We start from the raw sequence: 62,761 nt of genomic DNA on the forward strand, positions 1-62,761 counted from the left end.
CAGAGGACAACTGGGTGAACGTGTTGTGGTCAGATGAGACCAAAATGGAGTTCTTTGGCATCAACCCAACTTGCCGTGTTTGGAGGAGGAGGAATGCTGCCTATGACCCCAAGAAACCATCCCCACCGTCAAACATGGAGGTGGAAACATTATGCTTTGGGGGTGTTTTTCTGCTAAAGGGACAGGACAACTTCACCGCATCAAAGGGACGATGGACGGGGCCATGTACCGTCAAATCTTGGGTGAAAACCTCCTTCCCTCAGCCAGGGTATTGAAAATGGGTCGTGGATGGGTATTCCAGCATGACAATGACCCAAAACACACGGCCAAGGCAACAAAGGAGTGGCTCAAGAAGAAGCACATTAAGGTCCTGGAGTGGCCTAGCCAGTCTCCAGACCTTAATCCCATAGAAAATCTGTGGAGGGAGCTGAAGGTTCGAGTTGCCAAACGTCAGCCTCGAAACCTTAATGACTTGAAGAAGATCTGCAAAGAGGAGTGGGACAAAATCCCTCCTGAGATGTGTGCAAACCTGGTGGCCAACTACAAGAAACGTCTGACCTCTGTGATTGCCAACAAGGGTTTTGCCACCAAGTACTAAGTCATGTTTTGCAGAGGGGTCAAATACTTATTTCCCTCATTAAAATGCAAATCAATTCATAACATTTTTGACATGCGTTTTTCTGGATTTTTTTGTTGATATTCTGTCTCTCACTGTTCAAATAAACCTACCATTAAAATTATAGACTGATCATTTCTTTGTCAGTGGGCAAACGTACAAAATCAGCAGGGGATCAAATACTTTTTTCCCTCACTGTAATTGTTCATGTGAGACACAAGCACTTTTGTCTACTCTTACATAAACGTCTCTCTACACTTCAAGGTAGCTATTTTTCTTTCTACATGACATAGATACACTTACAGTACACGTTTCTGATCTGCTAGTGTCATTTCTCATGGAGTCTTACCCTTGGAATGTGTAGTCAATTCAAACAATTCAACATACACAAATGGATTGGGAAGAGTTGAAATGATTATTTCAGCTGAAGGTTTTCAATTTAATAACGCTGGCATTGACATGAGCACAGTGCTTTCTCCACTCAAATAACAAACTCTCCATTTACACAAACAATCCGCAATCAAATAATCCAGTCAATAACCCAAACTGTTAATACAGTATTATCTAGGTTATCACTTCTTCCTAGGCTACAGACAATAACCCGAGCCATAGGCTTACAGAGGTTAGCTTCTTCTAAACGTTCAAGTTTTAAAGAACTGCTCCTCCATGTTCGTCACCGAGTGCACAGTGACCACCTAGCAAATAAATACTCAACACAGTGTTGTAGTAATTGCTTAGTCATCACCTGTTCATCACCTGTTCATCAGGTACCTTTCCGTTTTATCAGGCTTCATCACTACCACTTTTTGTGTGATAGACCACATACAGTACATACCAATCCTTTTAAGGTAGTACACCACATGTTCACCAGTCATGGTCATCATCACTGACAGTGCACAATGTTGTCCATGTTACACAGACATTTATTTGGCAATATCAGTGACGCTGACTGATAGTGCTTGACAACATTCTCTTCTTATGAGCGAATAAGGGAGTGTGCGTTACGCAGGTACTGTATCACAACACCGGCCTTTATTTAAGGTAGTAGGCCTGCACATGCTGTCTCATGCACATGTACACACAGAGCAAAGCAATCAGACCTTTTATTGGGTAGAAGGAAAAAGGAAATGTCCCCAGAGACAGTGAAGCTCCTATTTCCTTTTTCCTTCTACCCATAAAAAGGTCTGATTGCTTTGCTCTGTGTGTACATGTGCATGAGACAGCATGTGCAGGCCTACTACCTTAAATAAAGGCCGGTGAACAGTGAAACTGGATTATCCACTGCTGAGAAGTGGCAAAGAGGCTAAAGTGTTCATTAAATATAACAAAACAAGAGCATCTGTGGACCTGGAGCAAGGGTACGCAAATATTATTTGAGAAGCTCCGGTCACGCACATTTCCTAGATGGGTAAGTTCCGGATGGATATTGTCATTTATCGGCGTAGTAACAAACCTCCACCTCACAACCCATGTGACCCCAAACTGTTCCCAACCCTCTTGTTCGCTTGTTTTAAAGCTAATTCACTGCAATTCTACACATTTTACCATGGGGCGGAGAGAAAACATTGCAGTTTTATAGCTAATCTGCTGCAATTCTACACATTTTGCCATGTCTTATGTGTGTTCATATAATACTTGAGTGACCTAACAAAATCAAATGTGGGCCCCCAGGGGTTGAGGCCCCTGGCCATGATAACTACAAGATTTAGATAGCTGGTTAGCCTAACTAACATGGCCTAGTGATCAACTGGAAATGTCTGACCGGTTATAAATAGCTCTCTAGAAATATCTTTCTCAAATCTCTCTCTCAAGTCTCTCCTCTCCCAGAGGACTGAGCCCTAGGACCTTGCCTCAGGACTATCTGGCCTGATGACTCCTGGCTGTCCCCAGTCCACCTGGTCGTGCTGCTGATCCAGTTTCTGCTGTTTTGCCTACGGCTATAGAACCCTGACCTGTTCATCACCTTGTCCTGGACCTGCTGTTCGACCCTCTTTCTCTCTTTCTCCCTCCCTGTCTCACCTGCTGTCTTGACCTCTGAATGCTCAGCTATGAAAGTCAAGTGACATTTACTCCTGAGGTGCAGACCTGTTGCACCCTCTACAACCACTGTGATTATTATTTGACCCTGCTGGTCATCTATGAATCTTTGAACATCTTAAAGAACGATCTGGCCTCAACGGCCATGTACTCATATAATCTCCACCTGGCACAGCCAGAAGAGGACTGGGCTCCCCTCAGAGCCTGGTCCCTCTCTAGGTTTAGGAAGATTAGAGAGGCGGATCAGTAGCCGGAAAGTTCAAGCCCAGTGCCGGTCGATAAAAGTGAGAACTGAACTGGTAACTGGAGGGCTTCTGGTCTATGCTCCCAAGTACTATTCACCTAAGTTCTTATAACGTCCCAAATACCCTCTAGGCCATTTTCATAGCTCTGGAGGGCCGATGCCACTCGTTCCATAGTCAATACGTCCATGAAGTCCCTTAACCAAATGTCCATGCTGAAGCACTACGGTTTACACACTTTCCAGTATTGTCCAGTTGACTGATAAGAAGGCCAATGCAATAAAGTCAAGGCGTCTGAATACTTTCCGAATGCACTGTAAGTGTAGTGTATCATGCAAAGTGTTCTATTTTGCATTTTGTTAACATAGCTATTACATAGCCTAGCGCAGTTCTGTTTTATCAGTTCTGTGCTGTTCTTGTTCTGAAAACAGACACCGCACGAAGCCAACCATGCATTTGTTTAGTAAATATTTGATGCAGATGTTTTTACTATATGTACAGAGACAGTACAGTACGACATGAATGCTGCTGACACAAAAGCATTTTACCTGAATGGTGTTGTCTGGTTTCTCAACATGATCTCATGAGACCAGGCTGGGTTTTCCCAGCGCATACCTGACAGAGCATTCAGTCTATGCAAATTACTTCGCAAAAGTTAATTTGACTAGACGTGCATGCTGAGTAGATGTAACTTCAAAAATAGAAACCACCCTAATAAACAAAACATTTTACCAACGTACACCAGAAATGTGATCTAAATATATTAACTCACCTGCTGCCCATAAAAAACACAAACCATACCCTTCTACGCAAATTGAAGAGTTTGCCTGGCTTTGATTACTTAGAAATTACCATTCTATGAAACCATTGAAAAAACAATTTCTTCTTTTTATATGAAACATTGTGTTGAAAATCCCAAAACGGTTTGAATAGTCAACTTACACACAGCTCTGACACACACCCTTACCCCACCAGACATGCCACCAGGGGTCATTTCACAGTCCCCAAATTCAAGAAAGCATACAGTATTATATTTTTTATTTGACCTTTATTTAACCAGATAGGCTAGATGAGAACAAGTTCTCATTTACAACTGCGACCTGGCCAAGATAAAGCAAAGCAGTGCGACACAAACAACACAGAGTTACACATGGAATAGACAAACATACAGTCAATAATACAATAGAGAACATCTATATACAGTGTGTGCAAATGAGGTAGGATAAGGGGGGAGAGGCAATAAATAGGCCATAGTGGCAAAAGTATTACAGTATGGCTAATTAAACACTGGGGTGATAGATGTGCAGAAGATGAGTGTGCAAGTAGCGGTACTGTGGTGCAAAGGAGCAAAATAAATAACAATATGGTGATGAGGTAGTTGGATGGGCTATTTACAGATTGGCTATGTACAGGTGCAGTGATCTATGAGCTGGTGCTTAAAGCTAGTGAGGGAGATATGTGTCTCCAGCTTCAGTGATTTTTGCAGTTCGTTCCAGTCATTGGCAGCAGAGAAATGGAAGGAAAGGCAGCCGAAGGAGGAATTGGCTTTGGGGGTGACCAGTGAAATATACCTGCTGGAGCGCGTGCTGCAGGTGGGTGCTACTATGGTGACCAGCGAGCTGAGATAAGGCGGGGCTTTACCTAGCAAAGACTTATAGCTGACCTGGAGCCAGTGGGTTTGGCGACGGATATGAAGCGAGGGCCAGCCAACGAGAGCATACAGGTCGCAGTGGTGGGTAGTATATGGGGCTTTGGTTACAAAATGGATGACACTGTGAGATACTGCATCCAATTTGCTGAGTCGAGTGTTGGAGGCTATTTTGTAAATGACATCGCCGAAGTCAAGGATCGGTAGGATGGTCAGTTTTACGAGGGAATGTTATGGCAGCATGAGTGAAGGATGCTTTGTTGCAAAATAGGAAGCCGTTTCTAGATTTAATTTTGGATTGGAGATGCTTAATGTGAGTCTGGAAGGAGAGTTAAAAAAAAAGAAAAAAAAAAGGAAAAACGATATTTACACGGGACAGGACAAGATAAAACACACGTCCGACTGCTACGCCATCTTGGTTATATAGAGCCATTATTGTATGGAACTCCATTCCATCTCATTTTGCTCAAATTAACAGCAAACCTGGTTTCAAAAAACAGATAAACATAACACCTCTCCCCTATTTGACCAAGATAGTGTGTGTGTGTATGCATTGATATGTAGGCTACGTGTGCCTTTAAAAAAAATGTATGTAGTTCTGTCCTTGAGCGGTTCTTTTCTATTAATGTTCTGTATTATGTTATGTTTCATGTTGTGTGTGGACCCCAGGAAGAGTAGCTGCTGCTTTTACAACAGCTAATGGGGATCCTAATAAAATACCAAATTTGAAGATATTGTACCGAACAGAATAATATTGAAAAAAAGTTTTATTCTGCATGTGAAGTGATTGTCACATCAACATCTGATACTGCAATCTGGTGGTCAATGACCTTTGAGAAATTCAAGATCACCTAGCAGGAAATTGAGTAACTCAGTTGTGTCTAGTACTTCAGTCTTGTGTATTGTGCCAATTTGAATAAAAAAATGTGGGCAAACATTATCCCACCTGATTTGACTGTTGCGTATGCCTATGTCAATAGCCATTCACCCAACCAAAGCCCTAGAGATATATGGCTCTGTGTCTATAAACTATTACATCACATTACAAACATCTTGTACATCAAGGAGAGGTGGACTCATATTCATACATAATAATTTATACAGTACCAGTCAAACATTTGAACACACCTACTCATTCAAGCCTTTTTCTTTATTATTTTCTACATTGTAGAATAATAGTGAATACTTCAAAACTATGAAATAACACATATGGAATCATGTAGTACCAACCATCTCAATTGGGTTGAGGTTGGGTGATTATGGAGGCCAGGTCATCTGATGCAGTACTGCATCACTCGCCTTCTTGGTCAAATAGCCCTTACACAGCCAGTCCTGTTCAAAAACAAATGATAGTGGGACTAAGATCAAACCAGATGGAATGGCGTATCGCTGCAGAATGCTGTGGTAGACATACTGGTTAAGCACCCCCCACACCATCACATGCGGAGATCATCCGTTCACCTATTCGGCGTCTCACAAAGACATGGCGGTTGGAACCAAAAATCCCACATTTGGACTCATCAGACCAAAGGACAGATTTCCACCAGTCTAATGTCCATTGCTCGTGTTTCTTGGGCAAAGCAGGTCTCTTCTTCTTATTGGTGTCCATTAGTAGTGGTTTCTTTACAGCAATTGAAGGCTTGATTCACGCAATCTTCTCTGAACAGTTGATGTGGAGATGTGTCGGTTACTTGAACTCTGAAGAATTTATTTGGGCTGCTATTTCTGAGGCTGGTAACTCTAATGAACTTACCCTCTGCAGCAGAGGTAACTCTGGGTCTTCCTTTCTTGTGGCGGTCCTCATGAGAGCCAGTTTCATCAAACTTTAAAAGTTCTTGAAATGTTCCAGATTGACTGACATTCATGTCTTAAATTAATGATGGACTGTAGTTTCTCTTTGCTTATTTGAGCTGTTCTTGCCATAATATGGACTTGGTCTTTTACCAAATAGGGCTATTATCTGTATACTACCCCTACCTTGTCACAACACAACTGGTTGGCTCAAACGCATTAAGAAGGAAAGAAATTCCACAAATTAACTTCTAATGAGCCTCACCTGTTAATTAAAATGCATACCAGGTGACTACCTCATGAAGCTGGTTGTGAGAATGCCTACGGTGTCCAAAGCTGTCATCAAGGCAAAGGGTGGTTACTTTGAAGAATCTCAAATATATTTAGATTTGTTTAACACTTTTTTGGTTACTATATGATTCCATTGTTTTGATGTCTTCACTAATATTCTACAATGTATGTGGCAGGGTCTACAGTCAATCACGGTTTACAAAAAGAAAACTAGCCCCGTCGCGGACATCGACGTCTGTGCTAGCAAACCATTGACAAATTGAAAGACTAACGTTATATATATGGGCTCGCTTTGAGTGACAATACAGAATGTCCGGACTAGACACGGCCCGAACTACCACAAGCCTGTGGGCATCTCGCTGTCAGGCGTCCGGGCATTGTACCTATGCAGTCGTTAGACTCCTGTAGATGACCTGGAGCCAATGGGTGTTGGCGACAGAGTATGAAGCGAGGGCCAAACCAACGAGATGCGTACAGGTCGCAGTGGTGAAGAACTTTAGTGTTATTGTGGCATACAGTGGTTACATTCAGATGAGAGTCCCCTTCCCACACTGTGATAGACTGCATCCAATTTGTTGAGTCGAGTGTTGGAGGCTATTTTGTAAATGACATTGCCAAAGTCAAGGATTGGTAGGATGGTCAGTTTTACGAGGGTGTGTTTGGCAGCATGAGTGAAGGATGCTTTGTTGCAAAATAGGAAGCCGATTCTAGATTTAATTTTGGATTGGAGATGCTTAATGTGAGTCTGGAAGGAGAGTTTACAGTCTAACCAGATAATAGGTATTTGTAGTTGTCCACATATTCTAAGTCAGAACCATCCAGAGTAGTGATGCTGGACGGGCGGGCGGGTGCAGCCAGCGATCGGTTGAAGAGCATGCATTTAGTTTTGCTTGCATTTAAGAGCAGTTGATCTCAGACGATACGAAAGAGCAGTTGGAGGCCACGGAAGGAGTTGTATGGCATTGAAGCTCGTCTGGAGGTTAGTTAACACAGTGTCCAAAGAAGGGCCAGAGGTATACAGAATTGTGGCGTCTGCGTAGAGGTGGATCAGAGACTCACCAGCAGCAAGAGCGACATCATTGATATATACAGAGCAGAGAGTCAGCCTGAGAATTGAACCCTGTGGCACTCCCATAGAGACTGCCAGGTTCGGACAACAGGCCCTCCGATTTGACACACTGAACTCTATCAGAGAAGTAGTTGGTGACGCAGGCAAAGCAATCATTTGAGAAACCAAGGCTGTTGAGTCTGCCAATAAGAATTTTGTGATTGACAGAGTCGAAAGGCTTAGCTAGGTCGAAGAATACGGCTGCACAGTATTGTCTCTTATCGATGGCGGTTATGATATCGTTTAGGACCTTGAGCGTGGCTGAGGTGCACCCATGACCAGCTCTGAAACCAGATTGCGTAGCGGAGAAGGTACGGTGGGATTCGAAATGGTCGGTAATCTGTTTGTTAACTTGGCTTTCGAAGACCTTAGAAAGGCAGGGTAGGATAGATATAGGTCTGTAGCAGTTTGGGTCTCGTGTGTCTCCCCCTTTGAAGAGGGGGATGACCGCGGTAGCTTTCCAATCTATTGGAATCTCAGACGATACGAAAGAGAGGTTGAACAGGCTAGTAATAGGGATTGCAAAAATTTCGGCAGATAATTTTAGAAAGAGAGGGTCCAGATTGTCTAGCCAGGCTGATTTGTAGGGGGTCCAGATTTTGCAGCTCTTTCAGAGCATCAGCTATCTGGATTTGGGTGAAGGAGAAATGGGGAGGCTTGGGCGAGTTGCTGTGGGGGGTGGAGGGCTGTTGATTGGGGTAGGGGTAGCCAGGTGGAAAGTATGGCAAGCCGTAGAAAAATTATTATTGAAATTCTCAATTATAGTGGATTTATCAGTGGTGACAGTGTTTCCTAGCCTCAGTGCAGTGGGCAGCTGGGAGGAGGTGCTCTTATTCTCCATGATCACGGTCTGAATACTTCCCGAATGCACTGTATGTCATCATGGTCCTGAGCAATGTACTTGGGTCAAGGGGAAGGCCGACTTGGTCACTTTAGTTCAACACATAAACTTACCCATTGAAAAAGTTACAGAACATTGTATCGCATTGTATTACAGAACATTGTATCGCATTTCGCTCCACAGGTAGTATTACATTTCATTTCATTTCATTACAGTACAACGGTTTGATTTGTTTGATCTTAGCAATTTCTTCTTAGCTAGCTACATAGCCGTCTTTGTATCAAAGATAATTGTGTAGTTTAGAGTAATTATCGAGGTTAGCTAGCCAGCTATTTTCGTCCTTCTAACGTAGTCAACACTGCTAGCTAGCAAGCTAGCCAACTCCTACCGAATAGCAGCACTGTAGAAACTATTACATTACAACAGAACGACCTGATTAGTGTAGTGTTAGCTAGCTACATAGTTGTCTTTGCTGTCTTTGTATCCAAGATAATCGTGTAGTTTAGAGTAATTATCGAGGTTATCGAGGTTACCTAGCCAGTTATCGAGGTTACCTAGCCAGCTACACTTTCAAACAAATTCCACAACGCAGCCACTGCTAGCTAGCCTACTTCACCAGCCAGCAGTACTGTATCATTTTAGTCAATAAGATTTTTTGCAACGTAAGCTTAACTTTCTGAACATTCGAGACGTGTAGTCCACTTGTCATTCCAATCTCCTTTGCATTAGCGTAGCCTCTCCTGTAGCCTGTCAACTATGTGTCTGTCTATCCCTCTTCTCTCCTCTCCGCACAGACCATACAAACGCTTCACACCGCGTGGCCGCTGCCACTAACCTGGTGGTCCCAGCGCGCACGACCCACGTGGAGTTCCAGGTCTCCGGCAGCCTCTGGAACTGCCGATCTGCGGCCAACAAGGCAGAGTTCATCTCAGCCTATGCTTCCCTCCAGTCCCTCGACTTCTTGGCACTGACGGAAACATGGATTACCACAGATAACACTGCTACTCCTACTGCTCTCTCCTCGTCTGCCCACGTGTTCTCGCACACCCCGAGAGCTTCTGGTCAGCGGGGTGGTGGCACTGGGATCCTCATCTCTCCCAAGTGGACATTCTCTCTTTCTCCCCTGACCCATCTGTCTATCGCCTCCTTTGAATTCCATGCTGTCACAGTTACCAGCCCTTTCAAGCTTAACATCCTTATCATTTATCGCCCTCCAGGTTCCCTTGGAGAGTTCATCAATGAGCTTGACGCCTTGATAAGTTCCTTTCCTGAGGATGGCTCACCTCTCACAGTTCTGGGTGACTTTAACCTCCCCACGTCTACCTTTGACTCATTCCTCTCTGCCTCCTTCTTTCCACTCCTCTCCTCTTTTGACCTCACCCTCTCACCCTCTCACCTTCCCCCCCTACTCACAAGGCAGGCAATACGCTTGACCTCATCTTTACTAGATGCTGTTCTTCCACTAATCTCATTGCAACTCCCCTCCAAGTCTCCGACCACTACCTTGTATCCTTTTCCCTCTCGCTCTCATCCAACACTTCCCACACTGCCCCTACTCGGATGGTATCGCGCCGTCCCAACCTTCGCTCTCTCTCCCCCGCTACTCTCTCCTCTTCCATCCCATCATCTCTTCCCTCTGCTCAAACCTTCTCCAACCTATCTCCTGATTCTGCCTCCTCAACCCTCCTCTCCTCTCCTCCTTTTCTGCATCCTTTGACTCTCTATGTCCCCTATCCTCCAGGCCGGCTCGGTCCTCCCCTCCTGCTCCATGGCTCGACGACTCATTGCGAGCTCACAGAACAGGGCTCCGGGCACCCGAGCGGAAATGGAGGAAAACTCGCCTCCCTGCGGATCTGGCATCCTTTCACTCCCTCCTCTCTACATTCTCCTCTTCTGTCTCTGCTGCTAACGCCACTTTCTACCACTCTAAATTCCAAGCATCTGCCTCTAACCCTAGGAAGCTCTTTGCCACCTTCTCCTCCCTCCTGAATCCTCCTCCCCCTCCCCCCCTCCTCCCTCTCTGCGGATGACTTCGTCAACCATTTTGAAAAGAAGGTCGACGACATCCGATCCTCGTTTGCTAAGTCAAACGACACCGCTGGTTCTGCTCACACTGCCCTACCCTGTGCTTTGACCTCTTTCTCCCCTCTCTCTCCAGATGAAATCTCGCGTCTTGTGACGGCCGGCCGCCCAACAACCTGCCCGCTTGACCCTATCACCTCCTCTCTTCTCCAGACCATTTCCGGAGACCTTCTCCCTTACCTCACCTCGCTCATCAACTCATCCTTGACCGCTGGCTACGTCCCTTCCGTCTTCAAGAGAGCGAGAGTTGCACCCCTTCTGAAAAAACCTACACTCGATCCCTCCGATGTCAACAACTACAGACCAGTATCCCTTCTTTCTTTTCTCTCCAAAACTCTTGAACGTGCCGTCCTTGGCCAGCTCTCCTGCTATCTCTCTCAGACTGACCTTCTTGATCCAAATCAGTCAGGTTTCAAGACTAGTCATTCAACTGAGACTGCTCTTCTGTGTCACGGAGGCGCTCCGCACTGCTAAAGCTAACTCTCTCTCCTCTGCTCTCATCCTTCTAGACCTATCGGCTGCCTTTGATACTGTGAACCATCAGATCCTCCTCTCCACCCTCTCCGAGTTGGGCATCTCCAGCGCGGCCCACGCCTGGATTGCGTCCTACCTGACAGGTCGCTCCTACCAGGTGGCGTGGCGAGAATCTGTCTCCGCACCACGTGCTCTCACCACTGGTGTCCCCCAGGGCTCTGTTCTAGGCCCTCTCCTATTCTCGCTATACACCAAGTCACTTGGCTCTGTCATATCCTCACATGGTCTCTCCTATCATTGCTATGCAGACGACACACAATTAATCTTCTCCTTTCCCCCTTCTGATAACCAGGTGGCGAATCGCATCTCTGCATGTCTGGCAGACATATCAGTGTGGATGACGGATCACCACCTCAAGCTGAACCTCGGCAAGACGGAGCTGCTCTTCCTCCCGGGGAAGGACTGCCCGTTCCATGATCTCGCCATCACGGTTGACAACTCCATTGTGTCCTCCTCCCAGAGTGCTAAGAACCTTGGCGTGATCCTGAACAACACCCTGTCGTTCTCAACTAACATCAAGGCGGTGACCCGTTCCTGTAGGTTCATGCTCTACAACATTCGCAGAGTACGACCCTGCCTCACACAGGAAGCGGCGCAGGTCCTAATCCAGGCACTTGTCATCTCCCGTCTGGATTACTGCAACTCGCTGTTGGCTGGGCTCCCTGCCTGTGCCATTAAACCCCTACAACTCATCCAGAACGCCGCAGCCCGTCTGGTGTTCAACCTTCCCAAGTTCTCTCACGTCACCCCGCTCCTCCGCTCTCTCCACTGGCTTCCAGTTGAAGCTCGCATCCGCTACAAGACCATGGTGCTTGCCTACGGAGCTGTGAGGGGAACGGCACCTCCGTACCTTCAGACTCTGATCAGGCCCTACACTCAAACAAGGGCACTGCGTTCATCCACCTCTGGCCTGCTCGCCTCCCTACCTCTGAGGAAGTACAGTTCTCGCTCAGCCCAGTCAAAACTGTTCGCTGCTCTGGCACCCCAATGGTGGAACAAACTCCCTCACGACGCCAGGTCAGCGGAGTCAATCACCACCTTCCGGAGACACCCGAAACCCCACCTCTTTAAGGAATACCTAGGATAGGATAAAGTAATCCTTCTAACCCCCCCCCCTTAAAAGAGTTAGATGCACTATTGTAAAGTGGTTGTTCCACTGGATATCATAAGGTGAATGCACCAATTTGTAAGTCGCTCTGGATAAGAGCGTCTGCTAAATGACTTAAATGTAAATGTAAATGTTAACCAGATCAAATACCATTGTAATGACTGTTGATTTTGGTGGCCTACAAAGCACATTTTTGGGTAAAAAGCCCAGGATACCTTCACTTCTACGCAGCTGAATCCAACCACTGTCTGCTCCAGAGTTTCTCACTAAATCCAACGACCAGGAAAAGTAATGAGGCCAATGATCTTAATAATGAAGAGACTACGAAGAAAACTGCAAATTCACTGTAATTTGAACCACATAGGCCTTCTGTCATCAATTTCATCACAGCTGTAAATTATTGCACCAGAAAGTAGCCAGAATTTTGTAATGGGACCCACTGTGTCATATCCCTAAATTACTTTTGGGGATGACCAGGAAATGGACTGCCGTGCAATTTGATTCTCTTCAAGCTTATAAGGATATGTTGCTTTCTTGCGGCCACAAAATGAACAACAATCAAATGACCTGTTTGAGTGTGTTAATGTAAGACGGTCACAACAAGGGGTGAAAATATTCAAAAGTGGTTCAAAGGCAGAAAGAGCTTGCGTGTCCCAACAAAGTTTGGGTTTTGATCCAGAACAATTGCTTCCTCTCTCCCTTCTGACCTTGTTCACTCCCCTTTAGTAGGTGGATGTTGAACTACAGTATGTTGAATTTCCAAGAAAGAAATGGATGGAATTATTTTTATTTTATGAATAAAAGAACGACCGTGTACTAAACTATATATTGTTGGTATATCAGATTCTTCTGGCAATCTCACATAGTAACTTCATTTGAAATGCCTTTTACATTTGTATCACAAACCATTTAATATTAATTTATTTAACATAAAAAATATTCATATTAATATCTCAAAAGTACCCTTTTAGATTTGTCTTATTTTTAGACTTTGTTTGCAACAATATACTTTCCAAACACATTTATAGAGCAGCATTTCTAGAGTGGGCTCTCTGGTACTTTTAACGATATGAGCCATTTTCAGGTATAGGTAGGTTACTTTCTAAATGTAATCCAGTACAGTTACTAGTTACCTGTTCAAAATTGTAATCAGTAACGTACCTTTTGGATGACCCAAACTCAGTAACATAATCTGATTACATTCAGTTACTTTTAGATTACTTCCCCCTTAAGAGGCATTAGAAGAAGACAAAAATGTATGTTACTAATTGAATTACATCTATTGCAGGATAAATTAATGTTAAAGTTTACATAGCTGGCCATATATGGATGTTAAATGTTACTTTATTAGTTGGTTATGTAGGCTTCTTCTAAGCCATCGCTTTCTACTACATATAATAATATGATTAAATTATATCTTTACAAAACCAAAGTCTATCAGAATTCCAGTCATTCCAGTAAATGTTATACCCCTTGATCTTCAAGAAAAGGACTTTGAAATATGGAAGTATAGATTAGCCAAATTGTTTTACCTGCTCCAATCACCAAAACGAAGTACTTTATTAGCCAGCCCTACTCTGTTGTTTATGATTTTGTTGTCATGTTGTCAAATGCTGCACTCATGGAATGGCATGCTTTGAGCACTACTGAAAAGTGCTATTTACATGTGAAAAATGAATGCCATATGCTGCATTTACTTTAGGCCTATTGTTTAAATTTTGTTGGTGACACTTTGATATCTTGAGGGCTGTTTAAAAGGGCAAATCCACAAATGAAACAATACCAAAATGGTTGCCCCGCTGCTGTTTTGGTAAAAAGCTGAGGGATGGGCCTGGAGAAATGTAACCACTCTCAGATTAATAGGCATAGCTATGGATGCAAGGACTGACCATCCAAAATTATTGTTTTAACCATGTTATGAGGCTATACCGAGTTCGTTTACATGTACAATGTTTACAAACATTGGACAAAAACAAGCATATATTTTGGGTTCTCATGGAGTGTGACAGTTGAACTAAGCTCAGGCATTTTCATATATGTATACACACACATACAGTTGAAGTCGGAAGTTTGCATACACCTTAGCCAAATACATTTAAACTCAGTTTTTCACAATTTCTGACATTTAATCCTAGTAAAAATTCCCTGTCTTAGGTCAGTTAGGATCACCACTTGATTTTAAGAATGTGAAATGTCAGAATAATAGTAGAGAGAATGATTTATTTCAGATTTTATTTCTTTCATCACATTCCCAGTGGGTCAGAAGTTTACATACACTCAATTAGCATTTGGTAGCATTGCCTTTAAATTGATTAACTTGGGTCAAACGTTTAGGGTAGCCTTCCACAAGCTTCCCACAATAAGTTGGGTGAATTTTGGCCCATTCCTCTTGACAGAGCTGGTGTAACCGAGTCAGGTTTGTAGGCCTCCTTGCTCGCACATGCTTTTTCAGTTCTGCCCACGAGGTCAGGGCTTTGTGATGGCCACTCCAATACCTTGCCTTTGTTGTCCTTAAGCCATTTTGCCACAACTTTGGAAGTACGCTTGGGGTCATTGTCCATTTGGAAGACCCATTCGCGACCAAGCTTTAACTTCCTGACATGTCTTTAGATGTTGCTTCAATATGTCCACATAATTTTCCTTCCTCATGATGCCATCTATCTTGTGAAGTGCACCAGTCTCTCCTGCAGCAAAGCACACCCACAACATGATGCTGCCACCTCCGTGCTTCACGGTTGGGATGGTGTTCTTCGGCTTGCAAGCCTCCCCCCTTTTTCCTCCAAACATAACGGTGGTCATTATGGCCAAAGAGTTCTATTTTTGTTTCATCAGACCAGAGGACATTTCTCCAAAAAGTACGATCTTTGTCCCCATGTGCAGTTGCAAACCGTAGTCTGTTTTTTTTTATGGAAACCGTAGTCTGGGTTTTTTTATGGCGGTTTTGGACCAGTGGCTTCTTCCTCTTCATGGGTATGACGCCAAGCGGCCTTTCGGGTTATTTCAAACATAAGTATCTATATCCCCAGTAAAACGAGTCCTAAGTACCCGTTTCCTCCAGCATCTTCACAAGGTCCTTTGCTGTTGTTCTGGGATTGATTTGCACTTTTCGCACCAATGTACGTTCATCTATATGAAACAGAACGCGTCTCCTTCCTGAGCGGTATGACGGCTGCGTGGTCCCATGTTGTTTATACTTGCGTACTATTGTTTGTATAGATGAACATGGTTCCTTCAGGCGTTTGGAAATTGCTCCCAAGGATGAACCAGACTTGTGGAGGTCGACAATTATTTTTCTGAGGTCTTGGCTGATTTCTTTTGATTTTCCCATGATGTCAGGCAAAGAGGCACTGAGTATGAAGGTAGGCCTTGAAATACATCTACAGGTACACCTCCAATTGACTCAAATGATGTCAATTAGCCTATCAGAAGCTTCTAAAGCCATGAATTCATTTTCTGGAATTTTCTAAGCTGTTTAAAGGCACAGTCAACTTAGTGTATGTAAACTTCTGACCCACTGGAATTGTGATACAGTGTGATACAGTGAAATTATCTGTCTGTAAACAATTGTTGGAAAAATTACTTGTGTCATGCACAAAGTAGATTTCCTAACCGACTTGCCAAAACTATAGTTTGTTAATAAGAAATTTGTGGAGTGGTTGAAAAATTAGTTTTAATGACTCCAACCTAAGTGTATGTAAACTTCCGACTTCAACTGTACATACATATACACATATATATCATTCATAAGTACAAAAATGGATGTAGCAACTACAGATTGCCCCTTTAAGTCTATCAAAAGTGTTTGAGTTTGAGCATGTGTCCATTAGGCCTATGGATTCATTTATTTTATCAGCATGAATTAGATTGAGCAATAAAAGCCCCACTTTTATTCCATAGGCTGGGATCCTAACTACACAGCTGTTGCAAGAGCAATGATTGATAGGCATTTTAAACTTCTTGAATTCAACCATTATTGGATTGAAATACACATTTAGATTTGTGAACTGCCATCCACAACAACCACAGTCTGTAAGGCGCAAATAGCAAAATGAGAGAGCAACAGTGTGACTCACATCAATGTGCTATACAGATATCAATAATACTTGATATCTGTATTGCTGTAGACTACACCAGTGCTGTCATCCATACGTCCAAGAGTTTATTCAAGTTGGATAATATTTGGATGCCGACAGCAGTCGCCCCATTGGAAGACATAGCTTGGACTGTAGCCTACAAAAGCCTATTCCTGCTCTTTTCCCGCGATTGATCAAACACATTTGGTGGGTCATCATAGTGGTCTCTGACTTATAGTCAGACTCGCTCAGGTGGAACAACTTAAACTTGCACCTTTTTCAATTAATGAATGTCATTGATAAAACATAGACGTGTCAGAGATTATTTTTCGCAAACCTACTTTCTGAATTTGAAAGTAATCCTCAAAGTAATCAGGTTTTTCAAAAGTATCTGTAATCTACAATATTTTTGCTGGTAACGTAACGGATTACAGTTACCGGTTTTTGTAATCCCTTACATGTAACATATTACATGTAATCGATTACTCCACAACCCTGGCCATTGTATTCACAGCCCTCCTTTAGGACTGCACATTCAGCAAATGACCAGCAGAGGTAGTTCCCTTTGAATCCATTTTCAGATTTACTGTGTTGGTGGTGCCCATAAAACAAATCATACCTTCAAAATTAGCAGAGAGCCCACTCTGGAAATGTGATGTACTTGTAGAGTATATTGGTCCAAACAATATGTCTTAAAATTAACACAATCAAAATGGGTAGTTTTGAGATATTCATATTTTTTGTGTATGTGATTTTTTAAATTTCAGAATCAAGACATACTCCATATTTTAGAGCACACTGTGACTATAAGGAGTAAAATGACATCAAGATGTCTGTATCACGTATGGTTCACAGATTATAGGGTTTTACAGGAAGCATTTATAGGTCAAAAAACGGTTTAAAATGGCCAACCCCCCCCCCCCCCCCCCATAAAAAGTGTTATTTGTCGCACGCTTCGTAAACAACAGTTGTAGACTAACGGGCCCTACTTATGGACCCTTTCCACCAATGCAGAGAAAAATAATCTAAAAAAATAACAAAGAATAAATACAGAATGAGTAACGATAACTTGGCTATATACACAGGGTACCAGTACCGAGTCGATGTGCAGGGGTACGAGGTAATTGAGGTAGATGCTGTACATATACTGTAGGTAGGGGTAAAGTGACTAGGCAACAGGATAGATAATAAACAGAATCAGCAGTGTATGTGATGAGTCAAGAGTTGTGCAAAAAAGGGTCATTGCAGATAGTCCGGAAAGCTAGTTGGTTAACTGTTTAGCAGTATTATAGCTTGGGGGTAGAAGTTTTCAGGATCCTGTTGGTTCCAGACTTGGTGCATCAGTACCGCTTGCTGTGCAGTAGCAAAGAGAACCGTCTATGACTTGGGTGGCTGGAGCCTTCCTTTGACACTGCCTGGTATAGAGGTCCTGGATAGCAGGGAGCTTGGCCCCAGTGATGTACTGGGCCGTATGCACTACCCTCTGTAGGACCTTGCGGTCAGATGCCAAGCAGTTATCATACCAAGCGCTGATGCAGCCAGTCAAGATGCTCTCAATGGTGCAGCTCCAGAACTTTGAGGATCTGAGGGCCCATGGCAAATAATTTCAGCCTCCTGAGGAGAAAGACGCATTGTCGTGCCTTCTTCATGACTGTGTTGGTGTGTGTGGAGTGGACCATGTTAATTCCTTAGTGATGTGGACACCGAGGAACTTGAAACTCTCTCGACCCGCTCCCCCTACAGCCCTGTCGATGTGGTTGGGGGCGTCCTCAGCCCTCTGTTTCTTGCAGTCCACGATCAACTCATTTGTCTTGCTGACGGTGAGGGAGAGGTTGTTGTCCTTGCACCACACTGCCAGGTCATTGACCTCCTCCCTATAGGCTGTATCATCGCCGTCTGTGATCAGGCCTACCACTGTTGTGTCGTCAGCAAACTTAATGATGGTGTTGGAGTCGTGAGCGGCCACACAGTCGTGGGTGAACAGGGAGTACAGGAGGGGACTAAGCATGCAGCCCTGAGAAGCCCCTGTGTTGAGGGTCAGCGTTCATCATGATTTTCATTTTTTAAAATTGTGATACAAATGTAAAAACCATGTCAAACATCCTTCCTCCAAATTAAGTTTCTATGTGAGAATTGCCAGAACAATCTGAGATATCAAACATATTTTCAGGCTACGGTGGCATGGAATCCCCCAAGGACTATGGAAGTGTAGTTAATAATTGTTTATGTAAAAATGTCGCTTGAATGTTTGTTGTATGGTTATATATAATATTCATAAATTATTTAATCTAATAAAAACACACAAATCCCTAGGTAACAATATGCTTTTGCTCATGGGTGTGGGAAGGTGTGTCACTTTCTATTCAATGTCATTCTATTCAATGTCAAGTCCATGGAGAATAAGAGCACCTCCTCCCAGCTGCCCACTGCACTGAGGATAGGAAACTCTGTCACCACCGATAAATCCACTAAAATTGAGAATTTCAATAAGCATTTTTCTACGGCTGGCCATGCTTTCCACCTGGCTATCCCTACCCCGGTCAACAGCGCTGCACCTCCCACAGCAACTCGCCCAAGCCTTCCCCATTTCTCCTTCTCCCAAATCCAGTCAGCTGATGTTCTGAAAGAGCTGCAAAATCTGGACCCCTACAAATCAGCCGGGCTAGACAATCTGGACCCTTTCTTTCTAAAATGATCTGCCGAAATTGTTGCAACCCCTATTACTAGCCTGTTCAACCTCTCTTTCGTGTCGTCTGAGATTCCCAAAGATTGGAAAGCAGCTGCGGTCATCCCCCTCTTCAAAGGGGCACACACTCTTGACCCAAACTGCTACAGACCTATATCTATCCTACCCTGCTTTTCTAAGATCTTCGAAAGCCAAGTCAACAAACAGATTACCTACCATTTCGAATCCCACCGCACCTTCTCCGCTGTGCAATCTGGTTTCAGAGCTGGTCATGGGTGCACCTCAACCACACTCAAGGTCCTAAACGATATCTTAACCGCCATCGATAAGAAACAATACTGTGCAGCCGTATTCATTGACCTCGCCAAGGCTTTCCACTCTGTCAATCACCACATCCTCATCGGTAGACTCAATAGCCTTGGTTTCTCAAATGATTGCCTCGCCTGGTTCACCAACTACTTCTCTGATATAGTTCAGTGTGTCAAATCGGAGGGCCTGTTGTCCGGGCCTCTGGCAGTCTCTATGGGGGTGCCACAGGGTTCAATTCTTGGGCCGACTCTCTTCTCTGTATACATCAATGATGTTGCTCTTGCTGCTGGTGAGTCTCTGATCAACCTCTACGCAGACGACACCATTCTGTATACCTCTGGCCCTTCTTTGGACACTGTGTTAACAACCCTCCAGACAAGCTTCAATGCCATACAACTCTCATTCCGTGGCCTCCAACTGCTCTTAAATACAAGTAAAACTAAATGCATGCTCTTCAACCGATCGCTGCCTGCACCTGCCCGCCCGTCCAGCATCACCACCCTGGACGGTTCTGACTTAGAATATGTGGACAACTACAAATACCTAGTTGTCTGGTTAGACTGTAAACTCTCCTTCCAGACTCACATCAAACATCTCCAATCCAAAGTTAAATCTAGAATCGGCTTCCTATTTCGCAACAAAGCATCCTTCACGCATGCTGCCAAACATACCCTCGTAAAACTGACCATCCTACCGATCCTCGACTTCGTCGATGTCATTTACAAAATAGCCTCCAATACCCTACTCAATAAATTGGATGCAGTCTATCACAGTGCCATCCGTTTTGTCACCAAAGCCCCATATACTACCCACCACTGCGACCTGTATGCTCTCGCTGGCTGGCCCTCGCGTCATACTCATCGCCAAACCCACTGGCTCCAGGTCATCTACAAGACCCTGCTAGGTAAAGTCCCCCCTTATCTCAGCTCGCTGGTCACCATAGCAGCACCCACCTGTAGCACGTGCTCCAGCAGGTATATCTCTCTGGTCACCCCCAAAACCAATTCTTCCTTTGGCTGCCTCTCCTTCCAGTTCTCTGCTGCCAATGACTGGAACAAACTACAAAAATCACTTATCTCCCTCACTAGCTTTAAGCACCAGCTGTCAGAGCAGCTCACAGATTACTGCACCTGTACATAGCCCATCTATAATTTAGCCCAAACAACTACCCCTTCCCCTACTATATTCATTTATTTATTTTGCTCCTTTGCACCCCATTATTTCAATTTCTACTTTGCACATTATTCCACTGCAAATCTACCATTCCAGTGTTTTACTTGCTATATTGTATTTACTTCGCCACCATGGCCTTTTTTTGCCTTTACCTCCCTTATCACACCTCATTTGCTCACATTGTATATAGACTTATTTTTCTACTGTATTATTGACTGTATGTTTGTTTTACTCCATGTGTAACTCTGTGTTGTTGTATGTGTCGAACTGCTTTGCTTTATCTTGGCCAGGTCGCAATTGTAAATGAGAACTTGTTCTCAACTTGCCTACCTGGTTAAATAAAGGTGAAATAAAAAAACATTTAAAAACTATTTCTGGACAATATCCGTTTTGGCTCAAAAGCACTCCAAGAGGCAAACGTTGTGTATAGCCTGCAACTGTAGCCTATAACTTCGAAGTTGTATTTAAATGTCGGCTGCATATGACAGTGTGTCATATATTGTGTTTTGAGCATTATTGCCGACGTAAACGTAATAAACCATTAATGGAAGTTGTTGAAGTAGTAATCCGCTGTTTTATTAACCTACTGTAACAATTTAACTGTATTTGTGGTTGCCTACTCTTTAGTGGTCCTTTAACTGTTACCTGCACAGTAACACAGATGTTGTATAATGCCACCAGGTGTCACATGTTTCTTACTTGACTTCGTTGAGTAGCCTACCTTTTTGAGGGAGAGAGGGATCATCGACGAGTTGAGTGAAGGTATGTGCTTCTTTCTGCAACAGACTCGCAGAGCAGGCTAATCCTTGGCATTTAAAAACGGTGTCTTTTTTTCTGCAACAGACTCGCATAGTGGGCTAGTTTTAGCATTTAAAAATGGTGTCTTCAATTTCCTCGTCATTTTATTCGTTCATTTCAGAGCTTGAGCTCCAAGACTGTTGAGATGGTCGATAAAGGTGCATTGCTCTGACGCACTCGAGGATGAATGGAGAAAGTAGAACCTGGACTAGGCTACTCGTCGCTGGATTACATTTTAATCCATGTCTTTAGTCTTTGTTGTTGTGCCTTTTTAACTCTACACAACTCTCCTAATTCTTAAACATGACTGAAGAAAATACGGAGTTTCCTAACGAGTTGCTGGGTAAGAAACGTTTTAACAGTAATGTTATTTATTTTGGCTAAAATGACTACTCTTGCATTGAAATTGTTCATTTCAAATTGATTAATGACTATTGGAAAAACGTGTGTCAACTGTCTCTCAAATTTGAGGTGCACCTGATAGAGCCCCACAGTGGAGGTGTCATAAAACCTAGCGGTCAAACAGGGAAATGGTTCCAATCGTTTTTCCACCATTCATTTTTCCCACGGGGGATTTTAGAAGCACTTAAAATAAGGGCTGTGTAGGCTTACCCTGGTGTGACATTTTCATAACCATGTAAATCTCTCTCAGGCAAGGTGACTTTTATGAATATATTCAGCTCTATTTACTCTGATTCGAAAATGCTAATTAGCATCAAAGTAGACATCATGCAAAACTACAAATCCCTGCAAGCTCCCGCACATCATCTCCAGTTGACACCTTACAACAGGTATGGTTAATTTAAAACTTGCACAAGACAGTTCATAGAATTGCCCATTTAAATAAATGTGACCGATTTATTCATTACTACACTGAACAAAAATATAAACGCAGCATGTAAAGTGTTGGTTCCATGTTTCATGAGCTGAAAATAAAAGTTCCCAGAAATGTTCAAATATTCACAAAGCTTATTTCTCTTAAATATTGTGCACACATTTGTTTATGTCCCTGTTAGTGAGCATTTCTCCTTTGACAGGATAATCTATCCACCTCAAAAGTGTGATATCAAGAAGCTGATTAAATGGCATGATCATTACACAGGTGCACCTTTTGCTGGGGGACAAGAAAAGGCCACTCTAAAATGTGCAGTTTTGTCACACAGGGACAAAACTGAGGGAGTGTGCAATTGGCATATTGACTGCAGGAATGTCCACCATAGCTCTTGCCAGAGAATTTATTGTTCAATTCTCTACCATAAGTTGCCTCCAACGTCATTTTAGAGTATTTGGCAGTACGTCCAACTGGCCTCACAACCGTATGTGGCGTCATGTGGGTGAGCAGTTTGCCGATGTCAACGTTTTGAACAGAGTGCCCCATGGTGGCCGGTGGGTTATGGTATGGGCAGGAATGAGCTACGGACAACGAACACAATTGCATTTTATCTAGGGCAATTGGAATGCACAGAGATACCGTGACAAAATCCTGAGGCCCATTGTCACCAGACATTTTGGGATGCTCTGGATCGACGTGTACGACAGCGTGTTCCAGTTCCCAGGAACTTCGCACAGCCATTGAAGAGGAGTGGGACAACATGTGTAATCTTTATTTACCTAGGCAAGTCAGTTAAGAACAAATTCTTATTCACAATGACGGCCTATCTTGACCAAACCTGGACGACGCTGGGCCAATTGTGTGCCGCCCTATGGGACTCCCAATCATGGCCGGATGTGATACAGCCTGGATTCGAACCAGGGACTACAGTTACGCCTTTTGATGCAGGGCCTTATACACTCGGGAACATTCCACAGACCACAATCAACATCCTGGTCAACTCTATGTGAATGTAACGGATGTGAAATGGCTAGCTAGTTAGCGGTGGTGCGTGCAAATAGCCTTTCAATCGGTGACGTCACTTGCTCTGAGACCTTGAAGTAGTGGTTCCCCTTGCTCTGCAAGGGCCGTGGCTTTTGTGGAACGATGGGTAACGATGCTTCGTGGGTGACTGTTGTTGATGTGTGCAGAGGGTCCCTGGTTTGCACCCGGGTCGGGGCGAGGGGACGGACTAAAGTTAATACTGTTACACGAAGGAGGTATGTCACTCTGCATGAGGCAAATGGTGGTCACACCAGATACTGACTGGTTTTCTGATCCACGCCCCTACCTTTTTTTCTTAAGGTATCGGTGACCAACTATGCATATCTGTAGTCCCAGTCATGTGAAATCCATTGATTAGGGTCTAAGGAATGTATTTAAATTGACTGATGTCCTTATATGAACTGCAACTGAAATTGTTGCATGTTGTGTTTATTTTTGTTCAGTATGCATTTAGCTGACATTAGATAATTCATCCAGAGATTCTTACCTTTGCCTCAATTCAGCAGTCTCATCCAGATCATCGGGGCATTTGTATTTCTTTATGATAGCCACATTAGCAGCTAATTAGAATTTCATTTTGGGGGGGGGTAAATATAGGCGAATAAAGTGCATTCAGAAAGTATTAAGACCCTTTGACTTTTTCCACATTTTGTTATGTTACAGCCTTATTCTGAAATGGATTTTAAAAAATCCTCATCAATCTACACACAATGACAAAGCAAAAACAGTTATTTGGTATTTAAAAAACTATCACATCATATTTACACAAGTATTCAGACTGTTTACTCAGTATTTTGTTGAAGCATCTTTGGCAGCAATTACAGCCTTGAGTCTTCTTGGGTATGACACTACAAGCTTGGCACACCTGTAGATCCTCTCAAGCTCTGTCAGGTTAGATGGGGAGCGTCGCTGCACAGCTATTTTCAGGTCTCTCTAGAGATGTTCGATCGGGTTCAAGTCCGAGCTCTGCCTGGGCCACTCAAGGACATTCAGAGACTTGGCCCAAAGCCACTCCTGCGTTGTACTGCATTGTCTTTGCTATGTGCCTAGGGTCCTTGTCTTGTTGGAAGGTGAACTTTCGCCCCAGTCTGAGAACCTGCTCCAGAGTGCTCAGGACTTCATCATCTGTACTTTGCTCCGTTCATCTTTCCCTCAATCCTGATTAGTGTCCCCACAGCATAACATCCCCACAGCATGATTCTGCCACCACCATGCTTCACCGTAGGGATGGTGCCTGGTTTCCTCCAGACATGACGCTTGGCATTCAGGCCAAAGAGTTCATTCTTGGTTTCATCAAACTAGAGAATCTTGTTTCTCATGGTCTGAGAGTCCTTTTAGGTGCCTTTTGGCAAACCAAGCGGGCTGTCATGTGGCTTTCGTCTGGCCACTCTACCATAAAGGCCTGATTGGTGGAGTGCTGGAGCTCTGTCTGAGTGACCATTGGGTTCTTGGTCACCTCCCTGACCAAGGCCCTTTTCCCCTGATTGCTCAGTTTGGCTGGGCGGCCAGCTCCAGGAAGAGTCTTGGTGGTTCCAAACTTCTTCCATTTAAGCATGACGGAGGCCACTGTGTTCTTGGGGACCTTCAATGCTGCAGAAATGTTTGGGTACCTTTTCCCCAGATGTGTGCCTCAACACAATCCTGTCTCTGAGCTCTATAGACAATTCCTTCGACCTTATAGCTTGGCTTTTGCTCTGACATGCACTGTCAACTGTGGGACCTCACAGTATATACTGTAGACAGGTGTGTGCCTTTTCAAATTAAATCCAATCTGTTAAATTTACCACAGGTGGACAATTTGCCAAAATGTATAAAAATAACATGTTTTACTTTGTCATTTGGGGGTATTGTGTGTCGATTGATAAGGACATTTTTTTCTTTTTTAATCCATTTTAGAATAAGGCTGTAATGTAACAAAATGTGGGGAAAAGGAAGGCGTCTGAATACTTTCCAAATGATAAGTCACCTTGTCCTAGAGAAATTTAGACGGTTATCAAAACATCACACCAGGGTAAGCCTACACAAAACAAAATCCCCTATAGGAAAAACAAATGGTGGAAAAACCGTTGAAAACATTTCTGTGTTTGACCGCTAGGGTTTATGGGTATAATAACTCGTACTCTATACCCACATACTTCTTCTGTACACAAAGTTTGGGAGAAGAACTGGAGGCGTGTCTTGCGGAATTCCCTCAAAGTGGGATGACAACCAATGCTGCGTTCAAACCAACTCGGAACTTAGAAATGTCTAACTTCAGTGTGTTAAAGACAACTGGGAAAAAACGAGCTCCGAATGGGGAAAAATTGTTTTGAACGGTCATCCAATTCGGAATTCTAACTCTGGCCTCTTTCTTGAGCCCTGACTTTCCGAGCTGAAGATCACTGACGTCATGATTTGAGAGTTCCCAGTTGTCTTGAATGCACCAACTCAATGGGCCACCTCTAGGATAGACCAGTGTATGGATGGACCATTGTCATATTATGTAAAACCCAGGACATGCAGTACAACAAGCTTAAACAGACATGTTAATTTTTTTCATCACAGTTCTTTCAAAATGTATCATTTTTGTTTTGAGAATGTACACTGATAAAGTTATGGAACCACCACAAAAACGATAACAACTGCAACAAACTGTTTTCAGAAATAATTATTTCAGAGAACTGTGGATACATAAATAGATGTTGTTCAAAGCAGTCTGGGCCACATTTGGAAATCTCCCTCTGTAAATGTTTTGATCTCAGTTGTCCAGAGAGTGGAGTGTTCCAGAGTGATCTCAAGAGTTTCCCCCACTCTTGCCAGGATTCCATGAAAAACAAGACTACACAAATTAGAAGTGACTCACCAAAACAGACTGCCGGCTCCCTCTTAATATAAATTTGACAAGTCATGAAAACTGTAAGAGGCCGGAAGCTAACAAAAGCTGTGTTTGGCATGAAATTAAGCAATAATATTACACTGACTGCTACTAGATGGGAGAAAAAGTGCACCAATGTTGAATTACTAACCACCCTGACACTGCCATATGGCCAGGGGGAAACCCACTGCCTATTGAATGTGTGGTATTTTGACTACTTATGAGGATTCTGAGTGTGGTGGTTACAAAGCTGACATTAGGTCCACACTTGATGCAACAACTGTTTGAAGAACACCCCGAAGCAGGCAAAATGTATCCCAAGTTGGGTTGTTTTCCTGTCAAAAAGAATTTCAGCAAATGTTCTTATTCTGTTCTTCATGATGTCCCAGGCCAGGCATACATGGGTTATGTTTTGAATTGTAAAGGCCTCCAATAATTCAAGCCCTGCACATGCACTAGATGAAACGATAGCATACTCGTATCAGTGCTAATCTTCCCAATGTTCCTCCTAGAGAGTGTAAGAGTTGCCGTGGGAGGGAAGATCAAGCTCACCCTGAAGAAGAGGGTGAAACTGGAGGTCAAAGGTGACAAACTGGAGAACCGAGTCCTGGTAAGACATCAGGCTTGCTTTCTTGGCACTCATATAATTGGTTTCTCATTGTGCAGTTCCTTAAATGTAGCCTTAAATGTGCAGACACAACACAACCCTTTTATTTAGGAGAAAATCAACTTGTCTTTCCGAGCACCCCAGTGTTTGTCATTTTCCTCATTCTCTCAAGGTTCACATGCTTCTCAGCAAAACCTTGTTCCTGTGCCTCATTCGCATAACAGGAAGCCTGCAGTCGACTGGTTGACAATAGAAAGTTTGAAACACAGCCTCACCACTTTCTGCGTACTTGACAGACCGAAATGTATTGACTTACTGAAACCATTTGTTGTCTGCTGAGTAATATTCTTGTTGCGTTGTATGCAGAGTAATAGATTTTGAAAGTTGAATGTTATATTGTAACATTTAAAATGTGACCCTCCGCAACTGTCTTAATTTTATTAGCAGCCTCAGATCCCCTTCAAAAGGTAGCCAAAACGTATTGGGTTTCAATTGGAATATCAGTTGCCTCCATCAAACCTATTTTTGGAGGATCAAGGAAGAACAGACATTTTCCAAACAAACTTCTTTATATGGTGTTGCTTCTTCTTTAACCCTGGGCTGTGTTTATTAGGCATTGAATGGAAGAAAACAGACTGAAACGGGGAGGGACTAACTGGACTTGTCCAATAATAATAAAACATTTTGGTGTGTGTCTTTCAAGATACCAAAGGACACTTACCAAACTTTAATTGTCCATTGTAAAACGTTTTCCATTGCATGGCCTAATGAACACAGCCCTGTATACAGAGGCTATTCAGTTTTACCTCATACTCAGCAACTTCATCATCCGTTACACTTTCCTCTAAGCCCTGGGCCAGCAAAGACATGAAAAGCCTCAGACCCAACTTTCAAAAGACATTTGAGCCCTCAGTCTGTGTATTATTGTGTAAGAGGAAGAACAATGGATAAGGTGGTGTAGGAGTGGGCCTACTATTGGATATGGGCCGATCTTGTTTCATGTAACTGCATGTCTATAAACCCCCTGTGTGTGTGTGTGTGTGCAGCTGACTAGCTTAGGGAGATACTCTGAATTACCTACAGTATGTATTTCCTAGTTCATAAAAAGATAAATGTTGACACATAATTTAATGAAGATCTAATTGACCCGTTACTTTAAATACCCGTCCTTAACTCATGAAATGGTACACATTTTTCCACATCACATTTGAAAGCATGCCATTTTCAGGAAAGTTGTCCTTCCTTAGTTGTCCTTCCTCTACACACTGTAGGTTCTGGGGCCCTATTGGACACACTGTAGGTTCTGGGGCCCCTATTGGACACACTGTAGGTTCTGGGGCCCCTATTGGACACACTGTAGGTTCTGGGGCCCCTATTGGACACACTGTAGGTTCTGGGGCCCCTATTGGACACACTGTAGGTTCTGGGGCCCCTATTGGACACACTGTAGATTCTGGGGCCCCTATTGGACACACTGTAGATTCTGGGGCCCCTATTTTCTTTGTAAAGTTCCACAATATGGTGGTATTTATGTTCACTGTCTCCATTGTCTCCTTTCTTGACTTGACAGAACACTTCCCCACAGGGCACTGACTGAGAGCATCAGACACTGATAAATACAGCCCACCACATTGGCACATTCCTAGGCCTTGCTAGAGTAGGGACTCAGTAGTCAAAATTTGGTTAAGCAGTCTATCCGTAAGACACAATGGATAAGTGGGCTTTACCTGTAGGAACTATTATGGGATTGTGAAATGTCTGTCTGTTTCTGTGTGTGTACGCGTGCATGATTTGTGTGTGTGTGTGAACATACAATACCCCTTCCCCTCTTTTTACACCTGAGATACTATAAAATAAAATGCAGGAACAGATTGTCCAGAGCAGAGAGGGGCGGGGTCTCCTGTCTCACACCCAGCCATTGGTTGACTTAGCCATTGGTTGATGCTCATATTTGGCCTTGAAGAGTGACCTCACTCCAAAAAAAAAAACACATACCACAGCTATCTGATCCACAGTCAGTTTTCTCTCTTTGTCCTTCCAGCTATAACTGTGTACTCACCATGGTACTATTACATGTCACTTTTTAAATCAAAATTAATTAGCTACTACTGTGCGATTTACAATTGAGTTTGCACCTGTGTCGTTGAGAATGGAAAGGTTTAAAACAGATAAATGAAAGCAAAGACGTTAAACAATGTTCATAACACAATTTCACTGCAAACCTCTAAACCTTTGCCCCACATGTTGTATATATTTCATTTTTTATTTAACTAAGCAAGTCAGGTAAGAACAAATACTTATTCACAATGACGGCCTACACCGGCCAAACCTGGACGACGCTAGGCCAATTTTGCGCTGCCCTATGGGACAGGCGCTGCCCTACAGCCTGGATTCGAACCAGGGACTGTAGTGATGCCTCTTGCACTGAGATGCAGTGCCTTGCCTTAGACCGCTGCGCCACTCGGGAGCATGTTCCTTCCGTACCAATAACAGCTGCAAACCGCTGGTGGAACGGATTAGTAACTTTGTCAAGTTTGATTTGGGCCCAAATCAACCTACACTGAACAAAAATATAAACGCAACATGTAAAGTGTTGGTCCCATATTTCATGAGCTGAAAAAGATCCCAGAAATGTTCCATATGCACAAATTTCTCAAGTGTTCTGCACAAATTTGTTTACATCCCTGTTAGTGAGCATTTCTCCTTTGCCAAGATAATCCATCAACCTGACAGGTGTGGCATATCAAGAAGTTGATTAAACAGCATGATCATTACACAGGTGCACCTTGTGCTGAGGACAAAAGGCCACTCTAAAAAGTGCCATATTTTATCTCAAATAGAATATTCTATAATTGTGGTACAACAAAGGTAAACTATTTTAACCAATGGCTAAGTCAACCAATGCCACAATTTACTCAAGTTTGAAGGGAGCGTGCAATTGGCATGCTGACTGCAGAAATGTCCAACAGAGCTGTTGCCACAAGCTGCCTCCAACATTGTTTTAGAGAATTTGGCAGTACATGCAAACGGCCTAACAACCGCACACCACGTGTATCCAAGCCAGCCCAGGACCTCCACATCCGGCTTCTTCATCTGCGGGATCGTCTGAGGGGTGCAGAGACTATTTCTGTCTGTAATAAAGCCCTTTTGTGGGGGAAAACAAATTCTGATTGGCTGGGCCTGGCTCCCCCACTCATGGCTGCTCCCTTACCCAGTCATGTGAAATTCATAGATTAGAGCCTAATGAATTTATTTCAATTGACTGGTTTCCTTCTATGAACTGTAACGCAGTAAAATCTTTAAAATTGTTGCGTGTTGGGTTTATTTTTGTACAGTACAGTTGTTGACTTCCGTTATGTCTCTCTGATCTGTCGCTCTCCTCTACAGGCTTTGGCATCCCATCGGGGCTTTCTGCTTACTGTGAGGGTCCCCACCAAGGTAAGAAGTGAGAGTGAGTACATGCACATGAGACACTGTGTGTGTGTTTGATTGTGTGTGCTATTGTATATCTTGATCTTCCTATGAATCAAATGCACTATGTATACAAATGTATTTGGAAAACCTTTCAAATGAGTGGATTCAGTTATTTCAGCCACACCCGTTGCTGACAGGTGTATAAAATCGAGCACACAGCCATGCAATCTCCATAGACAAACATTGGTAGTAGAATGGCCTCACTGAAGAGCTCAGTGACTTTCAACGTGGCACCGTTGCAGGATGTCACCTTTCCAACAAGTCAGTTTGTCAAATGTCTGCCCTGCTAGAGCTGCCCCGGTCAACTGTAAGTGCTGTTATTGTGAGGTGGAAACGTCTAGGAGCAACAACGGCTAAGCCGCGAAGTGGTAGGCCACACAAGCTCACAGAACGTGACCGCCGAGTGCTGAAGCGTGTAGCCCTTAAAAACCGTCTGTCCTTAGTTGCAACACTCGCTACCAAGTTCCAAACTGCCTCTGGAAGCAATGTCAGCACAAGAACTGTTCGTCGGGAGCTTCATGAAATGGGTTTCCATGGCTGAGCAGCCACAAACAAACCTAAGATCACCATGCGCAATGCCAAGCGTCGGCTGAATCTGGGTTTGGCGGATGCAAGGAGAACGCTACGTGGCTCGATGCATAGTGCCAACTGTAGACTTTGGTGGAGGAGGAATAGTTGTCTGGGGCTGTTTTTTATGGTTCGGGCTAGGCCCTTAGTTCAAGTGAAGGGAAATCTTAACTCTACACAGTGGGGCCTCCCGAGTGGCGCAGTGGTCTAGTGCCCCTAGAGGTTCTGGGTTCGAGTTGGGCTCTGTCGCAGCCGGCCGCAACCGGGAGACCCATGGGGCGGCGTACAATTGGCCCAGCGTCGTCCGGGTTAGGGGAGGGTTTGGCCTGCAGGGATGTCCTTGTCCCATCGCTCACTAGCAACCCCTGTGGCGGGCTGGGCGCAGTGCACGCTGACACGGTCACCAGGTGCACGGTGTTTCCTCTGACACATTGGTGCTGCTGGCTTCCGGGTTAAGTGGGTATTGTGTCAAGAAGCAGTGCGGTTGGGTTGTGTTTCGGAGGACGCACGGCTCTCGACCTTCGCCTCTCCTGAGTCCGTACCGGAGTTGCAGCGAAGAGACAAGACTGTAACTACAAATTGGATACCACGAAATTGGGGGAAAAAAGTAACAAAAATGTATAATAAACTCTACAGCGTACAATGACATTCTAGATGATTCAGTGCCTCCAACTTTGTAGCAACAGTTTGGGGAAGGGCCTTTCCTGTTTCAGCATGACAATGCCCCTGTGCAGAAAGCAAGGTCCATACAGAAATGGTTTGTCGAGATCGGTGTGGAAGAACTTGGCTGCACTGCACAGAACCCTGACCTCAACCCCATCAAACACCTTTGGGATGAATTGGAAAGTCAACTGCGAGCCAGGCCTAATCGCCCAACATCAATACCCGACCTCACTAATGCTCTTGTGGCTGAATGGAAGCAAGTCCCCGCAGCAATGTTCCAACATCTAGTGGAAAGCCTTCCCAGAAGAGAGGAGGATTTTGGAATGAGATGTTCGACTTTTGGTCATGTAGTGTATCTTCGTACTACAGTAGTTTGAAGATTAGTTTACCAGTGTACTGCATGGTGCTACATTTGTTAATACTAATATTACTAAAGGACAATTTTTTTATTTTTTATTGTGAAGTTGAAATCACTGCAGTCACTGTTACTCCCTTTTATGTGCGGTCTAATAATGTAATGAAGATGACGGACAGGAAATTCACTCCATTACAACACATAGAAAGTAGAGGTTTGAGTATGGGATGACTTCTGTCTGGATGTATTGAGAACTTAATTAGACTGACTGTCTTCCTACGGCCCCCAGTCATCCCAGATGGTCCTCCTTGGGAATGTTTGGTTAGTCAATCTCCGGGCGTGCCCCAGCTTGTTTTCGAGGACCGCTTCTGGAATTCTTTCTGGTAGAGTGACTGGCCCAAGGAGCAAGTCCCTGCAGATCTTTCTCTCCCTTAAGGTTTAGGTTTTTCAGAAAGTATTGACTGTTTTTCTTTCCTTCAGGCTGTGTGTTCACAGCTGCATTGTGGGTAGAAATATCAAATGTCATGGCATATGGTGGGACCTGCTCACTTGTTCCGGGCGGTAATGTACTGGTTAATGAATACCAGTAACTGCGCATTTTATGAATGGGGTGATTTGCAAATATAGTGACTTCAGAAAGTATTCACACCCCTTGACTTTTTCCCACATTTTGTGGGATTCAAATGGATTTGATTCTCATTGTTTTGTCAACGATCTACACAAAATGCTCAGTAATGTCAAAGGGGAAGAAAAATTTGAACATTTGTAAAACATTTAAGAAAAATAAAACACTAATAGGGCTCTCGAGTGGCACAGCGGTCTAAGGCACTGCATCTCAGTGCAAGAGGTGTCACTACAGTCCCTGGTTCGAATCCAGGCTGTATCACATCCGGCCGTGATTGGGAGTCCCATAGGGTGGCGCACAATTGGCCCAGCGTCGTCCAGGTTTGGCCAGGGTAGGCTGTCACTGTAAATAAGAATTTGTTCTTAACTGATTTGCCTAGTTTAAAAAAATATATGTATGTATGTATATACACTATCGTTGAAAAGTTTGGGGTCACTTAGAAATGTCCTTTTTGAAAGAAAAGCACTTTTTTTTTTGCACATTTTTAAAATGACATCAAATTGATCAGAAAAACAGTTTGTTTTGATGTTATTTTAATGGACTTAAAAAAAAAAAAAAAATTAAACAAGGACATCTTTAAGTGACCCCAAACTTTTGAACGTGTGTGTGTGTGTGTGTGTGTACACAGTGGGGCAAAACAGTATTTAGTCAGCCACCAATTGTGCAAGTTCTCCCACTTAAAAAGATGAGAGACGCCTGTAATTTTCATCATAGGTACACTTCAACTATGACAGACAAAATGAGAAAAATAAATCCAGAAAATCACATTGTAGGATTTTTAATGAATTTATTTGCAAATTATGGTGGAAAGTAAGTATTTGGTCAATAACAAAAGTTTATCTCAATACTTTGTTATATACCCTTTGTTGGCAATGACAGAGGTCAAACGTTTTCTGTAAGTCTTCACACACTGTTGCTGGTATTTTGGCCCATTCCTCCATGCAGATCTCCTCTAGAGCAGTGATGTTTTGGGGCTGTTGCTGGGCAACACGGACTTTCAACTCCCTCCAAAGATTTTCTATGGGGTTGAGATATGGAGACTGGCTAGGCCACTCCAGGACCTTGAAATGCTTCTTACGAAGCCACTCCTTCGTTGCCCGGGCGGTATGTTTGGGATCATTGTCATGCTGAAAGACCCAGCCACGTTTCATCTTCAATGCCCTTGCTGATGGAAGGAGGTTTTCACTCAAAATCTCACGATACATGGGCCCCATTCATTCTTTCCTTTACACGGATCAGTCGTCCTGGTCCCTTTGCAGAAAAACAGCCCCAAAGCATGGTGTTTCCACCCCCATGCTTCACAGTAGGTATGGTGTTCTTTGGATGCAACTCAGCATTCTTTGTCCTCCAAACACGACGAGTTGAGTTTTTACCAAAAATTTCTATTTTGGTTTCATCTGACCATATGACATTCTCCCAATCTTCTTCTGGATCATCCAAATGCTCTCTAGCAAACTTCAGACGGGCCTGGATATGTACTGGCTTAAGCAGGGGGACACGTCTGGCACTGCATGATTTGAGTCCCTGGCGGCGTAGTGTGTTACTGATGGTAGGCTTTGTTACTTTGGTCCCAGCTCTCTGCAGGTCATTCACTAGGTCCCCCCGTGTGGTTCTGGGATTTTTGCTCACCGTTCTTGTGATCATTTTGACCCCACGGGGTGAGATCTTGCATGGAGCCCCAGATCGAGGGAGATTATCAGTGGTCTTGTATGTCTTCCATTTCCTAATAATTGCTCCCACAGTTGATTTCTTCAAACCAAGCTGCTTACCTATTGCAGATTCAGTCTTCCCAGGCTGGTGCAGGTCTACTATTTTGTTTCTGGTGTCCTTTGACAGCTCTTTGGTCTTGGCCATAGTGGAGTTTGGAGTGTGACTGTTTGAGGTTGTGGACAGGTGTCTTTTATACTGATAACAAGTTCAAACAGGTGCCATTAATACAGGTAACGAGTGGAGGACAGAGGAGCCTCTTAAAGAAGAAGTTACAGGTCTGTGAGAGCCAGAAATCTTGCTTGTTTGTAGGTGACCAAATACTTATTTTCCACCATAATTTGCAAATAAATTCATTAGAAATCCTACAATGTGATTTTCTGGATTTTTTTTCTTCTCATTTTGTCTGTCATAGTTGAAGTGTACCTATGATGAAAATTACAGGCCTCTCTCATATTTTTAAGTGGGAGAACTTGCATTATTGGTGGCTGACTAAATACTTTTTTGCCCCACTGTATGTATGTGTGTGTATGTATGTACAGTTGAAGTCGGAAGTTTACATACATCTTAGCCAAATACATTTAAACTCAGTTTTTCACAATTCCTGACATTTAATCCTAGTAAAAATTCCCTGTCTTATGTCAGTTAGGATCACCACGTGATTTTTAGAATGTGAAATGTCAGAATAACAGTGGAGAGAATGATTTATGTCAGCTTTTATTTCTTTCATCACATTCCTAGTGGGTCAGAAGTTTACATACACTCAATTAGTATTTGGTCAAACGTTTCGGATAGCCTTCCACAAGCTTCTCACAATAAGTTTGGTGAATTTGGCCCATTTCTCCTGACAGAGCTGGTGTAACTGAGTCAGGTTTGTAGGCCTCATTGCTCGCACACGCTTTTTCAGTTCTGCCTACAAATCTTCTATAGGATTGAGGTCAGGGCTTTGTGATGGCCACTCCAATACCTTGACTTTGTTGTCCTTAAGCCATAACTTTGGAAGTATGCTTAGGGTCATTGTCCATTTGGAAGACCCATTTGCGACCAAGCTTTAACTTCCTGACTGATGTCTTGAGATGTTGCTTCAATATATCCACATAATTTACCTGCCTCATGATGCCATCTATTTTGTGAAGTGCACCAGTCTCTCCTGCAGCAAAGCACCCCCACAACATGATGGTCTCTTCACGGTTGGGATGGTGTGCTTCGGCTTGCAAGCTTCCCCCCTTTTTCCTCCAAACAACATAACGATGGTTATTATGGCCAAACAGTTCTATTTTTGTTTCATCAGACCAGAGGACATTTCTCCAAAAGTACGATCTTTGTCCTCATGTACAATTGCAAACTGTAATCTGGCTTTTTTTATGGTGGTTTTGGAGCAGTGGCTTCTTCCTTGCTGAGCGGCCTTTCAGGTTATGTCGATATAGGACTCGTTTTACTGTGGATATAGATACTTTTGTACCCGTTTCCTCCAGCATCTTCACAAGGTCCTTTGCTGTTGTTCTGGGATTGATTTGCACTTTTCGCACCAGAGTACGTTCATCTGTAGGAGACAGAACGCGTCTCCTTCCTGAGCGGTATGACGGCTGCGTGGTCCCATGTTGTTTATACTTTGTACTATTGTTTGTACAGATGAACATGGTACCTTCAGGCGTTTGGAAATTGCTCCCAAGGATGAACCAGACTTGTGGAGGTCTTGGTGGATTTCCTTTGATTTTCCCATTATTTATGTATGTATATAAAAAAAATTCTTCAAGCTCTGTCAAGTTGGTTGTTGATCATTGCTAGACAGCCATTTTCAAGTTTTGCCATAGATTTTCAAGCCGATTTAAGTCAAAACTGTAACTAGGCCACTCAGGAACATTCAATGTCATCTTGGTAAGCAGTACTGTGTTTTAGGTTATTGTCCTGTTGAAAGGTGAATTTGTCTCCCAGTGTTTGTTGGAAAACGGACTGAACCAGATTTTTCTATTTGAATTTTGCCTTTGCTTAGCTCTTCGGTTTATTTTTATCATAAACTCCCTAGTCCTTGGCGATGACAAACATACTCATAACATGATGCAGCCATCACCATTCTCGAAAGTACTGTGTGAAAAGTGGTACTCAGAGATGTGTTGGATTTGCCCCAAACATAACGCTTTCTATTCAGGACATAAAGTTAATTTCTTTGCCACATTTTTTGCAGTCTTACTTTAGTGCCTTTTTGCAAACAGGATGCATGTTTTGGAATCTTTTTATTCTGTACAGGCTTCTTTCTTTTCACTCTGTCAATTAGTTTAGTATTGTGGAGTAACTACAATTGACAGTGTTGTAGATCCCATCCTCAGTTTTCTCCTATCACAGCCATTCAACTCTGTAACTGTTTTAAAGTCATCATTGGCCTCGTGAAATCCCTGAGTGTTTTCCTTCCTCTCTGGCAACTGAGTTAGGGAGGACGCCTGTATCTTTTTAGTGCGTGGGTGTATGAATGCACCATCCAAATTGTAATTAATAACTTCACCATGCTCAAAGGGATATTCAATGCCTGCTTTTTAAAATGTTTAACCATCTACCAATAGGTGCCCTTTGCAAGGCATTGGAAAAAACTCCCTGGTCTTTGTGGTTGAATCTGTGTTTGAAATTCACTGCTCGACTGATGGACCTTACAGATAATTATACGTGTGGGCTACAGAGATGAGGCAGTCATACAAAAACCATGTTAAACACGCAACGTATGTTATGCAACTTATGTTACTTCTTATTCAAATGTTTACTCCTGAACTTATTTAGGCTTGCCATAACAATTCCACTTTGACATTATGCGGTATTGTGTGTAGGCCAGAGACAAAAAAATCGAAAATGTAATCTATTTTAAATTCAGGCTGTAACACAACAAAATGTGGAAAATGAAAGGGGTGTGGATACTTTCTGAAGGCACTGTACTTCTTCAATTGCTAGTCAGTAAAACCCATGCACTTAAAGAGAAGTTACAGTATTTTCAGAGCCCTAAAACAATTTATGTTATTTCCTCTTTCTGCTGGATTTTAGTGTTACACTCGTAACCTCTGGAAAGGTACAACACTGAGGTGATTTTGCTAACACTAAGCTACATGCTTATTTCAAGTTATACACTTAATCATAAAGCATACCTTCAGGCTGAAGTGTTACCATTTATTGTTCCTGTATCCTGTAGTCAATGCAAGAAAGTGTTTTTAGATTATTATACGCTCTGGTCTGTGTAAGACAGAGGCTCAGTTTTTCCTGGGAGTAAATTTTGCCTGTGGAGTTCTGGGTGCCGAGCGAAGACAATGGAGGGATTCAACAGCTGGAGGGGGAGGTTTTCTCTTTAACCCTGGGCCTTTGGCGTCGGGTTGATAAGCAGCTCTGGATTAGTTTGACCTCTTTACCCTCTCTCCCCTGTCATCCTACCAGCTGTGTATGTGTTTTTGTGTTGGGTTATTTTGGGGGTTTGTCCATCTATTGCAGGGCTCGTTTGTGATTTTGTGTTTGTCTGTGTTTGTGTTATAGCTGTGAAAGACAGTGTCCTTGTGTGTCTCATTTTTTAAATTTTTTTTATCAGTATGTTTTCCAACATGTTCAGATTTGGATTAGAAGATGTCCACCGTTTTATGATTCAATACCTTTTCTATTTCTGGTGGAGTATAGTGCAGATATTTTTTTTGTGTGTGGTTTCAGATTGAACAGACCTTCAATTACCTGGATATACAAGGGATCACTAGTAACAAGCCCACTCAGGTAATATAGTCCTGGCTTTAAACATGAAACAACCTCTGTTCAAGCCAAGCATGTTACAGACTGTGTCAGTTGTCACTGTTGCGCCCCCTACAGTTGTTGTTGAAGTATGACCGAGGCCAGCTGTCCCTGAAGCTTGGCTCTGTGGAGGATGTGGATGAGGTGGTGGCCCACATTGGGACCTGTCTACACAGGATCTGTCCAGGCCTGTCCCCAGTGTAGGTCCCCTCTGTCCCTCTCTCTTTGTTAATGGTAGCTAGCGAACTTCCGTACATTGCAGTGTTCTGTACACTTGACCTTATTTTAGTCCCCATAAAATGTAATATTTCCAGGTATTTTAAAAATGGCGGAGGGGGAAGCGAAAGCTACTGAGTGATAATGAAAGGGGAGATATGTCGTGTGGGGAAATGGCTTTTTCACACGATTTGTCCAACTTATCACCTCTAAAATGTAAATAAAACACTATAAAGAGTTTATATAATGTCTCATTACTACATCCCTCTTTGAAGGTTTGTGTCGAATTTGAATAGGGGTTGTAGGGGGGGCGCTAAAGTTGTCGTCACAAGTAAACCGCTGCTGTCACGGCTTTTAAGCATCCTGATGGCTCGCAATGATGACGCGAAAAATGTAACGATTGATTGAATGAACTATTGATGAACTCCCGAGTAATTAACTTTAATCTCATCGTTACACTCACCATTGATCATTTCTTGTTTTTAATCTGCGTGAGAAGCGCTACCCCTGGTGGAAAGAGGCTGTACGGCACACAATGAGTTGCATCATGCGTGCCGTACGTTACGTTGTGACACGTCACGATGTAACATACTGCATCAGAGGGGTCAATTTTTTTTTTCATGTTTTCTCGAATACTATTAGTCCATTACCATGTCAATCAACGCTTGAATAGAAACGTAGTTCACACCCCGGATTTTGATGCCAACACGGTCGCTACAGTCCCATTTTTAGTTTTCGTTGCAGCCTCGTTTGAATGCCGCGGTTACTCAATGTGTACGGAACAGTATTAGTTACCAGTGCTTTCTTTATTGTCAGTTCTTTATTCTTTCACTCATCCAGGCACATGTATTAGCGACTGACTCGTTCACTCACTTGTGTACTCGTTCACTCACTTGTGTACTCGTTCACTCACTTGTGTACTCGTTCACTCACTTGTGTACTCGTTCAGTCGGTCATTCCCTCTCACTTTACTCATGTCCGACATGATAAAGTGACAGTGTGTGCTTTGTCCTTTTGGGATGACACGATAGTGACCGAAGATGACCTGGTAAAGTGACAGTTTGTGGTGTGTCCCCTGCACTGTGAAAGGAAGGCGATGAAGAAGTTGATCCTGATGCCTCCTGAGAGGACGGCCGCCCTACAGTCTCTCTGGGAGGACCAGGCCACCACAGACCTAGGGCCATGTGGTGACGTTATAATAAAGAGCTTATTACACACAAAAAAAATATAACAGAAATCCCATCTATAACATAGTTGACTTTCTGTCTTCATCTCTCTCATTCTCTCGTAGGTGGTTTCTCCCACATGTACTGGTGTCTCTGCGACCAGCTGGGTCTGCCATTCAGAGAGGAGGTGCAGTGGGTTAGTATACACAAATGTAGTCTCCTTCCATTTCAGTTAATATTGCTAATTTGATTATAATGTAGCAGGGGTAGTTCATAAAGCTACAGTAGCTTGAATTTCCTTTCGTGTAGACCGGAAACTTTAGCTCAGATGCCTAACATGGTCTTTCTTTAAATATTTTGACCTGGATTTACATCGTGTCGGTTACTTTAGCTATATCAACTCTACTTTTGCCATTGTTTGAATCATTCCAACCTTGGGTTCTCCATCTTGCCCAACAGGATGTGGACACAATCTATCAAACCCAGGACACCAGAGAACTGAACCTGCAGGATTTCGTACATCTTGAGAACAGGTACCTTCACGTTTCCTTTTTTCACAGCTGCCATATTTCTAAATTGTGTGAACAATAGTGTCTTTATACCATTCTGTTTTTGATAATCCAATGCTATTTCCTTCTTCTTCAGAGATGTGGTGGCCATCATTCTGGTCCTGGAGTATAACCAATGGTTTACTAAGCTCTCCTCAAAGGACTACAAACTGGTACATTTCATTCTGAACCATACTGTTGACAAAATGTTCCATTTTATGTTACACTTGTGAAGGGAAGAAATATTTGTAATCTTACAGTTCAACTGAGATGCATGAATTGGAGAAGCAGGCATGCCACTGGTGGAGAAAGGTGGATGAGTTAGATGAAAAGTGTAGGAACTTAAGACCTGTACTGTGGGTATAATGCATTGAAACAGTTCTTTATTAAATAACTTCCACTGTGCTCCAGGAGTGACCGAACACTCTTTGTAAAGGGCACACTGGCCGCAGCAGGAAGAGGACAGCTGTGTGTGTGTGTGTTCTGGTGGTGGCAGGGAGAGAGGAGGCATGAGGATGAGATGTCAACAAGCGCTTTATTAGTCAGGGATGGTGTGACTGCTGCTGATACTTAGTCATAGGAGGTGTGTGTGTGTTTGCTCAAGCACTGTGTGTGTTTATGCGTTTACAGGTTTGACTTTTTTTTGCACAGTAAGTTATGCATCTGTGTTTACACAAGCCTGAGCTTGCTGCTTTTCACACTAAAGTGTTTGCTTGCAGTCCACAGATGTATGTGAACAAATCCTGCGAGTTGTGGCCCGCTCTAGTCGCTTAGAGGAGATGGTTTTAGAGAATGCAAGTCTCAGAAGGTGAGCACTAAGCACTGGTAATAGGTTAGACTGGCTTTATCTTATCCACCACACACACCCAGATGAGGGTGCGCACACACACACACACACACACACACACACACACACACACAGTTTCATAATGAATTATGCTCTCGACCGTAGCTACATTCCATACATGCTGTCCAGTGTGAAATTAAGGGAGCAAGCTCGCGCGGTAGTTAAACACATGACTCTGACTATTATCAGAAATGCACTTCCTGTTGAAAATCCTGCGGTAACTTGAGTAGAGCTGTGGAAAAAATATATACCAAAACACCCTTCAGCCCAATTGAAAAAGGGTGTATCAGGTGCTCGACAGAGACCCCAAAACATTCCTTACCCCAAGATACTACTGGTGACTATCCAGCAGAATAAAGAAAAAGGAGCACTCTGTTGCTGCGTAAATCTGATTGATTTATTGACGGGACAAACAAGGCTTTCAATAGGCTCTGAGGTAGGGGATTCATGCCGAAATGTAAGCCTATTTGTTTGTCCTGTCAATAAATCAATCACATTTCTTTATAAAGCCCTTCTTACATCAGCTGATGTCACAAAGTGCTGTACAGAAACCCAGCCTGAAACCCCAAACAGCAAGCAATGCAGGTGTAGAAGCACGGTGGCTAGGAAAAACTCCCTAGAAAGGCCAGAACCTAGGAAGAAACCTAGAGAGGAACCAGGCTATGAGGGCTGTCTACTGGCCACCCCAAATCGATCAGATTTACGCAGCAACAAAGTGCTCCTTTTTCTTTTCTGCCGAATAGTTACCAGTTTAAGTATTTTTGAGAGCTGTGTCTTTTCTTGATATTTTCACAGTGATTTTGCACAGAAGTTAGCCAACGCTCTGACCTGCAACCCTGCCTCTGTACTTCACACCCTCGACCTCACAAACAACTCCCTGGAGGACAAGGGTACAACAAACTCCCTGCTTTCAAAAATATATATTTAAAGATTTTCAGTGATATTCAATGATACAGGATACTGCACTAATCTAGAATTCTAGCTTCTAGTATTCTGTCCTACATTGGCATGGATCGTATCAATGGCAAAATGTGCGTCTCAAAGCTTCAAGTTCATGAGAGGTTATACGTTTGTTCATAAGTATGTGATGCATTTTTTTTTCTAGGTGTATCTGCTCTCAGTGCACAGCTAGCCAAACTCCCAATGGGTCTCAAGCATTTGAACCTCTCAAACACCTCCATATCACAGAAAGGTATTGTAAATTCATGACCAATTTACTTGCCAACTGTCATGTGTGATGTCACTTCCTCTGAACTTCCTGTGTTTGTGTGGTTAGGGGTTAACAGTCTTGCCCAGGCGCTGAGTGCCAACCCTGCTGTCCCCACTACCCTCACACACTTGGACCTCTGTGGGAATTCACTCCGAGGAGACGACCTCCCAGTATGTACCTCTCCTGGTAGAAGTTGCTAGGCACAGATCAAGGATCAGCTAACCCTCCACAAAGCCTAACCTTAATCAAGGGAGGGAGTGCAAAATTGATCTTAGATCGCTGTTGTATTGGCAGCAACATCAAACACTTAAACGTTCTGTCCTGGCTTTCATATGTTTCACACAGGCCACAGAAATAGTGTGAAATAAGATTTTAAATATTAACTGAAATCCATAGATCTAATTCCCCCTTCATTGTACTCCGTGTTTTCTGTTGTTCTTCATAATTTCTCTGACTCTTTTCACAGAATCTGTACAATTTCCTGGGTCAACCTAACAGTCTAGCAATTCTGGACCTGTCCAACAGCGACTGCTGTCTGGACCAAGTGAGTGAACCCTCATCCAATGCTAAGACAAATTCACACTGCTATCGCTAGGCAATGATTGGACTTTAACCCTCTTTATGGGCACATTATACAGCTATTCTTAACCTAACCAATAATCGACATTAACTAGATTAGTATAATTGTAATAATATGCAATGAAAGTGAACATATCATGTCTGGACATCATGTGAGCACTGTTTTATAAGTAGCATGCCGTCTGCTTTTGATATCGCTATTATTAAATCGGGAAATAACATCATTTGAATTAGCTTTTTATACAGTTATATTTGTGGAGCTTGTCGTTATAGTTGTTGCTAAGCAAATGGCCAGTCCCTTTCATAAGATATTATCTTTAGCTCTCTAGACTGAGATGTCACTTTGCTGGCCTATGTTATTCAAATGCTCAACTCCTGTCTTCAAGGTCTGCACTTCACTTCTACGAGGTTCTCTCAAGCACCTCTCAGTGCTCAACATGTCTAAGAGCGTTTTCTCTAGCAGGTGATCCATACAACAACAAAAGCACTTGCTTATGCCCAATAGTTGTGGCTCAATAGTTTCTGTTGATTTCTATGTCTGTGTCCTGTACCGCTCAAAGTATCTGAGTGAGAACTCCTGATAACTCCAGAAGGCATAACTAATGTGCTGGTTTTCTTTTAAAACCCACAGGAGAAGTAAAGATGTGCCGCATTCCTTCAAGCAGTTCTTTGGCACTGCCCTGGCTCTGAGAAGTGTCAACCTGTCTGGAACCAAACTCCCCCTGGAGGCGCTCAAGTGAGCTTGCAGTGTACTCCATTCATGGCATTTGCTCCAATTAACTGTATTAAACCTAGAATGAAAATATGATATAGAAAACTGGAGAATATTCCTGTAGAAAATGTACAGTACCAGGGTGAGGGTGTGTACAGTTTGCACACACCTACTAGTTCTTTATTTGTACTATTTTCTACATTATAGAATAAGACTAAATACATCAAAACTATGAAATAAGACATATGGAATCATGTAGTAACCAAAGAAATGTTAAACAAATCAAAATATATTTTATATGAGATTCTTCAAAGTAGCCACCCTTTGCCTTGACGACAGCTTTGCACACTCTTGGCATTCTCCTACCCAGATTTATGAGGTAGTCACCTGGAATGCATTTCAATTAACAGGTGTGCCTTGTTAGGGGTGGTATACAGAAGATAGCCCTATTTGGTAAAAGACCAAGTCCATATTATGGCAAGAACAGCTCAAATAAGAAAGGAGAAACGACAGTCCATCATTACTTTAAGACATGAAGGTCAGTCAATACGGAACATTTCAAGAACTTTAAAAGTTCCTTCAAGTGCAGCAGCAAAAACCATCAGGCGCTATGATGAAACTGGCTTTCATGACGACCGCTACAGGATAGGAAGACCCAGAGTTACCTCTGCTGCAGAGGATAGGTTTATTAGTTACCAGCCTCAGAAATTGCAGCCCAAATTAATGCTTCACAGAGATCAAGTAACAGACAAATCTCAACATCAACTGTTCAGAGGAGACTGCAGCAATTTGACCATAAAGGCCTGATTCACACAGATAAAGGACACCAATAAGAAGAAGAGGGTCAAGAAACTTGGGCCAAGAAACACGAGCAATGGACGTTAAGCTGGTGGAAATCTGTCCTTTGGTCTGATGAGTCCAAATTTGAGATTTTTGGTTACAACCGCCGTGTCTTTGTGAGACGCAGAGTAGGTGAACGGATGATCTCCTCCATGCTTCACGATGGGAACCACACATGCGGAGGCGTGGCGGTGCTTTGGTGGTGACACTGTCTGTGATTTATTTAAAATTCAAGGCACACTTAACCAGCATGGCTAGCACAGCATTCTGAAGAGATACGCCATCCCATCTGGTTTGCACTTAGTGGGACTATTATTTGTTTTTCAACAGGACAATGACCCAACACTCCTCCAGGCTGTGTAAGGGTTATTTGACCAAGAAGGAGAGTGACGGAGGGCCGCATCAGATGACCTGGCCTCCACAATCACCCAACCTCAACCCAATTGAGATGGTTTGGGATGAGTTGGACCGCTGAGTGTAGGAAAAGCATCCAACAAGTGCTCAGCAACTTCTTCAAGACTGTTGGAAAGGCATTCCAGGTGAAGCTGGTTGAGAGAATGCCAGGAGTGTGCAAAGCTGTCATCAAGGCAAAGGGTGCCTTTATATTTTGATTTGTTAAACACTTTTTTTGGTTATTTCATTGTTTTGATGTCTTCACTATTCTACAATGTAGAAAATAGTAAAAAATTAAGAAAAACCCTTGATTGAGTAAGTGTGTCTAAACTTCAGACTGGTACTGTACATATCTATAAATGGTGATGTATATTTTAGACAGGATGTCATAGTTGTTCAGTAATTATTTTTGTTGCTTCATTTAAAAAAATAATTAAGTAGTTATAGAATCATTACTTAAAGATGCTGTGAACAAGAAAGCAATATAACCACAGCAACTCTGTCCTGCCTGCATACTTCAGTCTGCTTTGTTCATTTAACTGAATAGAAAAGAAGCTTAATGACTGTCTTTCGCCTCAGGGCACTTTTACTAGGTCTTGGCTGCAATCCTAATCTAAGTGAAGTGTCACTGGATATCAGCAGCTGTGAGGTAAGAGACTGAACTACTGCCTAGATCCTGGCATTTCTCTCTGAGGGAGAAATTAAAAGGGAAGTCTACTCTGAAATACAATTCTAAAATATGATGTCTTGACACCCCTTTATTATTTGGGCTGATGTTCTGAATATACTGATTTGAATTACTTAGCTTGACTTATGTACCGTGAATGGCAATCAAATAAATCACCAAAATACATGTATGGATATTATCCTGGATTGCAATTGCTATCCTTTCTCTAAATGTTTTGTTTTTGGTTTTATTTCTCCCTTTTACTTCAGCTAAGATCTGGAGGTGCTCAGATTCTGGAGGGCTGCATAGCTGAGATTCCCAATATCTCCAGGCTGGACATCTCAGACAACGGTGAGGCCCGAGTAGACACTGTTTTTACAGTGATTTTGAACATTGTATACCTTGATTTTGACTTGATGTTGTGTTTATATTTTATGCTCAGGTTTGGATTCAGACCTGACCACTCTCTTAGTGTGGCTGGCTAGAAATCGCTCCATCCGCCACCTCTCACTGGGCAAGAACTTCAATAACATCAAGTCCAAGTACGGGTCTTACTTACCTTGTAATTAGAAAAAATGTCAATTAACCATATCCTCCTGTTTGTATCCTCCTCTCTGTCTGGAATGTAATGAAGTGTGCATGTCTTTCCATAGAAATTTGTCTCAAGTCTTGGACAACCTGGTGCACATGATACAGGAGGAGGAATCGGTGAGTCGGCTGTTATGGTGACACTTAGCCATAACAGCTTTGCATAAACAAAATGTGTCTAACCATTCATTACCATTGTTCAACTAACCTGTTTGTCACGTAGCCCCTGACGTCCCTCTCCCTGGCCGACTCCAAGCTCAAGGGGGATCTGTCCATCGTACTGAACGCGCTGGGCAGCAACACCAGCCTGACCCGGGTGGACATCAGCGGCAACGGCATGGGAGACATGGGGGCCAAGATGCTGGCCAAGGCCCTGCAGATCAACACCAAGCTCAGGTAAGAGGTCAAGGCTCAAGAAGATGCCCACTAGGGTCAACTGCTCATGTTTCAATATTGTTTAATATTGATTCTGCTGTGTTCTACTGCTCTTTATTGTCATGTGTTTGTACAGGACGGTTATGTGGGACAAAAACAATGTCAGCCTACAAGGCCTCCAGGATGTGGCATCTGCTTTAGAAAAGTATGTATCTGTGTGTGTCACAATTCATTCTATTCATACTCTTCTTCACATGGATATTTTGGTTAGGATATGTGAGTAGGCATACACTTAGCTACATGTGTCTCTTTCAGGAACCAGACCATCCGCTTCATGCCTATCCCCATCATCGATGCTGCCCAGGCACTCAAGGCCAACCCTGAGAAAACAGAGGATGCCCTACTAAAGGTTAAAAGTTCACATTTGGCTGCATGGTAGATATTAACTGATGACAGAATTTGAGATCAATTCTCACTGATAACAAATGCAAAAATTGTCACATTTCCTGTATAAACTTTTTTATTTTTTATTTATCTCTACAGATGGAGCGGTATCTACTAAGGAACCACGAGACTCGGAAATACCTCCAAGAGCAAGCTTACCGTCTCCAGCAAGGCATTGTCATGACCACCACACAGCAGGTGACCCGTCTGTTTAAATGTTTGATCTGTAACATTAATTTTCATGTATCGGCACTTGTTTGGATAAATGTTTCCACTGGAGAAATGAAAGTTGCATACAGTGTCTTTGGAAAGTATTCAGACCCCTTGACTTTTTACACATTGTGTTACGTGACAGCCTTATTCTAAAATGTATGAAATTGTTTTTTTCCCCTCGTCAATCTACACACAATACCCCATAATGATGAGCAGAAACAGGTTTAAATATTTTAGCAAAAATAAAAAATAAATATCACATTTACATAAGTATTCTGACCCTTTACTCAGTACCTTGTTGAGCACCTTTGGCAGTGATTACAACATAGAGTCTTCTTGGGTATGACACTACAAGCTTGGCACAACTGTATTTGGGGAGTTTCTCCCATTCTTCTCTGCAGAGCCTCTCAAGCTCTGTCACGTTGGATGGGGAGCTTTGCTGCACAGCTATTTTCAGGTCTCCAGAGATTTTCGATCGTGTTCAAGTCCGGGCTCTGGATGTGTCGCTCAAGGACATTCAGAGACTTGTCCCGAAGCCACTCCTGCGTTGTGTGCTTAGGGTCGTTGTCCTGTTGGAAGGTGAACCTTCGCCTCAGTCTAAGGTCCTGAGCGCTCTGGAGCAGATTTTCATCAAGGATCTCTCTGTACTTTGCTCCGTTTATCTTTGCCTCGGTCCTGACTCCCAGTCCCTGCCGCTGAAAAACATCCCCACAGCATGATGCTGCCACCACCATGCTTCACCATAGGGATGGTGCCAGGTTTCCTCCAGACGTGACGCTTGGCATTCAGGCCAAAGAGTTCAATCTTAGTTTCATCAGACCAAAGAATCTTGTTTCTCATGATCTGAGTGTCTTAAGGTGCCTTTTGGCAAACTCCAAGCGGGCTGTCATCTGCCTTTTTTCTGAGGATTGGCTTCCGTCTGGCAACTCTACCATAAAGGCCTGATTGGTGGAGTGCGCAGAAATGGTTGTCCATCTGGAAGGTTCTCCCATCTCCACAGAGGAATTCTAGAGCTCTCAGTGACCATGTTCTTGATCACCTCCCTGACCAAAGTACCCTTCCCCAGATCTGTGCTTCGATGCAATCCTGTCTCGGATAACATTCCTTCGATATCATGGCTTGGTTTTTGTTCTGACATGCAATGTCAGCTGTGGGACCTTATATAGACGTGTGTGCCTTTGTAAATTCAATTCATTGAACATAATTTGTAACAGGTGGACTCATCCTTGATCATCTCAAGGATGATCAATGGAAACAGGATGCACATGAGCTCAATTTCGAGTCTCTCAGCCAAGGGGCTGAATACTTATGTAAAGAAGGTATTTCAGTATTTTAAATCAATTTGCAAAAATTCTCAACCTGTTTTTGAGTTGTCATTAATGGGTATTATGTGTAGATTTCGGATATTTTTTATTTAATTGAATCCATTTTAGAATAAGGCTGTAATGTAACAAAATGTGGAAAAAGTCAAGGGCTCAATACTTTCCGGAGGCTCTGTACCACATCTTTTAAGTGTTGAATGACCATAAACCATTACATGACCTCTCCCATTGAATGGTGAATGACCTCTCAATGTTTTCTGATACCTCTGACCCTTCCTGCCTTCTGCTGCTCAGATGATGGACAGGATCTGTGTAAAGGTGCAGGACCACCTAAACTCCCTGAGGTATACGGAGACCGATGTCGTCCAGGAGGACATGAAGGTGGCCAAGAACCTCATGAAGGACGCCAGGAACTCCAAAAGAGTGAGCTGAGAACCACACATATTGTTCTCATAGAACCGCTGGAACAAATTAACTTAGAAAAGATAGACTGTGGATGTCAAACTCTGCGCTAGGGAGGGGGGAAAAAAAGTGATCAACATTAACCTCAAATTCTACATGGGACTTCCTGGTTAAATAACATTTTGAAAAACATGAATACAGAAAGGGAAAACCTCCAACTCAAATGGTTAGATGAGAAAAGAGCACAGTCTAATCTTTTCTCCAATTCTTTCCTCTTCCCTGTTTTCTCTTTCTCTGTCTGTCCCTCCTTCCATACCCTGCTCATCTATCTAGCTATTGCCCAACCTGTACCACCTGAGGGGATCTCCTAGTGGCATGGGCGGCCCCCCTGACATGGGCAGCCCCATTCAGGACAAGCTGGAGTCCATGGCTGGAGAGATAGCCAGGGTCATGGATGAGCAGCTACAGGTACACAACAGTCAACACAGCAGTAAATGCATGATGTATTTACTGTATTTTAACAGTATTTTTCGAACCAGATATGTTTAATGTTGATTTACCTCTGTGAATAACATGGTCTAGTGTTTCTCAACTCCAGTCCTCGAAGTTGGATGTTTTTGCTTTCGTCTCGCACAAGCACACCTGATTTAAACGGATCATGAGCTTGATGATTATTCATTGAGTAGTTGAATCCGGTGTGCTTGGACTTGAACAAAACTGTGCAAGTTGAAAAAACTGCCCTAGTCCTTAAAGCAACTGTGAATTTGAATAACAAGACAACATAAGAAGCTAGTGCAATGCTCTTGCCTACCACTCTTTCTCTCGCTCTTTGGTCCAGACGTTGTTACAATCTATGGTTGACACCGCTGAGGGCCTCTGTCCCCACGTGATGAAGAGGAGCAACCTGCATCAGGAGCTGATGAAGGCCGGTGCAGGCAAGATGACCGTCCCCCATAGCTTCATCACCACCACGTTACTGGAGCAGTCAGGAGTCGACATCCTCAACAAGATCAGGTAATCACCGCACGGGCCTGGTCAAGACGGGCCTGGTCAAGACGGGCCTGGTCAAGATAACTAGCTGACGTTCTCATCCAGTGTGACTTACAACAAGTGCATTCAACTAAGGAAAGGAAAACAACGACAAAACAAAAGTATCTCCAAAAACAAAGTTCAAAGATTCATTCTGGGGTCTGGTCCAATGAGAGTCCTGCTGATCCCGGACTACGCAATGCCTGCTTGGTGCCTGTCACAAGTGACCTTCAACAGTCGGACTTTTGAGACCTAATCAGTAAATTCTTTCAAATGTAGATGTTATCAGTTGATCATGTGAATTCAAACTGAATCGTTCATTGTGATCTGCTCTGTGTATGATGTCCTAGACCTAGTGAAATAATTTATTATGATTAGGTCACATAGCCTCAGCTGCTAACCGTGCAGTGTACGTAAACTTCAGTCTCAGAAAACGACTGTAACATATATATGCAGCCCGGTTTTGATACAGTTCAGATAGTAGAGAGGTAGTCTTTGGCTCATGTTCTCCTCTCTGTCACACAGTGAAGTGAAGCTCAGTGTGGCGTCCTTCCTCTCAGACCGTATCGTGGATGAGATCTTGGAATCTCTGTCCCGTTCCCAAAACACTCTGGTCAGTACTGTATACTACAACAGACTCTTTCACTCTATATTTCTCTTTCACTCACACACACAAACAATAATGCATTTTTGCTTCAATTGCTTGTAATGCCGATTTAGAGCACTTCTGCACCACATTAAAAAAACAAATACTGGTGAAGGAACACTGCCACTATATGCCTTTTCCTCCCTTCCCACACCAGGCAGAACACCTGACCAGGAAAGCGCAGCCTCTTCTCCACCAGGAGCCCAAAGAGACAGAGGTGCTGGATGAGACGGTCCTCCAGCCTGAGGCCCAGACCCAGGAGCAGAGGCAGCAGCCTGCTGAAAGTCTGGAGGAGATTGACACCTGTGTGGTAACTAAGACTAGTCCCTTCTGCTATGAGGGTTATGATTTGGGTTTGTGGTCCCGATCTGCTGTACTGAAGCATAACTCACTGGCTGACTGTTTTTTTCTTGACTGTGTTTGTGACCTGCAGATGACACCCAAGTCCAAGAGGAAGAGCATTCTCTGCAGGATGCTGCGGCCTGTCTCTGTGGCCTTTGGTGAGTTGATGTTCTACATCCCGGGTACAGTAGATCTGGTCAAATAGATTTAAACTACAATACAGTAGTAATGTAGTATTTCAGCCTCTTGGAATGAGAGTGGTTTTGGTTTTACCTCGTCTATTGATGGTTGTTCTTGTCCATCAGAAATGGAGTTTGACTTGGACAAGGCCCTGGAAGAAGTGCCTATACACGAGGAAGACTCGCCCCCTCCTCCCCTATCGGACATGATGCCGACGTACTTTGGCGAGCTGCCCACTATGGAGGCCCGGAAGCTAGAGCACCACACCAAGCTCCGTCCCAAACCAAAAAAGAGGACCAAACCTAGCCGAGCACCAGTAAGGCCTTCTACTCTTTCTGCCATCTTTCTCTATTTCTACATCTAGCTACTATACTCTATGATATTGAGTATGTCATGACGTAGACCTACATATTTTTGGGGTGTTTTCAGCGGGATTCAATCTGCACCTCTCCACCACCAGAAGAAGTGGAGCAGAACCGCCTCCTGGGAAAAGTGGATGAGGGTGTTGATGAATTCTTTTACAAGAAAATCACCCAACTTAGTTTTAAGTGAGTGCTAATTCCTTTTATGGTGAACTCTTTCCAAAAAGTAAATGGAATTACTTGACGTTTAGAATAAATTACTCTAATTTCCACAAGATTTAAATCACAAGCATGCAGCAGTAAGCTATGTCTAACTACCTACAATGTCTAACTACCTACAGGTAAATGCCTGGAGGTAGGGTCGCCACGAACCACCAGAAGAGCTTCAGTGCGCGTTGGCATAGATTTTACAAGTGTATCAAATTGTATTTGTCATATGCGCAGAATACAACAAGTGTAGACTTTACCGTGAAACGCTTACTTACAAGCCCTTAACCAACAGTGCAGTTCAAGAAGAAGAAAATATTTACCAGATGACTAAAAGTAATAATAAAAGTAACACAATAACAATAACAAGGCTATATTTACATTTACATTTAAGTCATTTATCAGACGCTCTTATCCAGAGCGACTTACAAATTGGTGCATTCACCTTATGATATCCAGTGGAACAACCACTTTACAATAGTGCATCTAACTCTTTTAAGGGGGGGGGGGGGGGGGGGGGTTAGAAGGATTACTTTATCCTATCCTAGGTATTCCTTAAAGAGGTGGGGTTTCAGGTGTCTCCGGAAGGTGGTGGGGTACCTTGGTAATCTGTCTGGCCCCCCAGCGGCTTTGTGAATGTTGACCTATATACAGGGGGTACCGGTACTGAGTCAGTGTGCGGGGTACAGGCTAGTTGAGGTAATCTGTACATGTAGGTGGGGGCGAAGTGACTATGCATAGGTAACAAACAGCGAGTGTACAAAATTGTCCGGTGGCGATTTTATGAATTGTTAAGCAGTCTTATGGCTTAGGGGTAGACGCTGTTGAGGAGCCTTTTGGTCCTAGACTTGGCACTCCGGTACCGCTTGTCGTGCGGTAGCAGAGAAAATAGTCTATAACTTGGGTGACTGGAGTCTCTGACAATTTTATGGGCTTTCCCCTGACACCGCCTATTATATAGGTCCTGGATGGCAGGAAGCTTGGCCCCAGTGATGTATTGGGCCGTTCGCACTACCCTGTGTTGCGCCTTACGGTCAGATGCCGAGCAGTTGCCATACCAGGCGGTGATGGAACCGGTCAGGATACTCTCGATGGTGCAGCTGTAGAACCTTTTGAGGATCTGAGGACCCATGCCAAATCTTTTACAATCTCCTGAGGGGTAAAAGGTTTTGTCATGCCCTCTTCACGACTGTGTTGGTATGTTTGGACCATGATAGTTCGTTGGTGATGTGGACACCAAGGAACTTAACTCTCGACCCGCTCCACTACAGCCCTGTCGATGTTAATGGGGGCCTGTTCAGCTCGCCATTTCCTGTAGTCCACAATCAGCTCCTTAGTCTTGCTCACATTCAGAGAGAGGTTGTTGTCCTGGCACCACACTGCCAGTTCTCTGACCTCCTCCCTATAGGCCGTCTCATCGTTGTCGGTGATCAGGCCTACCACTGTTGTGTTTTCAGCAAACTTAATGATGGCGTTGGAGTCGTGTTTGGCCACGCAGTCATGGGTGAACAGGGAATACAGGAGGGGACTAAGTACAAACCCCTGAGGGGCCCCAGTGTTAAGGATCAGCGTGGCAGACGTGTTGTTGCCTACACGTACCACCTGGGGGTGGCCCGTCAGGAAGTCCAGGATCCAGGACTTCCTGACGGGCATCCGGGAGGATGCTGTTGAATGAGCCATGACCAGCCTTTCAAAGCACTTCATGACTACCGTGAGTGCCACGGGCGGTAATCATTTAGGCAGGTTCCCTTCGCTTCCTTGGGTACAGAGACTATGCTGGTCTGCTTGAAATATGTACGTATTACAGACTCGTTCAGGGAGCGGTTGAAAATGTCAGTGAAGACACTTGACAGTTGGTCCGCGCATGCTTTGAGTACGCGTCCTGGTAATCTGTCTGGCCCCCCAGCGGCTTTGTGAATGTTGACCTGTTTAAAGGTTTTGTTCACATCAGCTACCAAGAGCGTTATCACACAGTCATCCAGAACAGCTGGTGCTCTCGTACATGCTTCAGTGTTGCTTGCCTCGAAGCAAGCATAAAAGGCATTTATTTAGCTCGACTGGTAGGCTCGCGTCACTGGGCAGCTCCCATCTGGGTTTCCCTTTGTAGTCCGTAATAGTTTTCAAGCCCTGCCACATCCGACGAGCATCAGAGCCGGTGTAGTAGGATTCAATCTTAATCCTGTATTGACGCTTTGCTTGTTTGATGGTTCAACTGAGGGCATAGCGGGATTTCTTATAAGCATCCGGATTAGTCTCCCGCTCATTGAAAGTGGCAGCTCCAGCCTTTAGCTCAATGCGGATGTTGCCTGTAATCCATGGCTTCTGGTTGGGATAGGTATGTACAGTCACTCTGGGGACGACGTCATCAATGCACTTATTGATGAAGCCGATGACTGAGGTTTATTCCTCAATGCCATTGTATGAATCCCAGAACATATTCCAGTCTGTGCTAGCAAAACAGTCCTGTAGTGTAGCATCCGCATCATCTGACCTCTTCCGTATTGAGCGAGTCACTGGTACTTCCTGCTTTAGTTTTTGCTTGTAAGCAGGAATCAGGAGGATATAATTATGGTCAGATTCGCCAAATGGAGGGTGGGGGAGAGCTTTGTATGCATTTTTTCCCTGGTTGCACATGTGACATGCTGGTAAAAATTTGGTAAAACTGATTTAAGTTTGCCTGCATTAAAGTCCCCGGCCACTAGGAGCGCTGCTTCTGGGTGAGCATTTTCTTCTTTGCTTATGGCCTTATAGAGTGGGTTGAGAGCGGTCTTAGTGCCAGCTTCGTTTTGTGGTGGTAAATAGACGGCTACAAATAATACAGATGAGAACTCTCTTGGTAGATAGTGTGGTCTACAGCTTATCATAAGGTACTCTACCTCAGGTGAGCCATACCTCGAGACTTCTTTAATATTAGACATCGGGCACCGACTGTTATTGACAAAAAGACACACACCCCCACCCCTCGTCTTACCAGAGGTAGCGTCTCTGTTCTGCCGTGGCATTGAAAATCCCGCTAGCTCTATGTTGTCCAGCCACGTCTCGGTGAAACATAAGATGTGACAGTTTTTAAAGTCCCATTGGTAGGATAATCTTGATTGTAGGTTTGGAACTCTATTGGAGGGAGGCGACACCATTCTTACGAGAAATTCCATAAGTTGGTGTTTTGTTGATGGTGGTGCAAAACCCGGTCTCAGGTGCCGCTCCAGAATCTCCCATAAGTGTTTAATTGGGTTGAAATCTGATGACTCAGACAAACACACTTACAGACACCCTTTAAACCCCCTATGCTCCTTTGAGACCCCTCTTTCAAAGTCACTGAGAGCTCTTCTAGCCATGGTAGCCAAAATAATGGGCAATTGGGCCCAAAGCATGATGGGGATAATAATTGCTTAATTATCTCAGGAACCACACCTGTATGGAAGCATCTGCTTTTAATTTATATCCCTAATTTACTCAAGTGTTCCCTTTTATTTTTGCTGTTACATGTACCTTCATTCACGTATTTAGAAGTTGTTAATTATAGAAGTTGTGAGTCTGTACTGTACAGCAAAATCATTCTCTAACATTTCCAGACGACCCACCCTGAGGGGCTCCCCCAACATCCAGGAGGGTTCGGAGAAGAAACGGGAATCCCGGAAAAGCGGCTTCCTTAACCTCATCAAGTCTCGCACCTCCAAGTCCGAGAAGAGCCATGGAGCAGCCGCCATCACCACCCCGGCTTCTGCGACCGTCAGCACTGTGACAGAGGTGCCCCTGTCCCCCAAGGCTCCGTTGCGGGACCACTCGGAAATATCCCCTGACCGCTCAGAAAAGCCGCCAACCCATGAACCCACTGCGGAACAGCACTCGGAGAGTGACAGTAAGGGGGGTGGCTGGCACTTTGGGGTCAGCATGGACCTCCTGGCAGAGATGAGAAAAATGCATGAGAAAATGGCCACCCATAAGGTGGGTAAACTGACCAGTTTTTGCAGCTTTTGACTGCTAAATCTATGAGCCAGTAGAACCCATTAGCATCACTGAACTACTGAATAATTACTTTCTTACAGAGTAACACACAACCTCCTCTGAAAAAGTTTTTTAAAGTTGAATGTACACTGTATTTGCTGTCTTCAACCTTCGATCTGCCAATCATTTGTAAGCCTATAGATCATTGTGAGTGGATAACTCTGTGAAGGTGTTGCCCTATAGTGGCTCTATATGGAACATCCATGTCTCTGCATGGTTCAGACTGTTGAATACGGTCATGCACGAGTGCCCTCGTAGAGCCATGCAGCGGAAAACACAATGGTGCCTATAAAAGCAGGTCAAAGGTCAAACTGAAGACATTGTCCATACTGAAAAGATGTTTGTTTGTTCTTTTGACAGTCTGACTCATCTTCCTCTTCAGACAAGGCAGATGGTAAACAAGGTGAGTTGGCCTCTATATCCCAATCAGATAATTATATGTTTTATTCCATTTAGTGATATTTAATCTTTGTGTACACAAAGATGTCTCAACTCAATTATGCCACAACGTCTGTCTCGCCGTTCATCTTGCCAGCTGCCATGTGGTGCAATCAAATTAACAAAATGTTGAATTACATTACACTGCTAGATAACACTTTGTTTAGACAGTCCCTTGTAAAAGCTCAATGAACCATCCACACGTTTGCTGTGCATTCTGTTTCTAAGAAGTGTCCGATATGGGTCTTCTTTGTTATGTCTCGCTCTGTAGGAAAGCCGGAGAGTCAAACATCGTCGATATCGCCCAGGTCTAAGCCCACCAGTGTTACACCCAGACTCCCAGCACCCCCGGGCACCAAGCCCCACCTGGGACCTCTGAGCCCTCGCACCAGCAGCAGCCACAGCCCAGGTAGGCATATGAATAAGTATACTTTACTGATAGTGATATGGAGATGGGAAATAAGGCCATCAGAATCAAAAATGGATCAAGAAGAAGATTACTTTGTTTATTGTGATTTTTGTCTTAATTTGTCCTGTTGTCTGTAACCACTCTTTATTTGTTAATTAATTCACCCTCAGATGACACCCCTGACTCCCCTCTTGGAAACGTATCCCCAAAAGGACCACTGCCCGCCCCTCGCCTGAAGAGAGCGCCGTCAGACTGTGAGAGGGAGGGGGAGACTAGCCCCATTAATGGTAGGTGTATGTATCTATTACCCGTGTACCCTCCACCCAGAAGAACTGTCTTAGGTACAGCTCACGACAGTCCAAAATGTTGATATTGAGAGTAGAGGAATAATCAAAGCTATTTTGCTTCACGTAAAGACAAAGGCATTAATTTCAATTAACTGAGAACATAGTATGTTATACAAATTGTCACTGTGTGAGTTTGGTAGAATTGAAGCATAAAAGGATATTTCACCCTCAGTATGAAAATGTATCCACTGACTACTGTAAGTCCCTCTGGATAAAAGTGTCTGCTAAATTACTGAAATGTAATCTCTCTCTCTATGTCAGTTGAACTCACAGGAGACTCTAGCCCATTTGACTTAGACCATGAGACGGACAGGTCTGTTATTGGCGGGAGACAGTGGTCCTCCCTGAAGAGTTCCACTTCTGTGGTACAGGAAGTAGAGGGTCGAGAGCGCACCAAGTCCCTCCCTGCATCTGGTTAGACTAATTACCTTCTCTCCTTCAGGTCTTTTTTTAACTTAAGACATGTACAGTGTTGTAGTGTAGTTTTGCATCTAGCAACAACTAATGGCAGTAATGTAAGTTTTGGCAGATCCAATTGTGGCCGTACCTTTTGAATAACATGCAATTCTCAGTAATAGTAGTTGTTTGGGTTTCTCCAGGAGCTCTTGTTGGTTTATTAGTACTCACACAACTGTGACGTGTTTGTAGTATCAGTAGTACCAGTGGTTATGGTTACCAGTTGTAGCTTCCTCGTTGTTTAGTACCATATCAGCTCACACCGCTGTCTTGTGTCACTGTCCTTGCAGAGAGACCTTCGTCCATGGTGGATGCTGCCCACTGCCAAAGCCCTGGGGTGTTTGATGAAGACAACAACACGAAGGAAGACTTCTCTCCTCCCCCTGACACGGACCAAAGACAGGACCTTATGCCTGACAGCATAGAGGAGGAGGAGGAGGAGGAGGAGGAGGAGGAGGAGGAGGAAGAGGACACCATCAATGACATCGTCCCAGTGTAGAGAGAAAAGATACATCTAGTTTCTCCATACTTTTCTCAGTGTTCCATGGAGTGTCCAAGTGCACACTTCGGGAGAATCGTAATGCAGATAAATAGCAAAGAACAAAAAAAGCTTATGGACAACCTTACAAATATCGTATTCTTAACAAAGACCATTGATTGAATAAGCCAATCAACCAATAAGCAGTGTTGTGTTCCTATGTCTAATATGCATAAAATGTATATTTGTCAATATCTATTAACACACTGAAAGAGATATATGGATGTGTTGAAAAATATGTATGAGATTTACATTGTACCATGGGCAAATTGATCAAGTAAACCTTATTAATGACAGGCATAATAACTTTGATATATCATGATTTATATGAAATACATTTATTGCGGGGCTTGGTGATTGTTTCCAGTGTTAGGTTTATTGGCTCAATTGATTTATGCTGAAAATACACAAACTAATTTTTCAGTTTTTTTGCAATGTATTGTAACAAAATCCTTTACATGTAACATCAAGTTTGTGTATAATCCTGTATTTGTATATTTGTAACAATAAAAAATATTTCTACTGGCATACTGCCATGTATGATCTATTTTGCCTTCATATAGACCTAATTCATAAAAGGTATGTGTTTTGCATAGGCTTACCCTTGCGTGACAGTTTGTTAACCGTGCAAATATCTCTCGGTCAACATAACATTTTATCAATATATTCGCCTGTAATTACCCCCCCCAAAAAACAAAATGTTACCTTAGCATTTTTTTATACCCTCTCCCTGGCCTTTGTACTAGCAAACTAGCTAACCTTAGGCCTCTGTCGATCAGAAACAAGGATGGTTTTGTGCTATGTACCGGATTGTAACTACTACTCCGATAAACATTTATAGATTTGGGCTACTACATGATACTCAAATGTTCCCTATAATGAGGTTGCTACAACCTAGCCTATGGATGAAGTTTACAACGTCGACACAGGTCGATTAGAACTATTTGAAATGACAGACCGTGACTCATGGATAGACAGTGACACATTCAATACCGCCTTGCACACTCTTGCCTGATCTAGGGTGTAATCATTAGTCCAACAGTTGCAAACCAGAGTTTCTATTGGGCAAATCCAGGTATGTTATCCCAGTTTTGTTCCATTTACTTCCGTTTAAGAAACTTTTTCAACAGAATCGGAATCACACACAAACAGTCCACTTTCAAAGCCACATACAAACAGCTCGTTGTATTCCTTCTCATATCTACGCACTCTCCTCATCTCACCTTTTCCCTTCGATTGTGGACTTCAATGCAAAACCCATCAGCTGTATGTGACCAGGTGAAAAAACCTTTCCAATCCAAATCATATCATAACCACTACACACAGCCTACATCCTTGTCACCATATTAACTAAAGTAACATCATAGCTAGTAGAACTAACGCGTTAGTAAACCAGCTACAATCATGCAGTACAGTGTACAGTCAGCAAGCAGTTTAGCATCTACACCGGCAGACCCCGGTGGCAATAAATTAGTAAAACCAAAAGCTTACCTTGACTTGGAAGAGTTCCAGTGTTGGATAGTCATAGCCAGCTAGGTAACATATAATCCCTCTATTTGAGCCAGGTGTTTGAGTAGGCTAAACTAGCAAGCTGCATTTGCTAGGTAAGTAAGGGAAATTACGAAATATACTGAAGCTCGCCCTTTCTCTATCTGTTGCTCCTATTTCATTTTTTAAAGAAATGAATTTGTTCAAAACTGTTCAACTATTGTCTTTCTCTCTCTTTGCATCGCCCACTCACCACATTTTATGCACTGCAGTCCTAGTGAGCTGTAGCTTATCCTTTCAGTACTAGACTAATTCTGTAATCCTATGATTGGGTGGACAAGTCAGTTCATGTTGCAAGAGCTCTGATAGTTTAGAGGATGTTCTCCGGAAGTTGTCATTGTTACTGTGTTAAGTCTATTAAAACTTCTCTAGGATAGGGGGCAGCATTTTCACGTTTGGATGAAAAGCATACCCAAATTCAACTGCCAGCTACTCATCCCCAGAAGATCAGATATGCATAGTGTTAGTAGATTTGGATAGAAAACACTCTGAAGTTTCTAAAACTGTTTGAATCATGTCTGTGAGTATAACATAACTTATTTATCAGGCAAAACCCCGAGGACAAACCATTCAGATTATTTTTTTTTGAGGTCACTCTCTTTTCAATGAGTTTCATTGGGAAACCAGATTTCTAAGGGACCTGCTTTCAGTTCCTACCGCTTCCACTGGATGTCAACAGTCTTGATAAATTGGTTGAGGTTATTCCTTTGTGTAATGAAGAAGTACGGCCATCTTGAACGAGAGTCACATGAAGTGTCCTGTTAGATAGAAGCATGTGACCAGAAAGCTAGCTATAGTTGGTTTTAATCCTGTATTGAACACAGATCATCCCGTCTTCAATTGTATCGATTATTAACGTTAAAAAATACCTAAAGTTGTATTACAAAAGTAGTTTGACATTTTTTGGCAAAGTTTACAGGTAAACTTTGAGATATTTTGTAGTCACGTTTGAGCAAGTTGGAACCGGTGTTTTTCTGGATCGAACGCGCCAAATAAATGGACATTTAGGATATATATCGACGGAATTAATCGAACAAAAGGACCATTTGTGATGTTTATGGGACATATTGGAGTGCCAACAACAGAAGCTCGTCAAATGTAAGGCATGAATTATATTTTTATTTCTGCGTTTTGTGTCTCGCCTGCAGGGTTGAAATATGCGTCTCTGTCTTTGTTTACTATTGTGCTATCCTCAGATAATAGCATTGTTTGCTTTCGCCGAAAAGCCTATTTAAATTCTGACATGTTGGCTGGATTCACAACCAGTGTAGCTTTAATTTGGTATCTTTCATGTGTGATTTAATGAAAGTTAGATTTTTATAGTAATTTTCATAGTAATTAATTTGAATTTGGCGCTCTGCATTTTCTCTGGCTTTTTGCCAAGTGAGACAGTAGCGACCCTCAGATTTTTGGATATAAATATGAACCTTACCGAACAAAACATACATGTATTGTGTAACATGAAGTCCTATGAGTGTCATCTGATGAAGATCATCAAAGGTTAGTGATAAATTTTATCTCTATTTCTACTTTTTGTTACTCCTCTCTTTGGCTGGAAAAATGGCTGTGTTTTTCTGTGGCTATGTACTGACCTAACATAATCGTTTGGTGTGCTTTCGCCGTAAATCCTTTTTGAAATTAGACATGTTGGCTGGATTCACAACAAGTGTAGCTTTAATTTGGTGTCTTTCATGTGTGATTTCATGAAAGTTTGATTTTTATAGTAACATATTTTAATTTGGCGCTCTGCATTTTTACTGGCTTTTGGCCAAGTGGGACGTTAGCGTCCCACATATCCTAGAGAAGTTTTAAAGGATGTGAGAACCATGAACCTCTTAGATTTTGGAATGAAGTCAATGTACCTAGAGGAGGACGAAAGCTAGCTGTTCTCCGGCTACAACATGGTGCTAACCTACAGAGTGCTGTTGAGGCTACTGTAGACCTTCATTACAAAACAGTGTGTTTTAATAAATGATTTGGTGACGTGAATATATTTTGTATAGTTTTATCTAAAAAGGATAACTTTTTAAATGTTTATCTATTTAAATGTTTTATGAAATTAACTGAGGAGGATGGTCCTCCCCTTCCTCCTCTGAGGAGCCTTCACTGTTGCACACCTACTTGAGCAAGTTGGTCTCCCTCGTTTGTGTTTGGTGGAGTTAAACTGAACTACAGGGAGGAAACATCATCAATAAATGTCTAGAAAACCTCATCAGTCTTTGCGAGAAATAGACTTATACACACGGATAAAACTCTATCTTTTCACAACTAACATTTTGGATTCACGCTGGTGTATTGGGCACGCATTACCATGGACAGCGCTTTTGACAACCTGGATGCTGCAGGCTTCCTACACATATGGCAACATTTCGATGTTGACAGTAAGATCTTACTCTTGAATAGTTATAACTATGTTGCCTTTAGATTACTATTCATATTAATCTTAGTTTATCAGGCAATGCTTTCATCGGAATTCAGACTCTGAACTTTGCACCATGTCTTGAAGATAAAACAATACGGACATATTTTTATTTTATGTTATGCATTTATTTCTTTTTAGATAATGGTTATATTGAAGGAAAGGAGTTGGATGACTTTTTCAGACACATGATGAAAAAACTTGGGATGAGTGTAAGTAGGCTACTGTTCCTTTACCTTGTCATGGCTAATGCATAATGTGTACGTTCAGACCCCCCCCAAAAAAAAATACTACAGTAGGCTTAGGCAAGTAACATTCTAGAATATTCTAATCAGACCTACTTTGCTGACCTTTGTTGACGGCATTCAACCGGTCAAAATTAGATAACCTCTCTGAATCCAATCATTAGTCATGTTTTGTCTTTCATTGAAATGGAATGAATTCCCGAAAGGGATTTTGCACAGGTAACACTGAATGAAATACACAAATAAGTGTAACGAACATGTTCAAAAGTCACTGTGTTGTTCCTAAAGGATGAAATAACGGATGACCAAGTTAGAAGAATGAAAGAAAGGTTCATGTCAGCTTATGACACCACAGCTGATGGTCGCCTGCAAATCCAAGAGGTGCGTTTACTTGTATTCCCTCAAACCTACCTCCTTCCCCCTTTATTTGTCTATATAGTTCATGTAGTATTAAGTATACTTAGAACCCTGCAGGTGTGTTTGTGTCAGAGAGAGAGAGAGAGAGAGAGAAAAACTGATCAAACAACAAGTGGTAATTGGATTGTAATCAAAATGCCCTAACAACACCTTCTGTGTGTGAAGCAGCCTTGAAACTACATAATTGCTCTGTCATTTGCATCATGTTATTGCCTTGCTTCATCTAACAACATGCAATGAATTAGAATGAGTTTATGTCGAAAATTGTAATTGAATTGCATCTCATTTCATCTTTCACATTTCGTTTTCTTTGTCCATAGACTGTATTTCCTTAAATGTTATGTTGACAGAGGAGTAAATGCCCGTTGAACCTGAATGGACACGTACCATCTTAATTCTATCAATTTGTAGGAAGAAAACACACAAGATTTAGTTTGACAAAACATTTCCCATCAGTGACCGAATAATGCCTGCCTGTGAATGTTGATTTATGATTGAACATAAATGTTCCAGTTGGCCACCATGATGCTACCCTCACCTACATGAGGGTAAGGTCAAAGATCACATATGAAGTGTTGCGGTCCAAAAACCTTCAACATAAATGCGAAAAAATACAATCCTATTATTGGTTGGGTAGTGTGTCCTGTATTCTCTAGAATACTTTCATCAAAATTAAATCTGCCTCTCACTCCCCCCACAGATCTGGAGAAACTATGACACTGACAGCAGTGGATACATATCAGCTATAGAACTCAAGGTACAGTTGAAGAATGCCCTTCTACTAATTCCCATGCGTTCAGTGAGACCACTGCCATGGCCCTCTCAGAGACATCGTC

The 62,761-nt window shown here is 43.0% G+C and overlaps 2 protein-coding genes across 4 annotated transcripts in view; both read left to right on the forward strand.

The window, feature by feature from the left end:
* Positions 1-21,160: 21,160 nt before the first annotated feature.
* Positions 21,161-57,824, forward strand: LOC139554693 (F-actin-uncapping protein LRRC16A). 3 transcript variants are annotated; one of them, XM_071367729.1, is made up of 39 exons: positions 21,161-21,301; positions 21,459-21,680; positions 26,580-26,677; positions 30,062-30,112; positions 37,741-37,800; positions 37,894-38,015; positions 39,121-39,218; positions 39,323-39,393; positions 39,657-39,730; positions 39,843-39,918; positions 40,465-40,553; positions 41,388-41,482; positions 41,698-41,784; positions 41,869-41,972; positions 42,269-42,346; positions 42,768-42,844; positions 43,013-43,117; positions 44,906-44,975; positions 45,263-45,344; positions 45,436-45,535; positions 45,647-45,701; positions 45,805-45,977; positions 46,093-46,161; positions 46,272-46,365; positions 46,500-46,598; positions 48,230-48,358; positions 48,671-48,805; positions 49,176-49,351; positions 49,892-49,979; positions 50,170-50,322; positions 50,446-50,512; positions 50,660-50,850; positions 50,964-51,082; positions 54,676-55,048; positions 55,469-55,511; positions 55,818-55,955; positions 56,126-56,242; positions 56,564-56,716; positions 57,049-57,824. In XM_071367729.1, exons 2-39 carry the CDS (start codon positions 21,641-21,643, stop codon positions 57,255-57,257), a joined length of 4,158 nt encoding a protein of 1,385 aa, XP_071223830.1. In that variant the 5' UTR covers positions 21,161-21,301; positions 21,459-21,640; the 3' UTR covers positions 57,258-57,824. The 3 variants fall into 3 exon arrangements, with proteins under 3 accessions (XP_071223830.1, XP_071223831.1, XP_071223832.1); XM_071367730.1 differs by lacking the exons at positions 21,161-21,301; positions 21,459-21,680; positions 26,580-26,677; positions 37,894-38,015; XM_071367731.1 differs by lacking the exons at positions 21,161-21,301; positions 21,459-21,680; positions 26,580-26,677; ... (3 more) ...; positions 39,121-39,218; positions 40,465-40,553 and having other exon boundaries at positions 39,328-39,393.
* Positions 57,825-61,008: 3,184 nt separating this feature from the next.
* Positions 61,009-62,761, forward strand: part of LOC139554695 (secretagogin-like) — an 8,875-nt gene continuing 7,122 nt past the window's right edge. Inside the window, exons 1-4 of the mRNA XM_071367732.1 lie at positions 61,009-61,225; positions 61,405-61,475; positions 61,797-61,889; positions 62,626-62,682. Of these exons, the coding sequence (XP_071223833.1) occupies positions 61,156-61,225; positions 61,405-61,475; positions 61,797-61,889; positions 62,626-62,682 (291 nt within the window). The 5' untranslated portion in view covers positions 61,009-61,155. The remainder of the gene's footprint in view (positions 61,226-61,404; positions 61,476-61,796; positions 61,890-62,625; positions 62,683-62,761) is intronic.

This window comes from Salvelinus alpinus, chromosome 26, assembly GCF_045679555.1.
Source record: "Salvelinus alpinus chromosome 26, SLU_Salpinus.1, whole genome shotgun sequence".
NCBI lineage: Eukaryota > Metazoa > Chordata > Actinopteri > Salmoniformes > Salmonidae > Salvelinus > Salvelinus alpinus.

What these genes read in the sequence shown, in the direction of transcription:
- LOC139554693 (XM_071367729.1), top strand. Translation starts at nt 21,641, where the DNA reads ATGACTGAAGAAAATACGGAGTTTCCTAACGAGTTGCTGG. An exon ending in TCCGAGGAGACGACCTCCCA is followed by an intron (nt 41,973 to 42,268) that starts GTATGTACCTCT and finishes CTCTTTTCACAG; the next exon opens with AATCTGTACAATTTCCTGGG. An exon ending in GCGACTGCTGTCTGGACCAA is followed by an intron (nt 42,347 to 42,767) that starts GTGAGTGAACCC and finishes CCTGTCTTCAAG; the next exon opens with GTCTGCACTTCACTTCTACG.